Raw genomic sequence first — 65,204 nt, forward strand, 5'->3', positions numbered from 1 at the left:
TGAGCGGGGGCCACTCTTCATCGCGGTGCGCGGGCCTCTCACTATCGCGGCCTCTCTTGTTGCAGAGCACAGGCTCCAGACGCACAGGCTCAGTAGCTGTGGCTCACAGGCCCAGTTGCTCCGCGGCATGTGGGATCTTGCGAGACCAGGGCTCAAACCCGTGTCCCCTGCATTGGCAGGCAGATTCTCAACCACTGCGCCACCAGGGAAGCCCAGGGTGGTATCTTTTAAGCTAAGATTTGAGTGACAAGAAGACAGTCATGCAGAGGGGAGGGAGGTCTTGCAGCGAATAAGTAACACATTTCTCAGCAAGTCCAAAATGCTCCTCTTTGGAGGTATTATTTTTCTACTATTCAGATTTCGTCTTAAAAGTTAAATACGCAATCTGAGGGAAAATGCAGGTCTGTGACAGTCAAACAGAGGATAATCATCAACTTAGTACTGGCTGCTCTGCATGTTCAGAGCAGCTCCTCAAGTAAATGAGCCAGATAAACCCATGGCCCATCAAAAAGCAAACATTAACCAGGGAGGAGAAACATATGCCTCTGCCCCAACAGAAACATTCACGAGTTTCCATTTAACTCCTAAATATGCTCTCGTTTTTGAGAAACTATACCTAGATCAAAGATTTCCTGCAGCTTTGAAGTGTAAATCTCAGGCACCAAAAACTCAAGAGTTGGTTGCAAACAAGGAAGGCCTGTTGCAACTCCCAATTTTTGTATGACACTCATACTCTACCCTTCATCCCAAAGGATCTGAAGCGGCTTTGAGCTTACAAAACGAAATAAAGCAAAATGAATATATAAAGCAAAATACATATAGAGATAATAGAGACAAACACACACTCACAATTTTTTTCCCCACAAAAAAACACACCCACAATTCAGGGTAAAAGAAAAGTGAGGATGAAGTCGTGGAGATTCAATGCATAGAAAAGCAGGTAGCACACAGATTTAAGTTCCCAGAAATGCACAATTATTCATAGTGTTTCAACCCCAAATCAACCTTTTCTTAATGCTATCTGATTTGAACGCAGCTAAGCAACAAGACAGTGAAGAGGGCTGTCACCTATTTCAGGCCTGGAGCTATCAATAAAAATTAATTTTAAAAAATTCTACTCTCCTTTAAGCCTCTGTCCTCATTAACACAAAGATCTTAAGAGTAAAATAGGAAAAGAGTGGCAGAAATGTTAGTCAGTTGTAGAGTGATAAAGTAGTATCATGACACCATTCCATCAAAGGAGACTCTAAAAAAATCAATCTGAGTCTATTAAAAGACTGTGAAATTTGCCAGTGGCACACAAAGAAGCTGGACAGGCAAGCAGCCCGTTCACTCTTCTTGCCTGAAGTAGGTGGGAACCTTGCTCAGTCTGCTCTAGTAATTGGATTTACACTCTTCCATCTTCCTGAAATCTCAAAGCACTTTCATATCTATTAAGCCCTGTTCTCTCAGAGCAAACACCGCACATTATTACTATAGATGGACAAAGTGATGCAAGTAAGCCCCCCAACCCTTGCAGGAGAGAAAACCTCTCCTCCTAATTTGAGTCCAAATACCACCTTGCAATATTCTACCTTGTAAAATACTTTGTCTAATTTCCTTGTGCAGGACGTGATAAAGAACAAGGTAAAGAGACTAATTCCTGACAATAAAGGATTCAAATTCCAGTTCAGCCACTTATTAGGTGGATGTGATTTGGGGCAAGTTTTGCATCACGACCAAAGCTCCACTCCTTCGTGTGTAAACTGGAAGGGTAAGAGTATCTATATCCAGACTTTACTGGATTGAGACTTAAGTGATCCATACTAGGCTCTCAGATCATGTGTTAAGTGAATAAATGCAACTGTAGTTCTCAAACAGGCGATTCTGTTCCCCAGAGGGCATTTGGTACTGTCTGGAGACACTTCTAGTTGTCACACTGGGGTGGAGGGGTAGGAGCAGGTAGTAGGTACTGGCATGTAGTAGGTAGAGGCCAGGGATGCCGCTAAACATCCCATAATGTACAGAAGAGCCCGCCACAACAAAGATTATCTGACCCAAGATATCAACAGTACCAAGGCTGAGAAACCTAGCTGGCAGTACAGCACCTGGCACATAGCAAATACTCAATGATAGCTATTATAATTTGTTCTTTCCACTACAATCCCCAATCCTTTGACATCTGTTTGACAACAGGGGCCACATATTGTCTTTAACAGACTCAAAAAAAATGTTCCAAGCTGAAATCTTCCTCGTGGCCAATATACCAGTCAGTGGCACCACAGATTTATAAATTGGAGTCCCAGGAGATACACTGTGGATTTGGGAGCCCAAAAGTGCTCCTGAAATTTAAAGTAAATTTTTTATTTGTGTACTTTCCCAAAGAGAGACATTAACTTTCACTCCTGCTCACTACACTCCAGCCTACTCAGGCCTTCCTTCCAGTTCCAGGAAAACACCAGCCTTGTCCAGCCTCAGGTCAAAGGACCTTTGCACTTGCTCTTTCCTCTCCCCTGGACGCTTCCCCCAGATCTCCCCAATGTTGGCCCCTTCCCCTTCGTGGGTGCGTTTCCTATCTAGCTCCCTTAGGAAGGCCTTTCTGCCCCACCCTCTTCGCTTCTATTCCCTGCATAGCACTTACTAAAGCTCTTTAAAATTATATTAAATTTTCTTATTTACTGTCTGTACCACCCCCTGGAATGGAGAACAGGGACTTTTTTTCTTCATCGCTAACCTGGATGAGCGCTCCGCACACAAGAGGTGCGGATAAATAATCGCTATATCGATGAGTGCATGAATTCTCAACATGTGGGACGCTAAAGGTTGTCTACGCCGAGCCTGGGCATAAGGGAAATAAAATGGGTGATAAATGAGGGTCCTGTAGCCTGGGCAGAAGTGACAGGTGCACCCCCAAGAAACCCCAACAGCTGACAAGCAGCTCGGAACCTGGACCGCCTTCCTCGGGCGCCAGGCAGCACCCCAAAACCTCGCCTTATGGCTCGCTGGCCGGAGAGAAGGGAACGCGGCGGGCATGGCCGCACGCTGGAGGAGGATCAAGTCCATAGCTCCAGGCAAAGTCAGGCCCGACTTCCCCGGAGGCCGCTACGACCCTCGACCCCGAGGCCCAAGCCGGCTACTCGCCGCCCGCCAGGCCGAGGGGGCGCCGGGCCTGGGGGTGCGGGCCGCCTCACCTGCAGGTGAACTTGAGTGCGAGGAGCAGCGCGCAGCCGAGCGCCACAGCCCCGCAGAGCAGCTCGGGCCGCCGGCGCGCCATGAGGGAGGCGCCGCGCAGCCAGCGGCGGAGCCGGCCCTCCGAGGAAGCAGCCGGGGCCGGGCTGAGGGAGCCGGAGCCCACGGGGCCGCCGCCACCGCCACCCTCGTCCTCGGCGTCGTCGCTGCTGCTGCCGCCGCCGCGGCCTCCGCATTCCGACATTACATGCTCCCCGTCGCCGGCTTTATACCGCCGCCGCCGCCAAGGGCCCGAAGGCCCGGCCCGGCCCGTCGCTCCCCAATCCCGCAACTCGCCGAGCCAGCTAACCCGTACGGTCCACGTCAGCTCCGCCGCAGCCGCGGCGCCCGCCCCCGCGCGGGCGGCTCCGCCCCCACCCGAGAGTCTGCGTGGACACCGCCCATCAGCCCCGCCCCCAGATAGCCCCGCCCCCTCGCTTACGGAGTCTGCGCGGATCCGTTCCCCGCTGGCGGCTGGGCAGCCGCGGCGGAGTCCCACAGGCCCCGCCCCCGTCCCTGAAGTATGCGCCGAAGCCGCCGTAGCCACGTGCTCGCTCCGGTATCCAGTCCACTGAGTCTGCGCAGGCCCCGGCGCCAAGCGTCCGGCGACTCCTATCTCTGCATCCAGCCAGTGCAGACCTTAGCAGCCCCGGGCTACAGGGAGTCCCCTCTTGGCTCCTTGAGTTTAAAAAGTCGTGTTGGTGACAGCAGTCGTGTCTGCTAATATCACTACAGGCTCCGGTGGGAAGCCCTGCTTTGAGAATTAAATGAGGTCATTGATGGAAACTGCCGGGCCCATAGTGAGTACTCAATAAATTTTAGTGACTGTCGTCTCCCAGTGTCCATTTCCTGCACCAGTGAAGTGCTGTGCGCCTGAGCACCATGTCCCTACATCACACCCCTGGGAGGAGGGTCTGTACAGCCTGTACTCACTTCACAGATGCGAAAACCGAGGCTTGGAAAAGCCACGTGACTGCGGCCACAAAGCTAGTAGGTGAGGAATTCAGGCTCAAAGTCAAGGTTAACAAGCCGCTCCAGCGACCCACTGTCGACTCTAAATCCTCTGTGACTCTGAATGTTAGGTCCTTTCTAAGTAAGTTGTTTTTTTAAAAAAATTAATTTATTTTTGGCTGCGTTGAGTCTTTGTTGCTGCGCGGGCTTTCTCTAGTTCTGGCAAGTGGGGACTACTCTTCGTTGTGGTGCGAGGGCTTCTCATTGCGGTGCCTTCTCTTGTTGCGGACCATGGGCTTTGGGCATGTGGCTCAGAAGTTGTGGTTTGCAGGCTCTAGAGCGCAGGCTCAGTAGTTGTGGCGCACGGGCTTAGTTGCTCTGCGGCATGTGGGATCTTCCTGGATCAGGGCTCGAACCCATGTCCCCTGCAGTGGCAGGCAGAGTCTTAACCACTGCGCCACCAGGGAAGTCCCTCTAAATAAGTTTTTGTGATTAAAAACAAGTCGGAGAAGGATGAAATATGAGTTGAGAGTGACAGGAAGGGATTGTTTCCCTGGGACAAGTGTACCTGGAGCTAAGAGAATGTCCGTAATTACGAAATTGCTGGGACCACAGATCTAGACTCGACTTCCGTTGTCAATAACTACAAACCAGGCATATAAAACTCGGAGGGAACTAAGGCAGTATGATGCCACGCAAAAAAACCAAAAAAAACGGGAGATGAGACCCTACCTGTGCCGCAATCCAGCTGCATGACCCCGGTGCAGATTTTCCAGGGATGTAAAATGTGCTATGAATGGTCACCTTCGTAGGTGACCTAGAGCATAAAGTGTGTTAACCGCGGAGGCCCAACATGGTAGCGCATATTCACCTGCCATTTTGCTCTTTGGTTTCTACATCTCTTTGTTCTTTACTTCCTTCTTTTGTATTAAGTGGATCTTTTATAAAACATTAATTCCTTTAATGATTTAAAACTTTTTTTTAGTTACTTCAGATTTATACTAACTTAATTTCAGTAAGATACGGAAACTGCTCCAATACAGCTCCGTTTCCTCCTCCCTTTTTTATGCTATTATTACTCTTTTTTTAATCTACTACAAACTGAATAATATAGTGTTACATTATTGTTTTATATAATCTTATTGGAAGAAGTTAGAAGAGAAAAAATGTATTTCTAGTTTTTAAAAAAATATTAACCTTATTTACCGTTTCTAGTTCTCTTGATTTCTTTGTGTAGATTTGAGTTACATAGTATATTACTAACAAAAACAAATATGGTCCGAAGTCACCAGTACCCATTCACTGTAGGTTGCTAGAACAGAATCCACACTGCTAGAACAGAATCCACACTACTCTTCCGTAAGACACCTGTCATTTGCACAGGCCTTTATAAGGTTCAAAGTACTTTTGCTGCCTGTGGGTTATCTCATGAGACCCACAATATCTTATGGCAATGCAGGGCGGCGTCTTACAGGCCAGGAAACCACCCTGTATCAATAAAAGGATGTTTCCTTTACTATTCTCTTTCTAGACATCTGGCTGCTGCTCTGGCCCTAGGTGTTCTCCTGAAACAATGATAAATTCATTTCAGATTACACCAGGCCATCTGGGTCAGGCTGCACTGCTCTTCAAGGCTATGTCAGCCCTAACTAGTCCACATCAACCAGTATCTGAGATTTCATGGCCACTTTTTATACCATGATCAAGGTGGTGGCATTTGAGTAGGGGGCAGGGGGAAGATTACATATATTTCTCCCAGGTATTAATCCTTTTCTTAGAATTGGAGAGAAATAATGCTTGTTAATTTTTTTCTTAATCAGAGCTCTTTCTTTTTTTTTTTTTCCTTTCGTGTGCTAATAATCATTTTTCCCCTGCCCCAAATTTTGTAATCTGTCTTTTTAACTGACTCATTACTATTGTGTCTAAGCCAAATTTGGTTATTTTAAAAAGTGAGTTACTATGGTAACTCAGTATCACTTGCTTCAAATATTTTATTCTACTTTGTCCTTTCAGCAGTTTCCTTTTTTAAGATAAATTTATTTATTTATTTATTATTTTTGGCTGCGTTGGGTCTTTGTTGCCGCGTGTGGGCTTTCTCTAGTTGCGGTGAGCGGGGACTACCCTTCGTTGTGGTGCGCGGGTTTCTCATTGCGGTGGCTTCTCTTCTTGTGGTGCACAGGCTCTAGAGCGCAGGCTCAGTAGTTGTGGCGCACGGGGGCTTAGTTGCTCTGCGGCATGTGGGATCTTCCTGGACCAGGGCTCGAACCCATGTCCTCTGCATTGGCAGGTGGATTATTAACCACCGCGCCACCAGGGAAGTCACTCACCAGTTCCCTTAAATCTGAGTCTCTGGTTTGGTATTCTGTCAGTGTTTCTCACACAAGAAAACCCATATTTTACATTCTGTAGTTTTAACTAAATTTTTTAAAAGTTGAAATACAGTTGATTTACAGTATTGTGTTAGTTTCAGGTGTACAGCATAGTGGTTTTTTGCAGATTATGTTCCATTATAGGTTATTACAAGATATTGGGTAATTCCCTGTGCTATATACAAGGTATAGTAAATCCTTGTTGCTTATCTATTTTATTTATAGTAGTTTGTATCTGTTGATCCCATACTCCTAATTGTTCCTTCCCTCCCTCCCTCTCTCCTTTGGTAACCGTAAGTTTGTTTTCTGTGTCTTTTGTATATAGATTCATTTGTATTATTTTTTTAGGTTCCACATATAATGGTTTATGGGAGTTTTTATGTGTTACGCGGGCCTCTCACTGTTGTGGCCTCTCCCGTTGCAGAGCACAGGCTCCAGACGCGCAGGCTCAGCGGCCATGGCTCACGGGCCCAGCTGCTCTGCGGCATGTGGGATCTTCCCGGACCGGGGCACGAACCCGTGTCCCCTGCATTGGCAGGCAGATTCTCAACCACTGCGCCACCAGGGAAGCCCTATAATGGATATTATATAGTATCTATCTTTCTCTAACTTAGTTCTCTAAGCATAATATCCTGTGGCCCATCCATGTTGCTGCAAATGGCAATATTTCATTCTTTTTCATGGCTGAGTTAATATTCCATTGTATGTATATATACATATATATAGCATATATATGTATAAAACATCTAATGCTTGTTTTTTTTTATTTTTAATTTTTGGTTCCGTTGGGTCTTTGTTGCTGCGTGTGGGCTTTCTCTAGTTGCGGTGAGCGGGGGCTGCTCTTCGTTGTGGTGCGCGGGCTTCTCATTGCGTTGGCTTCTCTTGTGGAGCAGTGCTCTAGGCACACGGGCTTCAGTAGTTGTGGCACGTGGGCTCATTAGTTGTGGCTCAATGCAGTTGAGCAGTTGCCTACAGCTTGAAAAGCAGGGGGAGTGTGGGTAGACTAGGGTGTGGGTTTGGTTTTGTTTTGTTTTAGGTAATGAAATACTCTAAAATTCATTGTGGTGATTGTAGCATATTTGGAATCTACTAAAACCATGGATTTGTACTTTAAAATGGTAAAGCTTTTGTTATTAAAATTGTATCTCAATTTGTTAAATGCTGAAAAAAATCCACCCTGGAGGAGATATGGAGATAAACATGTCCAAGTAGACATGCCAGTTATTAGTTTCGTCTGCTGTTAATATTCGGGTTTTGCTCTTTTACACTTTTTTTTTCCTTGCCCTTTTCCCCCCCTCACACCTTCTAGGGTGGAGGTGTGACTTCACCGTGGAATAATTAGCATTGACTTCCTGATGCTGAGACCAAGGCTGTGGCCAGGGGGGTTCTTAGCCGAAATGAGGCAAGAAACTGGATGATTTAGGCAGAAATGGAATTTACTGAAAGGATAGTTCAGAGCACAGAGAACTGCAAGAAAGCCCAGGCACAGAGAATTTGAGGTGGGGATGCAGGTGTGGAAAACAAACAATTCTCGTCTTGACCGACTGGTCAAACTTTTAAGTTTCTAGCCTAGATTCCAAAGGTTAAGACAACCAACTTGTTAAACTGCAAGCTAAAACAGAGCACCAGAGACAGCTTTTTTTTTTTTTTTTTTTTTTGTGGTACGCGGGCCTCTCACTGTTGTGGCCTCTCCCGTTGCAGAGCACAGGCTCTGGACGCACAGGCTCAGTGGCCATGGCTCACGGGCCCAGCCGCTCTGCGGCATGTGGGATCTTCCCAGACCAGGGCACGAACCCGTGTCCCCTGCATCGACAGGCGGATTCTCAACCACTGAGCCACCAGGGAAGCCCCAGAGACAGCTTTTTAACATCTATTCTCCCTGGAAAAAAAGGGTAAAAGGAGTTTGGAAGGATGGAGAAAAAAACATCATGAAGGCCATCAGACTAGGGAGACCTAGCAGAATGATAACACTGCCAGTCTGCTCTACAGAAACAGATTACTTATTTGGCAAATAAGTTGCACTGCTAACGCACCTGCCAAATAAAACTGGTCCCAACTGCCTTCCATTCATGGAGGGAAACCAGTCTCCTGCGGTCTTCAAGGAGTCCCCCGGGCTTGCCTTTCACTCTGCAGCCTCTGGTTCTGCTGAAGGCACCGCTTCTCTCTCATCTCTCTGCTTGCAGCCATGCTCCTCCCACCCAGGCTGGACTCGCACTGAACAAAGACCCTTTTCTGTTTGCCCCAAACCCCACTGACTCAAGGTTGTCACGAAGAAGTGACTTTCGAGTCCATCAGCCATTCCTTCTAACTCCCACTCCCAAAAGGGACTCTGCACCGGCAGTGTCCTCATGAGGTGGCGGCCCCCAAACCCTGACAATGACTCTTCTCCCTAGCTCGCCAGGTCAGGAGCAGATCTGGGTCTCAGGATAGCTCAGCCCTTTCCTTGTCTCTGCCAGCCCGTCCTGACCACACCTTCAGTGGTCTTTCAACAACCAAAACGGCCCTATAGAAGGCGCTGTGCTAGACAGTTGTGTCTGTGGAATCCCACAGCCCACGTCTTAGCTGACCATGTGTCCCTTTGCTGGGCATTCATCTGAATGAGACGCAGAAGAGCACCCAGAGGAGTTAGCATGTCAGTCAATAAGAGAAGCCTCTTAGCAACCTGAATCGGAGGAGAGTGGGACAGAGTGAAAGTTGCTGCCATGTCTCTCTAATTTGCCTTCTGTCATTAACTGCTTAAATGAAAGTGTTTTAAATAAAAAATCGAGGGAATTCCCTGGCAGTCCAGTGGGTAGGAGTCCACGCTTTCACTGCTGAGGGCCCAGGTTCAATCCCTGGTCGTCGGGGAACTGGGATCCTACAAGGCGAGCGGTGCGGCCAAAAAAAAAAAAAAAAAAAAAAAAAGCTAACCTTGTGATTTTAGTACCCAGTTTTGTTTTGTATTTTTTGCGGTACGCGGGCCTCTCACTGCTGTGGCCTCTCCCGTTGCGGAGCACAGGCTCCGGACACGCAGGCTCGGCGGCCACGGCTCATGGGCCCAGCCGCTCCACGGCATGTGGGATCTTTCCGGACCGGGGCACGAACCCATGTCCCCTGCGTCGGCAGGCGGACTCTCAACCACTGCGCCACCAGGGAAGCCCCTAGTACCCAGTTTTAACAATTCTTTAAGGAATTGGCAAGGACCACACCAAAAAAATGAAAGACATCTATATATAAAATCTTTATTACGGGCAGTATTGGTCCATACACTACACAATACCAACAGTACAAGTTTAATCTTTCAAAATCATCATTTAAACAGCAAAAGACCAAGAAATAAAATTTGAGTCAACTGATTATTTTTCAAAATATTCTCAATGCACATTATCCTCAGTTCCCTTATTATAGTGAAACATACAAATACAGAAAAATACCCCATTTAACATATACTAGTGTTAAATGGTTATTTGGCTTAAAATCTGAGTTAAGAAAATCCTTTTTAGCAACCTACATACAGATAAGTAGCAAACTTTATTATATTAGACAAAGTCATTCCTCTTAAAACGTGAAGAATTTCATCCATCATGGGTTCTGATCCTAGTATAGTGTTTCTCTCTCACCATCGTGATTCTTATCTGAAGGACCAACTCAAGAAGTCGTCCTCAACATAACCTTATCCTCTTCCCCAACACAATTCATCCAAAAGTCTGTTCAACAGATGGCAACCAGTAGCGGTCACTCTGCCATTTGATGCCGTGAGAGCCTGGCCAGACCTGTCAAACAGCCCGTTTTCCTACCTACTGTGGGTTGCTGCTCAGGAGGGACGAGAGACGCCAATACAAGCAGAAAATCTGCAGCTCCTCTGCTACGTGCCTTACAACACTTTCAATTTTTCTGGTCAATGCTCTGATTAGGTAACATACATAAAAGCCAGCATATTAGTTTAAATCTTTAAACAAAAAACTATATTTTCCAAAGTCATTATCATTGGGGGCAATTAAGTGATCTTTTCGTGCTTTGTTGAGCTTCATCTTTAGGGCATCTCTTCTCTCTTCCCATTCATGAAGTTCAGCATTGCCATGTGCAAATTTACAGCTGCTTCCTTCCATGCAGGTACCATTCATATACCTGTTAGGACAAGTTAGCTTGGTAAGCGTCCACCAGCTTGGTAAGCATCCACCAGTTGTTTATAAAAATCTGTCAAATGTGCTCTTCACTACCTTTATGGTTTGCATTAAACTTTTAGCTCGAAATCTTAATCCTAGAAAAATGAATATTTTTTTGCCTTGACAGCTACAATAATTAGTACTTTAAACTATTTAAATGCACTATTTAATGAAAAATACAGATTGTTGGGGAAAAAAAGACTATGCTCCTTGATGCAGTGGAAAGAAATCAGAAGGGGCAGGAAGTAAAAAATATCTTCAATAATTCTATGTATCACATGGATCTAAGTTTGGAAGTCAAATAGAAACAGCAACAACAAAATGAGCAATTCAAAATTATCTAGCTTTTCACTGAAAAATTTTCTAAGTAAACTTAAAATACTAATATTTTCCTTTGACCTGAGAAAGTTCCAGATTTATACTTGGAATATAATTCAAAGGCAGTTTCAAAACTGATGAACATCTACTACGAGAAAGATTGTGAAGTGTCAGAGAATCTCCACTGCCAGCTCAGAGATCGTTTGGGCAAGCTTGAATGAACTTATTTCCCTATTTGGTTATCTTTAAGACTTTCACGCCAGTACCGGCAGACTAGTGAATCTTTTCATGTAACGCAGGAGAGTGAAGAAATGTTCAAGGAGCAACTAAACTTTGAGCTCAAATCCAAGCATCCAGGATTAGAAGATTTTATCACCCAGATACTCTGTCTACTCACAAGGTCAGCAGTTTTCATGTGGGAAACTGAAGAGACCCACGTACCTATCGCAAATACTAAAATATCCTGTTGGAAAGCGGTGCTGCCAGCAGTACTGGTCATCTTCAGTGTGGAAAACCTTCTCCTTGTGCTTCTCCGAGGAGATGTGGCCCTGCCACTGCTTCTCACTGTTACAGTTCTTCCCACACATCCAGCAGTGGAAGTCCACCTACAGTGCACGGAAGACACGCATCCCGTCAGTGGCTGCTGTCTGTGTGGCCCCTGACAGGTCACATGTGTTCAGGCACCAGAACAACTAGAAACGACTCCACCTAAGACCCGGACTCTTGGGAAGCCTGTCCAGTGGGGGAAGCTGGGTGAGAACATAAAACTCAAAGACAAGAGCAGGACCAAGGAGAGGGTGGCCAGCACACAGGAAGCAGAGAGCAGGGGCGATGGACTGGGCCAGGGGTCCAGGCAGTCTCTGGCAAGGAGCTGGTGTGCAAACAAGGGAGTCTGTCGGCAGGACAAGGGGCCAGGTTCAAACAAGGATTCCGGGGAGGATTAATACCATGAGGGAAAGCAGAGAGGATGTGAAAACCCGGGACTCGCCCACTGCAGAAGGACGAGCAACTCCATCCTTGCACATGAACTGAACCCCTACTATGGGCCAGGACTTGTGCCAGGGGCCAGGGAACTACACGTGCTGGGAAGACACCACCCTGGGGGCACAGACCCACACATTAGGGACCCTGTGCTCCCACATATGCAAGCGTGCAGTGTTTGAGTAGTATTGACTATTTCCCAAATGCCCTGCAACACTGGGTAAGAACAGGTTCTCAGAGACAGGTCAACCTCATGACCCAGCAAGTTGGGGTGACCCTGGCTCTGGAAACCCTGGTAGTACTTAAGAAAAGGTGGTGAGGGGATCAGTGCTGAGCCTTGGCAGAGAAAGCAGAGTTCACAGGGCGTATCGTGTGCAGAGACGTGTCCATGACCCGCATCTCAATGACTCAATACGGAGAGGGGACAAAAAACAAAACAAGAAACAAGGAGCAGAGTAACGCATACGCCTGTCAGTTTAAAAAAAACATGCCAGGCAGAGCAATAGGTTAGGAATAAACAGTCCAAGATATGTAAACATGGCCTGGAAAAATATACACTGGATCTGGTCCCTCTGGGAAAGGGGGACAACTGGGGTTCCAACTTTATCTGTGACATTTTATTTACTTTACAGAAGCAAACACAACAACTGTTAACATCGGTTCACCTGGGATGGTGGGCTCAAAACAGTCATTATACTACCCCCTTCACTTTTTTGAAAAATTTAAAAGACAGCCAAAACAGTAAAAGACCACAGGTGACTTAACGTCTCTGTAGAACCCAGAGGCAGAGGCCAGACTGCAGGACGGTGATAAGAGAACACGAGGACTTGGGGGAGAGGGGATCCCACACTTCCTGAGCACTTTCCGTGGCCCAGCACTGGGATAAACCTGCAGGCTCATCAAACTTCGTGGCTCCTTCACAAGCAACCCCCTCAGAGATGTTCAGTAACCTGCCCAGTGTCACAGGCTAGTAAAGAGAGGGAAGCAGGACTCGGACTCACAATTTCCTGGCTCCAGAGTTGGAAAAAAGATCCAGGAAAGGCATTTTTAGGATGAAGAGACTTAAACTAACAGTGGAGAGCCAGCGTGGAGAGAAGATGAAGATAAGAGGGAGGGCAGATCGGGGGCGAGGGAGCCAGGTTTTGGAGAAGGTGGGAAAGAAAAGAAAGGCCTGGAAGCAAAGGTGAGGGGAACCAACCTGGGGTACTTACAGTAACTTCCGCGTAATCTGTCGGCATGTGAATTTGTTTTCCATTTTCTTTGTTTGACTGGCTGGCTACATCATCGCTTTTTTCATTTTTTTGGCTCTTTAGCCAGAGTTCATAAAACTGCTCCATATCTTGTACTAAAGAAAAATGAACTCCTTTCAGCAGCAAATATTTAAATACGCCGTTTAAATACACACAAGAACACGCACTCTTTTGGTATCAGTCGGTGCAATTTTCAAAAGAAACTTGAGAGGGCTGAATGGAAACTGATCATATTTAGACACGGAGAGACAGTCCATTTCCAGACTCTCAGGGGTAAGAACCAAATTTGGGACTGTAAGACCACAAAAGTTAGTTTTCTTTTTTTTTTTTAATAGTTAGTTTTCAAGATTAACTCCTCCCTGCATTTGCAAGACACTATGGGGGTGTTTAAAATTCAGAAATCATTTCAAGGGCATTGCTGAAAAGGAAAGCCTCGGCACGGCTTCAGGATGCCCCACGTTAAACACTTGCTACCACTGCTGTAACCACACAGGCTACTTACACACCTCCTCACTGTCTACTGAGAAACCTACTATAAGGACCGAGATTCTGACCCTGATGGGAGCCCGTCAGTTGAGCCACAGTCCCAGAAGACCGACATGCTGGGGTGCAACTTACAACAACACAGCCATGACCAGGTGCTGGGCAGTGGCTATAAGCTACTGGAACAAGTGTATCTGGCATTACTGTCAAGCAATAAAACCAAGGTTTCTCAACATCAGCACCGCCAACGTTCTGAGCCAGAAAACTTCGCTGTCGGTGGCAATCTTGTGCGTGTAGGATGTTTAACAACACCTCTAGCCTCTACCCACTAGCTGCCAGTAGCACAGCCCTACAAGTCATGACAATGTCCAGATGTTGCCAAGTGTCCCCAAGGGGAGAGAGGTGTGTGTGTGGCAAAATTCATCCCCAGTTGAGAGCCACTGAGTTTAAAAAAAAAAATCTGGTAATGAGGATCTGGTCAAAACTCAGCTTTACTGCCTGCCTAAGTGTTTCTAAGATTAGAGGTAAACTAGGAAATTCTTCTTTCTTCAGACCAGTGGTAGCAGGAATCACTGCAAGAGCCCTGATTTGCAAGGACACCTTCAGTAAGGCCCAATTCTATGTCCCCACTCCAAGCAAGAAGGAGTCCTGTCCACACAAGTCACTGAATTTTTACATGGTTGAAATACGATAGGTGACATGCTTAAATCAGATGGCTTCTTGTAATCCAGAGATCATAGATCTTAAGTAGTCGGTAAATTTCCATCAGTTTACTTAAGACTGAAGAACAATAATCCTGGTAGCAAAACCTTTTCTGGTTGGAAGTGAAAGTTTGTCTGAGGCTCCTCTCAAAGTCTCTCACAATAAACCTGACGTTTGACCAAGACAAGCATTCTCTCCTTGGGCCTTTGAATCTGGGCCTGTTCTACCAGTAAGGGCTCCCTGAAGAGACCTCCAATTATAACCTGATTAATTCAGGGGTGACTATTCACAAAAGGAGCTCACGGAAGGACTGAACTTCCCCAGACCATGAATCACGCCTATGACATCAGAGGATGCTGACCTATGTATTTGTATCTGAATCTGACCTAAGCAAACATGATTGGACGTCAGACTCTGCTTCACTGATAAAATGGTATAATGGTTTAGAACACAGACTGCTTTCTGTGTGCACAGTAAGTTGGCATATTTACAGAGAGGAAAGAGACTTTCAGGCAAGCTAGATTTCACGGGTGTCAAGGCCACGGTTAATCATCAACTTACTCCCGTTCTCTTTCATGTAGGTCCACACTTCTCGTTCCTCAGGACTGTGAGCAAAGGAACAGTTTCCAACATACTGACATTTTTTCCCAGAAGCAATATGATTGCACAGCTGTATCAGAAAAATATGAACATGCTTTAAGACAGAGTACACTTAGTAAAACTGCCTAATTTTTACATTTAAGCAAAATAAATATTATTATCCATGCTAATGCCGAGAACATAATTTTAAAAGGAGATTAATTTGCTTCTATTCAAATTGACTATAAGCCCCAATACATGAGATGATATTAAGCTTTCTGTCTCAAAACTTTTCAAAAGAAAATTTCCAAAAGAAAGTAAGTATGAAACTGGAATATGGAACATTTTCTTACAAGGAAATGTCAACAAACTCATTGATTCAGAGTATCTGCTTTTAACACAGCAGAACATTTTATCTCTGCAATGCAAGTCTCTGGCTGCCTCAGTCTGAAGGATCCTACTCTCCCCTACATGACACCCAGGATGCCTCCTTGTCAGCACTTGGGAAGCGATAAAGAAACTGCAGACTCCTCCAAAGGTACTAAACAGTGTCAGAAAAAATCTTGGACATTTACTTATCACCAATACTGGCAGCTAATCTTGGCCATCATTCACTAGCTATGCGTTGTTCAGAGACAATTATTCCACTAACCAGGCCATCCAGTTATACAGTGTTCAAATAATACCTCTTCTGGTTATTTGCATTTTTACTTTACAGAGTAAATACAGTGATACTGGTAGGAAAATAAAGTGAGAGCAACCAGCAGAACACAGACTCCCCTAAGACCCATGACTATTAAGAACTAGGAAAACTGCCGTCACCAAGAGCTCATTCTTAGATATCATCAATATACTTGTCTTTATAGAGCATAAATCCTAGTACAATTAATTGTTAGCTTATTTTAGTTTATCCGTGTTTCAACAGGAGTTGGCCCTATATATTAGTTTACGTAATAGATGCTTAGCATTGACTTTCACTAAAAATCAAGAAGCAGTCAACACTTAACACTGCTCCTTTCCTCCCTTGGACCAACGTCAGGGACCCCCACCCCTGCAACCCTTACAATTTTCTGCATGAAGTCAATAGTCAACAAAACATTCTTGTGATAGACTGTATTATATTCTTTTCCCAGTCAATCCCCAATAAGTACTTAGGTATTAACTAGGTAGACATTTACCATCGTCTTTCAAAACTCAACGATAAGGAGCAGGGAGAAGAGAAAATAAAGGAGAAGGCCGCTCTGTGCTGGGTTTTTACACAACACCATCTCCTGTATCTTCCCTAGGATGCAATTATTCTCATTTACAGATGAGCAAACTGAGGCTGAGTAACCTGCCCTTCGGGCAGACTCTGAAGCACATGCTCTCTCCACCTCACCACACTGTCTACACACATACAAACACAGAGTACTATTTCTTCTTTTAGAAAAAGGATCCCTTAGCAATACCTAGTACAGTAGGAAAAAGAGGAAATAAGCTCCTGTAACATTGCAAGGTAGAACACCACGTCCAAGATGAGAGAATAATCAGTGGTCCTAGGCAGCTGCCTCATGAGCTAGAATTGTTCCCAGTCGTCTTAGTTTTAGCAAAGTTTTGAGGAATACGCCCATAATCTCCACTATCTTTTGAAGCACAAGACATCAATGGTTCCAATAAACCTTCCTCTCCTCCTACATAACCCATGAATTAAATCACCCAAATCTGAGGCTGAAACCACTGTGGATAAACACAAACACACCACCTCCTTCAAAGACTGTCCTTATAACTTGTGTAAAAAGCAAAGTACCCTGGGTGATGGGAAATTAACCCTCCTCTTCCTCAACTCTCTGGCAATTGGGAGAAGGAGCCTCATTACATGGGGACTCTGCAATCCACCTGCACTGCTTCTCTGGGCAAAAGGCTCTCTCCAGACTTCCTCCGCTGCAGCTGAAAATTTCCGCCCTGTCAGCTCCAAGTGTCCCTTGCACAGTGAAATTCCTCCAGACCCTCTCTCTTGTGAAGAGGCAAGTTGGGCCAGCTCCAGGGCTTTGCCCAGACAATCGTCTTTAAGACCACGTAAGGCACCAGGGGGACCAAGTTGAAATGTGCTACCTAGTGAGTGAAATGCTACCCACACATTAAGTTGGTCTAGTGTTTTCATTCTAAGGGCTTTTGAGGAATATATTGCTCTAACATGGAGTGTTTTTCCTTTGGGTTACTTCAGGAAAATACTATAATGTTGGGCATCCTTTAGCGACCATCCACTGCTTCAGTGAAAGAAACAGGAGTGATAAAAACAACTCATCGGGGCTTCCCTGGTGGTGCAGTGGTTGAGAATCTGCCTGCTTAATGCAGGGGACACGGGTTCGAGCCCTGGTCTGGGAGGATCCCACATGCTGCGGAGCAACTAGGCCCGTGAGCCACAACTACTGAGCCTGCGCGCCTGGAGCCTGTGCTCCGCAACAAGAGAGGCCGCAATAGTGAGAGGCCCGCGGACCGCGATGAAGAGTGGCCCCCGATTGCCACAACTAGAGAAAGCCCTCGCACAGAAACGAAGACCCAACACAGCCAAAATAAATAACTAAATTAATAAACTCCTACCCCCAACATCTTCTTAAAAAAACAAACAAACAAACAAAACTCATCAACAGCATCCATAATAATACGGAAGGCCCTGGGTTTGACAGCAAAGCTGAGGAATCAAATTTAAATGAAATTCTCTCCCATTTGCTCCCAAAGTAATTCATCTGAAAAATAAGCTGAGCCATGACCATCACTTTTCTCTAGTTCATTGTCTACTTACTTTTCCTCAGTAACTCATACGTTTCCAATCAGTCTAAAGACTGTCCCAGAACCACACATTCAGAAGGGGAAGGAAAACGAAAGGACCACTTCGATTTCATTAACATGATGAGCATTATTTAAAGGGTACCAGTTTCCATCTGAATTACTACTACTTTCTAATGATTTGAAATGCCTAATAAAAAAAAAAGTGGCTTAAAAATTACGTATGTACATCAAACTGTAAAGGCATTTGTTTCTTTGTGGGGAGAGGACGGATGTTCATCCACTTCTTACGTTCAATAGACATCACTCTCATCGCACGACGATCTTTGGTCCACCTAAGAAAAATGGAGTTCAGAAAAAACAAAAACACACTGGCAAAGGCATAATATAAAGGGGCAGGTACAAAGTTTGTACCTAAAGGACCAGAGATTTTTTTCCTCAACCCTTCTAAAAGAAATGCCTTATGATTCTGTCATTTCATTTCCTGTCGATAATTATAAACAAACATTCCCTAAGAATCCTAAACACGGAAATGATGAAATACAGGAAAAACACTTGAATTGTGTGCAGAATTCTTAGCTACTAAATTCTAAAAAATCTCTTCCCTTTTGCTTTGCAATTATTCCTAAATTGTCTACTTTCCTTTGCTCTCTTCAAAGTCTTAATCTTTTTTTCTTATATGCATGATTTTACACCCATGAAACAGATCATTATGATCAGGCACTATTTCCACACACACACTACTTACGAATGCCTTGCTTTTGCACTACAGTATTTTCTGTTTTTGTCTGGTTCAATGACTTGACCATTTCTCAGACACTGAGCACATACAAATTTTATCTTCATATTAAGGGATCCAGGCATTATTTGATTGCCAAGTACCTTAAATAATTAAAAGATTAGTTTTAATTTAACAGAAAACCAGTTTTCTGAGAACACAATCACCATGCATTTTTTTTCATAATAGCATACAATTTCTGTTTTTGTCTGGTTTGATGATTTGACCACTATATATATATGATCTGATAACTAAAATCTCCAGTTCTCCACCCAAATGCAAGAGAATATGATAAAAGCAGATTACAGATGCCAAACCTCAATTTATGAAAGTCAGCTTAGGAGTTAATGACTAGGATTTTTGGCAGGGAGGGGAAGGAGGGTAATTGGGTGAAGCAGTTTGGCTGGGCGGTAAGCAAAACTACAAACAATCCACCTCCCTTATTCCAAGGATCCCCACAGCGCGAGACCCCAACTGTTTTGCCAATTAAGCTGAATAAGAAAACTGTATCCTACAGTCTTTTTTTGGCCATGCCGCTCGGCTTGCAGGATCTTAGTTCCCCAACCAGGGATCGAAACCGTGCCCCCCGCAGTGGAAGCACGGCGTCCTGACCCGGAGTTAATGACTAGGATTTTTGGCAGGGAGGGGAAGGAGGGTAATTGGGTGAAGCAGTTTGGCTGGGCGGTAAGCAAAACTACAAACAATCCACCTCCCTTATTCCAAGGATCCCCACAGCGCGAGACCCCAACTGTTTTGCCAATTAAGCTGAATAAGAAAACTGTATCCTACAGTCTTTTTTTGGCCATGCCGCTCGGCTTGCAGGATCTTAGTTCCCCAACCAGGGATCGAAACCGTGCCCCCTGCAGTGGAAGCACGGAGTCCTAACCACTGGACCTCCAGGGAATTCCCTATCCTACATTCTTGGTGGGTGTTATGGGATGCCTTAACTTTTTTTCTTTTATATGATCAACTAAAATTCAGAATTGTTTTTTCACATTAAGAATTACTCAACTGGGGCTTCCATGATGGCACAGTGGTTAAGAATCCGACTGCCAATGCAGGGGACACAGGTTCGAGCCCTGGTCCGGGAAGATCCCACATGCCACAGAGCAACTAAGCCCGGGCGCCACAACTACTGAGCCTGTGCTCTAGAGCCCGTGAGTCACAACTACTGAGCCCACATGCCACAACCACTGAGCCCGCGCGCCTACAGCCCATGCTCCACAACAAGAGAAGCCACTGCGATGAGAAGCCTGTGTACCGCAACGAAGAGTAGCCCCCGCTCGCTGTAACTTGAGAAAGCCCGCGCGTAGCAACGAAGACCCAATGCAGCCAAAAATAAATAAATAAATAAATTTTAAAAAAATTAATCAACTCAATAAACATTAAGAAAGTAACTGGACTGTATGTAAGTTTTAACTGCATCTGCCGACAACTAACATCAATTAGGCCATTCCAGAAAGGATCCCAAATGCAGAAAGTACACAGGAAAAAATACCTGAGCTCCAGGTACGTTTGCTTCCAAATTTTGCCAATATCGTTTAGATTCCTGGGCAATAGCGTCATGTGAGATACCTGGGAAACGCAGAAGCCTTTTTTTAGGTCCTCTACACAACAACAGGCCACCAATCTAGGCACAGTCAGACTCAGTTCTTTAATTAACCCCACTTGGCATAATCTGTTGCCAAGAATGAACATCACATTATTCTTTCAAAATGGAATATTTACAAATATAGCTCTTGGTGTCTTCTGAGGAATCTTTTTTCCTCACAAGTCCATACTTCATACATGAACTTGTATCAGCAATTACTTATACGAGACCACACTTAAAATAGGCCACTCTAAAGATGAAGTGACTACACGGTTTAAAGCTCAGGATAAAATCAACAGTGTTGCCACACCAGGTTGTTGGAGAAGGGTCTCCAATACCGCTTCTTAAACCCTGACCTCTTGAGGAGACATTTCTCAATCACACACAAACCTACCTGTTTCATTTTGCAATATCCAGACTTTCAATTCTACAAGACTATGTGCATAAAAGCACTCGTCTTCCCTTAAACAGCCGTATCGAACCTCATGTCGGCATAAATCAAGCTGACATTGACCATGAAAAGAACGTATTTTGGAGTATTTTACTGTTGTCTCTCGCAAAATGTGGACAAGGCACCTAAGAGGAAAAGGGAGTGACATTTTACTATTGTTCTGCTATAGCTTTAAAAAAAATGTACATACACATATAAAATGTAAAGTTCTAGACTGAAAATACGTTTTAAATCTTTATCAGAAAAAATAAATCACTGTATGAAATTGTTTTACTGGGAGGGGAGGGGATAATTATATGTTAACCTATAAAATACCTAAATCCATGTCATGAGAAGCTATAAATCAGTATTGCTTTTCTGTATTAAATTTCAATTAAATAATTCATTTTAAAATTCTCAGCAAAACCTATTAGCCATTTAAAAATAGTCACCATCTTTCAAAACAACACCAAAAGGAGAGGGGGAATGCCTGAGTGGATACTACTCTGGTTTTATTTGGATCTAAAAAAAGACTCTGTGTTGTCACTATAAAAATTAGAAACTACCAACATACTTATTGTCTTCAAACTCATGCTTTGTAACCGGATGAGAACAAGAAGTAGAATTATCTTTGTTTCTTTTACTTATCATTCTAGGCTTATGATCAAAACATTTCTGAAACAGAGAAGAAGAATTATCATGAAAACATAATATGAGATAGAACTTCTGTGCCATGCTTATGATGTACATACCTATACATTACATGCTTACACCAAATAACACTCAGTAAGTACGAAGTCTTAACAGTATTCTTTTGGATAATAGCAGTGGCTACCGTTGCTGAGCAGATGCTTTATCATATGGCAGGACCAGAGCTAAGTACTTGATACTTCCGGGCTTGCGGGTCGGAAGCTACCACCAATTTCACAGCAGAAAGTAAGGTTTGGAGAAAGTACCTCACAAAGGAATATAAATTCTCCAAGATGCTCTTGGAGCAGTTTGAACACGGTAAGGTTGATCTTTCCGTTGCCACCAAAGAAAGCCTCCCTGCTGAATGCTCCCTTTCGCTCTAGCGTCCAGACATCTATCTCTTCTTGGCAATAAGCAAATGTGCAGTGGCCCAAATATCTACATTCTTCCTCGGCAGCAACATCTAGAAAGACAGGGAATTAATAGACATTTAAAATGCGGACCGTTGTTTTTTTCAAAGCCAATGAATATTAAACACGCTTAGGGAGACTTCCCTGGTGCGAAGTGGTTAAGAATCCGCCTCCAATGCAGGGGATACAGGTTCGATCCCTGGTCCGGGAAGACCCCACATGCCGCGGAGCAACTAAGCCCGTGTGCCACAACTACTGAGCCTGCGCTCTAGAGCCCACGAGCCACAACTACTGAGCCTGCGCTCTAGAGCCCACGAGCCACAACTACTGAAGCCCACGTGCCACAACTACTGAAGCCCACGCACCTAGAGCCCGTGTTCCACAACAAGAGAAGCCATCACAATGAGAAGCCCACGCACCGCAACGAAGAGTAGCCCCCGCTTGCCACAACTAGAGAAAGCCCGCACGCAGCAACGAAGACCCAACGCAGCCAAAAATAAATAAATAAATTTATAACAACAACAACAAAATATCAGAAAAGTTTTTTTTTTTGAAAAACAACATGCTTAGGGCATCACCTGAATTTTTATAACAATTCATGGATAGCTTCTTCAAACCATGATACGCATATTACAATGCAGGGATGGTATTAACTCTTAAAAAAAGAAACCAAAAATCCAGCACCACAGTTCTAAATTATTTTTATTTCAGACAGGGAAAAAAAGCCTCGATACCCGGATGTACTCCACCTAAGTTTAAAAAGTCGTTTAGGTATATTCAAAGCTCGTTCAGGTGAAGTGGTCTGACAAAAATGAAAATACTAAGTTCTCTCAAAAACAACTTAAGAGAGCAACATTTTCAAAGCCTTAGTTCAGTGTTCTGATTCTGTTTAGACCATGTCAGACAACCCAAAGTTTGAGACAGTTTTCTGTTTAAAACCTGGGGAAATCCCCATTTCCATAAATAACTATAAAACACCCACAAGACAGCAAGTTAAAAACAAAGGTAAAAATAATATAAAAAATACTAATGTCTCAATGCAAGGAACTTTCTGTTAACTCTATCTAAACATTTTTAGTTACAGTAATACTGGAACCATTATAACAAATGTAGCAAATCATTTCTCGCTTAGGCGATGTACACCAATTAAGTAATTATAGCTTATATACCTTTACATATATAATAAGGTCCTTCATAATTTGTTTTTGTTGGTCTTGGACGTATTTTTTTCCATGATTTATCTTCAACATTCTTTATTCTACCAATTAAAATATCTTTCTTACATTTATGATCTATATTAGTATGGTAAGTGAAATCCATTAACTTAGGGCCTGAAAAAGATGTAAAAAGGATTGCTCATATGCACAAAAAGTATCATTTCATTTTACAGGCACATTTATAAGCAGATGCGAGCAGATGGATTATGATTATTAAATTCCCATTAAAAAAATCCCATCTTCATAACCCCCAAATGTAAACAAGCTATGGAAGTAACTTTTGCCTTTTGTGCTGTTTGTCAGACAAAACAAAGATCAGGACAAAACACCAGTCTTCCCAAAACATAACCCTTATTTAACTATTAGAATAGGAGTTTTGATGGCTTCAAAGGTAAAGAACGCATTTAAATAAGCAACTAAGAAAGAAAATTAACTTGGGTCGAGTTTAGAATAAATTGTGTTCGTATCACTTGACAGGGGTAAAGATATGAAATAATCCAACAGAAAGTACTTTAATTTTCACAAACATTATGGTCAGGTAAATATTCTACTCCATATGATTCTATACATAAAATTTTATCCAAGGAGAGCAGCGGCCTATCCTATTAGACTCCAAAGGTCCCTAATCAATAACTGCTGCTTCTTTAGAAAGAACTCAGAGACTGAAGAATCACAACGGCTGGTGTTTCCACATGTATCTACAAATTCCTAAGAACTCTCGGGTTATTGACTGTTTTAATCCTGTCTGCTCCTTTGTTTGGTCCTGACCTGATTTTACGAAACAGATCTGGCAAGCTTGTCTCAGTTCATGGGTTCCTTCAAGGGGATGTCTTGGAGTCACTGAAGAAGGTGGTTTAGTTACTGCACTTCCAAAAAAGTTTCCGAAGTCATTCCTAGGGTGACTTGACATTCCCAGGAAACTCTCAGAAGCAAACAAACTGCCTGGTCCATTCATCTGCAAGAAGAATTAAGAAAACAAAAAACAAAAAAAAAAAAAACAAAAAACAGCCAACAAATATTGCACTATCACTAAAGAAGGAAACAGATGCATCTGAAAAATAAGACATTCTGCACAGACTGAAGTTGGGACTATTCTGTCCTTACTGCGTTTCTATTTAAAAACCATTTCCTTCTACATTTTCCTCTCTTTTGGGTCTCTAGGCCCCTCCCCCACTTTTTTGGATGCTCCATGAGTTGTTATAAGTGATGGGTAATTGTTCTGCTTCATCAGCCAACACGTTTTTAATGCCCTGATCTTGTATTTCCTTGTCGTTCAAGCTGTGCTAAAGCCTCTTACACTGCCTGCGATTGTGATTAATTTGCTATGACAGATCCAGCCTTAAACACAAAGCATTTATTACTGGATGTTCCAGAAGAGTCTTATTTTAGCACTCTTTCCCACAGCACACACAAAACTTCAGGGAGACGGTCACGTTCATTCAAATAACTCAGTTACTTAAGTAAAAGACCTATTTGCAATTTAAGCGACGTATTTACAAAAGAGGAAGTGGCACTTACAAGTAAAAGGGAAGAATTACTGTTGTTAAGCGGTGTTCCCTCTCTAGAAGTTGAGGTGGACAGATCTAAAATAATAAAAAAACTTCAACAGACCTTTTCATTCTAATCATGTAATAAGAACATCAGGGCTTAGTAGCTAACTGTGGCTTCCCACGTTATTTTCCCATCCCAATTCCAAGAAGCTTTCTTGCTCATGATTGACACTCAAAGAGGGCTATGGAGTCTTCCCTCTCCTCTAGAAACCAAGGGCATAAATAACCCTTAGACAAACAAATTTAGATAAAAAGTGATTTTCAGAGACATAAGCTAAGGCAGGGCCTACCAAGTGGGACTGTTAAAAAGACTAAGAAAATAATTCGTATTCAAAATGGGAAAGGAGGCTCTCCTTATGAAAATATGAAGCAGGAACTCATCATAACATTAAGAAAATCAATAAAGTTCAATTACTTTCTTTTTCTTAGTCTACCACTCAGTTACCTTCTCTCGACCCTTCTGTCTCCCACAAATTTTAGTTTCTTCAGTTGTCAATCTTTAAATCAATTATTTTGATTTTTATACCTTTAACCATAACAAAACCTCACAAAAATATGAAGATTTTTATTGTTATTGTTTAAAGTATATATTAAGCCTAGGATTACAGAAACAGGAGTCAGGCCAAAACCTCAGCAATCCCTTGCAAAACTAAGGCACCAGGCATACTTTGCTGAGCTCAATGGATGAAGCCTAAAATAGATGGCTCTATTATCATTTTAAACACTGATTTTAAATTAGTCTTAACTAAGTATTTGCCTAGTTCAGAATTTAAAAGGATAACCTGTCTTTAAGACCCTTTAGATGGGGTATCCCTTTTTTAGAGAACACATTAAGTTATTTCACCCAAAACAATAGACACCCAGCTTAACAAACTATCCTATAAAAAAACCAGTGCCACATACATTCCTACTCTCAGGGCTTTGATTCTTGATCTCCACAATGGCACAGTTAAGCCCAGGTGAATTTAAAACAGGAGGGTTTTGATTTTAGAGCTACAATATATTTTCAGCTACAATAAAAATAATTCAAGTACCAACTATCTGGGGTTAGTTAAACAACAGTCAAACCAAATTGTCTTTTTTAGAAAACGAACTGTAACTGTTTATATAAGTGGCTCGAGTCTTACCTCGTTTGGATTCGCTCATTGAAAATGAATTTAGAGAAGAACAGAAATCTTCTAAGGATGAAGTCAAAGGCGGATACAGCTCCGAGAAGGAGGGTGCAGGCGCGTACCTCGCACCGATGGGCAAGGCGCCCAAAAGAGACGCTGAGAAGGGTATGCTCGGAGCGACCCTGGCCGTTGGGAGGGGGCCTCTGACTAAGGCTGATGGCTGGAGAGGAAACAAGACCGGATTAAAGTCCATGAAACTCAGTTCCAAGCTGGCACATCAGCATATAAAAACAAGTTACTTCACTGGGTGATTTTGTTACATAACAAAGCTGAAATCAATATCAAGACTCAGTGGCAGAATCCAAGCTACAGAGCTGATTTCTTCTCAAGCCTACTTTTTAAAACGGATGGAGATGTGATGTCTAATATTGCTGTAATCCAAATAAGACGTTCATGGTTCATCTTCAAAACTTCCTTAGGATTCCCTACATGAGAGCTGGCTTCATCAAAGAGGAACTGTGAGGATGTGTGTGGGGCTGGAGTGGAAGGAAGGGTGCTGAAGAGAAGGGAGCTGGAGCAGCCTGGAAAAGTGGGGACCATCTTTCTGGAGATGTGAATGTACAACCTCACAAGAACAAATGGAATGCTACCTTGCCCCTCCCTCACAGAGCGAGGATTTTTGGAGAGCTTCCATGTGCCTTATACTATGATAAATCATATACCATCTATTTAATCCTCCTAACCCTCTGAGATGTATCCTACGAGGGCTGCCACGGTACAGATGAGAAAACCAAGGGACTGAAAGGTGAAATAACCTGCCCAAGATCAAAGTGGTAGGAACCAACCCCCTATCTGTCTGCCTTTTACATCTTCTCTCTGTCAGCTCTACGGGGACATCACTGGTTTCACCCACCCTGGAAACCAGCTCTGAGCTTCCGCCCCCCCATCATCCTACTGCTGCCACTATTTTAATATACTTCACGGCAGGAGTCAGTGAACTTTTCTATAAAGGGCTGGATATTAATATTGTAGGCTTTGTGGACTACACGATCTCTGCTACAGCTAGTCAACTCTGTTACTACAGTGTCATGAAATATTTTCATGTGTCTTAAAATATTACTTATTTATTTATTTTTTCTTTCAACCATGTAAAAATCTAAAAACCATTCTTAGTCCGTGGACCATACAAAACAGGCAGCGGGCCAGATCAGGCCTGTGGACCAAAGTCTGCTGACACTTGCTTTATGATATATGGTTATAGAAGAATTATCCTTAAGGAATGAGAAGTCCTTAATCCATGAATTCATTTTGCCTTACAAGTCAAATGCCTATTCTTTGTCAGAAAGTTAAATTTACCGTTTCCATAATATGTGATTCCTAACACGTTTCCCTTTTTTATTTAAAGAAATGACCAAATTAGCCAGTTACCACTGGAAAATGACAGAAGTAATTTTCAAGAAACCCAAAGCTTACTCTATAGTCAATACTAAAAATATCTAGCAGGTTATAGTAAGATTAAAAAAAAAAAAAAAAAAAGCCTGCCTTTCAGAAGAAAGGAGTCACACTGAATTTACCATAATTTCCCTTTTTTATTTAAAGAAATGACCAAATTAGCCAGTTACCACTGGAAAATGACAGAAGTAATTTTCAAGAAACCCAAAGCTTACTCTATAGTCAATACTAAAAATATCTAGCAGGTTATAGTAAGATTAAAAAAAAAAAAAAAAAAAGCCTGCCTTCAGAAGAAAGGAGTCACACTGAAATTTACCATAACAGTTTCATTAGTTTCAGGTGCAGAATCAAGGAGGTCATCTATTTCATCTCCAAGGACCATATCTCCATCATCTAAAAACGCTTCCGGCATACTGAAGGGGATCTTTCCTCCATTTGCCAACACTGTCGATGGCAGAGAACTCTCTTCCACTTGCAGTGGCAAAATAGAAGTTAAGGGCATAATGGGAACTGAGGCCAGCTCATTTCCAACTTGGTGAGAAAAGCTGGATGCAGGTATAGAAACAACAGGAACTGCTTCTTGCCTCGGAGTTAATAAATCTGTAACATGGATGGACATGTACTCACTTATTTTCAGTGTATTTATGTAATACTAGCGTTAATAGCCAATAATAGAAAAAATGAAGAGCTAGGTGAAAATATGAAAGCAATTATAAAAATAAATAGATACAACAGTGAAAGCAATTCAAATAAAAGAGTACAAGTAATCCTAAAAATAATTTGTTTTGCACAGGAACAAATATATTGACTTGTGACAACTTCTCCTTTCTCAAAACTCCTGGGCCCCTTCTGGATGGAGCTACTAGAGGGTGGTTAAGCCACAGTGGGTATCGAACGATTGCTCACTGACATCCAGTACCGTCACTCACTCACTGGCACATCCAGAGGCACAGAGGTGGTTTTTGAAATAACTCGTTTTAATACTAATAACCACACAGCAATCTTATTTGACAACACTATAATGTACATAACATCTAAGGCTGGCACTTTTCATATTAAGAGGATGTGTGTGAAAACGTACCTGGCTCAATATCTTCCACAGAACAGTTCAAAGCCTAGAAATTAAACCAAATAATAGATCATAGTATTTTCAGGACTCTAAACCATAAAGCAAGCTATAAAACTCACTCTAAGAGAGCAATGCAGGTTCTCACGTTTGACTTTCTTCCAATTAAGACAGAAATAAACAAAACGTGTAAACCTTTGTAATACATGGCGTTAAACAGTGCTGGCCTACTGGCACTTGTTTCTTGTGGCCCAGTTATTTCTCAAAGGATAGTCAGGAGTCTTCTAGTTCCAGAGGGACTAATCTAGCCACCACTCTCTCCCCAACTCACAGTGGCATCCTTGCAGCTCTAAGAAGACTTACCTTTAAAAAACAACTTGTTAATTATGTTTAACCCAATGACTCCTAAAATTAGTATGTGGCCCTGACCCACTTTTTCTAATAAAGCCTAACATCTATTAAAATCTGTAAAGTGCTCCATTGGCCTTCAGGAAATGCTGATTGAGAGTAACATATTACTTGAGTTGTTTGTTTTCTTTTTCTAGGGCAGGAAGCTCTGGCCACTTTTGTGTTTGAGGAATAAAAAGGTCTCAAAATAGACACAAACCAAAAATATTAGAAACAAAAGTACTAATGCTTCTATCTTTTCTTCTTTTTTTTTTTAATTATGATTCTTACAAGAGTAATAACCTTACCTTTGTAGCCCCATCCCCAGGAGCTGTTTTTAGTGAGAGCTGAAAGAAAATTAAGAAGCTAATTTAAAACCAGAACTGACTCCAAGCTACAAAACAAAACAAAAAAATACCTTATGGAGAGAACTCCACCTTACCTCAGTTCTAACATATGCTTTTCTTATTTTAAATCCCAATTTCTGAGCTAGTTCTTGAGTTAGTTTTATTACATGTTCATCCTGAAAAAAGTGAGAATATATGATTAGTGGAGGGCTATATTTCATAACTGTAAAGACGAAGAGGCAAAACAGTTCTACCTTATACTCTGTCAAGACACTTGTTTTATGGGCAATTATTCCCAACTGCAGCAGGTGGGTGGCTGGCTGGAAGATGTAACTTTTTAAGGCCATTTCTCTACACAGAATCAACAAAATGGTTATGATGTAATCGAATGAACTAAAACATAAATTCCATACCTGAGGCACTGCCAAGGAGCACTTTGCCACAGCGTCGTAAGCCTCTTTGTACCTTCCTAAATCACTTAGAGCCTTAGATTTCCGGTAGAGAGCTTTGCAGTTACTGGCATTTAAACTGAGGACTGTATCACAGTCTTCTAAAACTTTATCATGGAAACCCTGGTGAGGAAGACCAAATAAACTTAGCAATCAAACAGTTCACATCTTGTGATGATGTCTCCCTGCAAATGGAAACAAATTCAGACTTTTCCTTGAAATTGAAAGTTAGTGGTATTATTTGTCTTTTTAAAAATTATTTTCATTATGAAATTTCAAATACACAAAAGTAGAAAGAATATCGTGGCTACCCATGTACCCACCACCCAGACATCTGGCCATAAAATACCCCGGATCTTCAAGAAATAAAACTTTCCAGGTATGGCTGAGGCCCCCACGTGTCACTCGCCTGTCTTATTTTCCTCCCAGTTGTAGCTACCCCCTTTTTGGAGCTCATTAAAATGTTAAATGGAAATGTAACTCCCAAGCAGCTAGGTGAGGAGGAATATATTATAGAAAACAAATCATCAATGAATGCTCATTAGCAAAGAACTAGGTGACAACATGGATACTTTTCTTAAATTCACGGTTAAATTTTACTGAATGTCTATAGTGAAAATTATAAGCACATCAAAATATTGCTTTCTAAGTTCAAACATGTGAAGAGCTTGTGTTAATTCTTTTGAAGGCTAACTACTGTTTTGTGCTATAAAAAAAAAAAAAGCTCCTAAGAGAATCTTGACTAAGAAGCAAACTGTCAGCAGAGATACCTGATGGGGTACCCTGTACCCATCTGTGAACACCTGTATCTTCCTAGGCTGACTTTTTTATGAGCAGACACCCCCGCCCCCAACCAAAAGCCATACTCAAAAGGGAATCTCCAAGGACCAGTATCTAAGAAACAAATTATTTTTAAATCCCTAAGCATTTGGCCAAAGCTGATTTTTCAAAGCTTGAGGCCACTCTAAAAGCAGTTAATACATCTGTCTTATAAACTGAAATTAGGAAACTGACTTTCACTAGTATACTATGTTATTGAAAACCTTTTTTCTCTCTAGAAACATTGCTTTAAAAATCACAACTCACCATATTAGAATAGCAAGCAATACGATTTATATACAGTTTTTCAATGATTTCTTTAGGGATTAAAATTTCTTCAGACTTTGCATAATCAGCTATACTCAAAGCTTCTGAATATTGGCTCATAGAGTTGTTCCAATCACGTTCCCGGTAAACATCATTTCCTTCGTTAAAAAGATTTCTCACAAGAGCATGTAAATATACCTAAAAAAAAGAAAGTTACCACTTGAAACCCTTTAAGGAACAAGTCAGAGTGTAAGCAAATTTTAATATCTAAAACCTCAGAGGAAATAATTTGACAGAGCAAGAAGCACTGTTGTAAGAAATTATCAAATCCAGGCCAAGTCACTGCTATTTCAGCTAGGGTTTCATCTTGCTTGCTTTTTCCAAGAAAAATTTCCATGTCTCATCATTAAGAGAAGTGCTGCAAAAGCACCTTGTCAATATTTGTTGACATCGCCAACTCTGTGCCTGGGATAAATTCCTACAAGTGGAACGAGGATTTTAAGGCTCCTGACTAGTATTTCTAAATTGTCTTCCAAAAAGGCAACAACAATGAATACTTATAGAGGCTTGCTTCAGAGCACCTCCACCAACACGTGTGCACACGTGCGTGAGCACGCACACATAAAATCTACACATTTCTAGGTGAAAAATGGTATCCTTTTTTATTTGCATATCTGATTACCAGTGAGGTTGAACTTCTCCACATTTTTATGGACCATTTGTGTTTCTTCTTTTGTAAATGTTCAGGTCATTTACTGACTTATGGGCAGGGGATGGCAAACCTTTTTCTTACTGTGTAAGTATACACACTCTTCTGGTAGGGGCAAATGTTCTTAAGTCTCCTTTAAGATCTCTATCATTGCTTTAAGATTTTAAAAGTCCTTTCCTATCAAAGGATCAGATAAACATTCAGCTCTTCTTTGTCTCATTTTACGAATTCACGTCTAAGCTGATGAAAGTAATAAAGAAAACTGTCCAGATCAACCTTTAACAGCTGAGGTGACTGGAGAGACAGGCCGTTTCACCTCCCTGGACCCCAACTGCACGTTTGTAAAATGAAAGGATTGCTCCATGTGATTGCTAGTCCTCATATTTTACAGTTCTACGTCTGTTTGGAGAAAAGGAAGGAAGGAAGGGAGAGACTGAAATGAACGGAGAGGGAGGGAGAGAGGCAGAGAGAAAGGAGTGACATTCAGTAGCACCAAAACCCACAGAGATGCAAAGCCACAGGGGAACTAACGGTCTGCAGAACTGAGGGCCTTTAGTCCAAGACCCAGTCAGCTGGGCTTTCTCTCTAACTAACTAGATTCCTCTCTAGTTCTTTCCCCTAATTATCCAGTCACCTCTTTACTTCTGTTACAACTTCTCTTCTAAGGAAGAACAGAAGATACTCTGCACTCTCCCTCTCAGCATATTCTGTCCCCCTCATTTTCAATGAAATGAAAGGCTAAAAGTAATTGTCAAGGGGCTCAAAAGAAATTAATTCAAAACTACACTGATAGAGGGAAGAAAAAATAGGACAACTGTCCAAGTACGCCGGAAAAAAACAACGTTGTCTTATACATACACGGGTCAGCAAACTTTTTCTGTAAATGCCCAGATAGTAGGGATTTGAGGCTTTGTGAGCCATAAGGTCTCTGTCTCAACCACCATGTTGTGAAAGCAGCCACAGATAACACATTGACAAATGGGCGTGGCTGTGTTCCAATAAAACTTTATTTATGAAACAGACAAGGGGCCACATCTGGGTTTGCCAACCCAGGCTACATGTGGCAGTTCACAGGCTACTTGTGGAGTTCTCAAGCAGACCTTCCCAGAGTCCTTACCGCATACTGTTCCTGTGTTCCTGGATACGACAGCGGTGACCTAAGAAGAAGAAACAAATCAATTCTGATGATCAGGTTCTTATCAGGATTTGTTCACCCAGGAGTCATCTTAAAACTGAGTTTCTCATGAGCTCACCACTGGTTCAAAGCACATTTTAAAGACCTACTTCTCCTTTACGATCATTATTCACATATAACTGTAGTCATGAAAAAAAAAATCTAAAACTATTCCTTTGTATTTTCTTGAGTAAGTATAACATTTTCCCTGCAAATCTATTCCTAATTAAAGACAGCCTAATTCTTCAGATGCCGAAAAAGTTTTAAAATAGTATAGAACCAGTAGTCCTATTTGATTCAATTTACTATAGAACAGAGGAGAAGAATGTCCCCTTCCCAGGAGGGACAAAGAGGCCTTTCTGCCTGGACATGGCCACCCGGGCTGTGGTCCTGTCACTGACATGCTTCATGAACGCCAGTTAGAGACCGAGCTTCTTAACAGAAAGAGTGTGATCACAAAAGCCCTGTGTGCTGAGAGATGTTGATTTTCACTCATCAGAACTGTTCTTACGAGATTAGGTTCAAATTCCTCAGTCTAACATTTTAGAGGATACTTAAGGGCTTCGGCCCTAAAAATCAGCGACAGCAAGATCCAGTTCAGAACACAAAGAAATCGATGTCCAAGAGCAGAAAATACTGCTGGAACAAAAATATCTAACTTCTAACCCAAAAGAACAGGACTTCTTAAACATAACTAAAGGTTTCCTAATCCCTGCTACATGCAGAGCCGCACCAAAAGGAGTTACTCCATGACGAGAACATGAGGCACGCAGTGGGCCCTTACTGTATAAACTGTAGTCCTTCCTTAATGTTCTGCTGCCTTTTTCTTCTCTCCTCGGACACACTGGACATGTTATCCCACACATCCACTTTCTAAAGGAGAAATCTGGAAAGAAACAGGCAAGAAATTACACAAGGCACAGGGCCCCTGGACCCTAGTTAAAACACCCATAATCCAGGATTAGCTGTGGACATGTCCATCTCCGCCGCCTTGACTAGGGTCCTGGACGCCGAGGCCACCACCTGAGTTGTGTCTGTGGTCCCCATCGTCTCGTGCGTCACGAGCAGAGGGCTTCCACACTGCTCACTCCACTTAACAGCCGCGCAGACGCTGTAGGCCCCTCCTAAACAATCCCCTCGCTAAAGTCATCTCTCCCCATTTCACCTTCCTTCCTTAGACGACAGGTTTTGTTCCTGGTCTGTCTCTACGCACGTGGAAGCAGCCACGAGAACAGTCCTGGCCTTGTTTTGCTTCTGGAAGCTTTCCAGAGGCAAAATGGTTTCACGTCCGCTTGCCTCTGAGGGGTTTTGACTTCCTTGTGAGCAGAGTCTAAACCTTATCTGTGTTTTCTGAAACAGTCCTTCTTCGTACAACTGATAGAATAAGGATCTAAGTGAAGTTACTTTAATTGGAATTTTCTGAAAGGTAAGGGTTTACCTTCGATGTAACACTGGCAAATGTCAACACCGTGAGTATTTAACCTGACTAGTCGATGTTCATTAAGCAGTTCCCAGAAAGCAACGGGAGAACCACAGAGAAGAGATCTTGGATAAAACATCGTCTCCCAATGTCCTAAACTAGGGTTTCTCAACCTCAGCCATTCAGGCCAGATAGTTCTCTAGTACGGAGGGCTGTCCTGTGCACTGCAGGATGCTGGCAGTATCCTGGCCTCTACCCACTGGATGCCAGCAGCACCTCCTCCCCTCAGTTGTGACAAATTAGTGTCTCCAGATATTGTTAAATGCCCCTTGGCGGGGGTGGGGAGGGGCTGGGGGGTCCACACAGTCACCCCTGGATGAGGACTACTAAGAGCTAATGCTGAGAGCACATCGTGTCACATAAACCATGTATTTGGACCCACGTGACAGGGAAATGGCACCCATGTTTCAAGTACGGAGGTGAAATGTTTTCATTTCATTATTGCTTACCATTTGTAAGCAAGTTTTATTTTTAAGTCTACCTTTATTCAAAGTGTAGAGTGGGGAGGGAGGCTGGAATACCCTGGAGGCTCATAACTGGTGCTAATACTTTTTGTCTTTTATTTTTTTCTCCTTCCAGTTTTATTGAGATTATCATTGAAATATAGCACTATATAAGCTTAAGGTGTAAAACATAATGATCTGACTTACATACATCATGAAATGATGACCATAATAGGTTTAGTGAACATCCATCATGTCATATAATACAAAACTAAAGAAATAGAAAAAAAAATTTTTTCCCTTGTGATGAGAACTGATCTGCTCTCTCAACAACTTTCATATATATCATACAGCAGTGTTAATTATATTTATCACATTGTACATTATGTCCCTAGCACTTTTTTATCTGATAACTAGAAGTTCGTAGCTTTTGCTTTTTGTCTTTTAAATATTTGTCAGTTCTAAATATTTTGATCTTGTATCTAAAAGTTGGTTACTTTACTCAAGCATTGCTATTTACATGTGTACCTGGTATTTGCCTTAAAATACTATGTTTGAAATTATCCACAATTAAAAGTTTAAAAAGCCCGTTATACTGAAGTAAAACAGCATTGTTTCTGGAATTTGTTTTTAAGATAGTCTAGCTTAAAGGGGGGTAAATGGGTGAGCATGAAACAAGAGTAGCAAAAACATGGGACACTGCTCCAGCTGGATGAGGGGAGGGTATGTGGGGTTCATTCTTCTACTTGAACATGTCTGGCCATTTCCATAATAAAAATTTTTAAAATTCATATGTATGAATATTTACAAGGTTCTTTAAAGAGGCGCTATTTCTAAGAGAAAAAAGATGGGAAATTAACTCAATGCCTGTCAAAAAGGAAATGGTTAAATAAATTGTGCTGGAGGGAAAAAAAGGCAAAGTGCAAGTGTCCACAGTAAGACCCTGTTCTGTTATTTTAAAAGGGGGGAGGGGTATATGTTCATATTTGTTTGTGTATACACAAAATAGCTCCAGATGGGATCACAGAAAGCTACAGCAGTGAGAGAAACCCAGGGGTTCAGGGAAAGGGGTGGGACAGCATCTTTTCACTGCAAACCTTTAAAACTTTTTTTTTTAACCTTGTAAACAAATGATCTCTGGGAAAAGAAATAAAGTATTAAAAGAAGTCTATGGGGCTTCCCTGGTGGCGCAGTGGCTGAGAATCTGCCTGCTAATGCAGGGGACATGGGTTCGAGCCCTGGTCTGGGAAGATCCCACATTCCGCGGAGCAGCTGGGCCCGTGAGCCACAACTACTGAGCCTGCGCGTCTGGAGCCTGTGCTCCGCAACAAGAGAGGCCGCAATAGTGAGAGGCCCGCGCACAGCGATTAAGAGTGGACCCCGCTTGCCACAACTAGGGAAAGCCCTTGCACAGAAACGAAGACCCAGCACAGCCAAAAATAAATAAATAAACAAATGTGGGGTTTAAAAAAAAAAAGAAAAGAAAAAAAATTATATTGAAAAAAAAAAAAGAACTCTACGTAGCTTCTGAGCCCTTCCTTAGAAAGATGACTGACCGGGTCACCCAGCCTTTTTCTTCTATTTTACTTAAAACAGAGTCAGAACCTTAGAGCTCAAAGGCACCCAGAGCTGCACTTCGGGGTCCAGGGAGGTCAGGCCAGAGGGACTGGGACAAAAGAAGTGAAGCCAAAGACAAGAAGCATCCCCTCTCCTTCCGTGAAGGACACATGTCTCCCAACCCCTGTCTGGTGGGGTGGGAAATTAGTTTGAAAGCCCTTGCACAGAAACGAAGACCCAGCACAGCCAAAAATAAATAAATAAACAAATGTGGGGTTTAAAAAAAAAAAGAAAAGAAAAAAAATTATATTGAAAAAAAAAAAAGAACTCTACGTAGCTTCTGAGCCCTTCCTTAGAAAGATGACTGACCGGGTCACCCAGCCTTTTTCTTCTATTTTACTTAAAACAGAGTCAGAACCTTAGAGCTCAAAGGCACCCAGAGCTGCACTTCGGGGTCCAGGGAGGTCAGGCCAGAGGGACTGGGACAAAAGAAGTGAAGCCAAAGACAAGAAGCATCCCCTCTCCTTCCGTGAAGGACACATGTCTCCCAACCCCTGTCTGGTGGGGTGGGAAATTAGTTTGAGGTTCACTCAAAAAGTAAATCTGTTGGCTCAGAAGGAACTCCGGGGTAATGATAATCTGCCAAGTTAAGAGCCTTAGAGCTATTTCCCCAGAAAGTGCTCGAAAAACCTTGAACCTTGCCCTCTTAAGGACAAAGGGCAGGTAGAAGAGAGCTGACAACTCAAGCAAGTGATTAAGAGAAAATAAGACGCAGATTCTTAAGGGCATGAAATACCATGCCTCCTTTAAATGTTTAAACATTTGAGGACATAACATCAGGTGATGTTTAAATATAATATGGCAGGGCATTTCATGTTCTGTAGATTTTCCCCCTAAATTTTATTATGAAGAATTTTACACACACAGTAAATTTTTTTTTACAATGAACAACATATACCTCTATACTACCTATATCCTACAATTAATATTTTGCTATATTTATTACATCTGCCCACACTTCTGTCCATCTACCAACCCAATTTTGGTAAACTGCAAACTGAGTGGCAGACATCAATTATAATTTACCACTAAACACTTCAGCATACATATCATTGCCTGGGGTTCCACATTTGTTTACAGTTTTTTAAGGTAAAATGCACACAATTTAAGGCAACTTTTAACAAATGATACACTCATGTAACCCAGACCCCGGTGATGAGACACACCATCACTGTCACACCAGAAAGTTCCCTCAGGCCCCTTCTCTAGCCAATCCTTGCCCCACCCCCAGCCCAAGAATCATTGTTCTGATTTTTTGTCCACCATAGATTAGTTTTACCTGTGAAATAAAGCCTCCCCACCCCCCCATCTCATTTTAAAAGAAAATGATAAAGGCTTTATACACCATCTTATTTTCAGATCCAGTCAACAAAATCTGGCCTCAGTTTTCAAGTGAGGAAGAATTTGATAAAGTTAATCCAACAATCACTTTCCTTCTTCAAACTCAGCAGCACATGACAGGTGTCCACTGTCTCCTCAAAACAGGGGCTTCATCTCCAGCTGACCTCTAAATGTGAGGGCCCTGGGGCGTCATCAGACCCCCCTTCCCCCAGGCACCCTCTCCCCTCAGGGACCTCCTGCTCTGCCCAGATGTTAAATACACTCATCTAGGGTCTGACAACTCCCCACGTCTGTCCCCTGGCAGAGCTTGCTAGATACCCTCTACCTGGTAGTTCTACTTGGGTGTCCAGACATCACACACTGTTCGTTCGGAGAGCAGGAGTTTAAATATTATGACAGCGAAAAGGAATGTCGCCTTCCCAACCCTGTCATTCAGCCACCCATTTGCCCTGTGAAGGCAATCAATCAATACCATTGTTACCAATCTGTTATGTGTCCTGACAAAGACACTGTGTGAACCAAGCTGTATCTTTTTTTTTTTTTGCGGTATGCGGGCCTCCTTCTGCTGCGGCCTCTCCCGTTGCGGAGCACAGGCTCCGGATGCGCAGGCTCAGCGGCCATGGCTCACGGGCCCAGCCGCTCCGCGGCATGTGGGATCTTCCCGGACCGGGGCACGAACCCGTGTCCCCTGCATCGGCAGGCGGACTCTCAACCACTGTGCCACCAGGGAAGCCCCAAGCTGTATCTTGATTGTAATGGTAGTTACATGAATCTATACATGGGATAAAACTGCACAGATACACACACACACACACACACACACAGGCGCGTGCGTGCACATACACGAGTGAATGTAAAACTGAGTCAGGTCTGTAGTCTGGTTAACAGTATTAAGTGAATGTCAGTTTCCTGACGTTGCTATTGCACTACAGTGAGGTAAGATGGCAGCATTGGGGGAAGCAGATGAAGGGTTCATGGGATTCTATATATGACTTTTGCAATTTCCTGTGAGTCTATAATTATTTCAAAATAAAAAGTTAAAAATATCCTGTGCATACGTTACTTTTTATACAAACTGGGGCTCCTAATGTGTTCTGCACCTTGCTTTTCTCGATTGGTACCTCATATCTTGAAGGTCAGTCCATATCAGCACGTATCAAGCTGCATTACCTTTAACAGCCATGCAATGTGCTCCGTGATATGGCTGCACCATAACATCACCAGCCCCCTAGTCATGGACATTTTGGTTGTTTCCAATCTTTAAAACTTCACCAGGTACACAGAACATTTCATATATGCATATCTTCAAAGAATTTCCATAGGATGAAGGGTATGTACATTTCTTTATTTTGCCAGCTACTGCCAAGTTTTACCAAATGACCCTACCCACCACCAGTGCACAAGGGTTCCTATTTTACCCCTTCACCAAGAAATTATCAAATGTTTCCATCGCTGTCAGGGAGACGAGAAACAGTGTGACAACTGTGGTTGGGGTCCTGCTTGTTCTAGTCTATCATTAGTGAGGCCGAACACCTCTTCAGATTTAAGAGCTGTTTGCACTTCCTTTTCCATGAACTGTTTCATTTCCTTCACCCATTTTTCTTCCAGGATGAGTTTTCTGACTTATGGAAGTTCTTTATGTGTTGAGGAAAGCAGTCCTTTGTGATGTTATTATTATTTTCTCCAACGTGATGTCAATCTTTTGACATTGGTTATGGTATTTTTTTTTTTTGGCTGCATTGGGTCTTTGCTGCTGCGCGCAGGCTTTCTCTAGTTGCGGCGAGCAGGGGCTACTCTTCACTGTGGTGCACAGGCTTCTCACTGCGGTGGCTTCTCTTGCTGCGGAGCACGGACTTTAGGTGCGCGGGCTTCAGTAGTTGTGGCACGTGGGCTCAGTAGTTGTGGCTCACTGGCTCTAGAGCACAGGCTCAGTAGTTGTGGCACACGGGCTTAGCTGCTCCGCGGCATGTGGGATCTTCCCCAACCAGGGATGGAACCCATATCCCCTGCACTGGCAGGAGGATTCTTAACCACTGCACCACCAGGGAAGTCCCAGTTTTGGTACTTTTTGATAGCAAAAGTTTTATTTTTAAGTAGCTGAGTTTATCAATACTTATTTTTATGGCTTCTGGATTTTGACATACTCAGAAATAACTGCACCACTCTGAGATCATAAAATAATTCTCCACGTTTTCTTCTAGTATTCTCACTGTGCCATTAAAAAATTTTTTTTTTCTTAAACTGGATACGTGTGTGTGTATTTCCCTCCCAGATAGCTACCAGTTGCCCAAACACCATTTACAAAAAGGCCTTCTATCCTACACTGATATGCATAAGGCGCATACAAAATTCTGTGTCAGTTTGTGACCTTTACTCAGCGTTTTTAACTAGAATGCCCCCTAATCCTACGCCCTCCTCCCAAGACTAACGTTTTGCCCAAACTTACCTTCTTAGTACTAAAACCACCTTCTGGCCAATTGCTCAAACCGGAAACCATTCTCTCACCACATCCGGCCAATCCACCGACAAAGGCTCCATCAGTGATACCGTCAAAATACATGCGGGGGCTTCCCTGGTGGCGCAGTGGTTGAGAGTCCGCCTGCCGATGCAGGGGACACGGGTTCGTGCCCCGGTCCGGGAAGATCCCACATGCCGCGGTGTGGCTGGGCCCGTGAGCCATGGCCGCTGGGCCTGCGCGTCCGGAGCCTGTGCTCCGCAACAGGAGGGGCCACAACAGTGAGAGGCCCGCGTACCGCAAAAAAAAAAAAAAAAAAAAAAAAGAAAAAATACATGCAGGACACCACAAATCTGTCAGTTCTCAAACCTCCTCTGCCACTTCCGCCTGAGCCACAGGTGGTTGTCGAAATACCCTCCTCTCCCACCTCTGCTCTCAGCTCCCTATCCTCTCCACTGTCCCCTCCCCCATGCAGTTCCCACACAAAACTGAAAGGAATGCTCTTTCAAAGCACAAATCGGTTATTGCAGCCCGGCTTATAATCCCCTGCTGGCGTTCCCTGGGCGCTCAGAATCAAATCTAGACTCCTGACCGTGACGCCGCCCCCACCCGGCCTGTCGCCCTGGCCTTCTTCCTGGGGGTTCCTGGGATGAGTCAAGGGCTCTGCGCTTCTGGGACCTCGTGCCTGCGGCTCCCTCCGCCCACGACACTCTCCCCAGATCTGCACGGGCCTTTCACCCCAGAGTCTTGGCTTCAGCTTTAAAGGCCGTCCCTCCCCCCAACTCTGTCGCCACACCCCACTCTCACCCCATCATTCCCTTCCAGGGGCCCCCTATCTTTCTTAGTCCTGATCACCTTACACTCTCTGGGTCCAAGTCAATGAAAACTCGAATGAAGAATGAATGAAGTGGCCAAGCGTAAAGACAACGCTCCGTACAAAGTACCTGGTACAGCCGTTCACTCAAGGCAAGCGTGACAAACCAAAGGACGGGGCCAAGAGGATGTGACCAGACGCCAGCAGGGCCGGCTGAGGTGGACCCCACCTCCTTAGGGAGCAAAGCAGGGAGTAAATCAATAGGGTGGGAATCAACCAGAGACAGTGACAGAGAAAAACCTGAAACCATAAGCAGCTCAAGGAGTGCCGCGAAGGGTTTCATTCATTGCCAACAGGGGAAAAACAAGTCAGCCACACCTTCTTCTCCTTAAACAAAAAGGAAAAGAGATGGGGGTGGGGGCTTTGAACTGTAAAAATAAATAAATAAAATATGCCAGAAACTCAATTAGATAGCAATTTCATTCAATTAACTAAACTCTTGCAAGCTGGAACATACATCACTTTTCTGGAATCAGCTGATTTTAAGTTCCTTACTCACTCTGAAGCTTTACAGGAGCAAAGGTCCCCTGGTTCTCCAATATAATTACTTACATATTTATTCCGTACTTGTTAGGTGGAACCCATTATAGTGAAGTCCAGTACAAACTATAACTAAACCATGAAATGGTAAACCGTGAAATTTTGGCCTTACATGGTAACTTCATAAACTAGCTCCCCTTATCAGAAAACACCAAGGAAACGAAATGTGACTACAATATCCGGTAGAGATGGAAATAATAGCTAACACTGAAGCCTCTTAGTGGACGCCGGGTATTGTTCGAAGTTCTTTACACATATTAAATCATCTAATCCTCCTAAGAACCCTGAGAGGTAGGTACTTAAGAGGAAATGAAAGCACAGAGAAGTGGCGCAAACAGTCCAGGATCACACAGCCTGGAAGTGGCCGAGACAGCCAGGCTGGCTCCGAGCCTGAATTCCTATCCACAGAGCAATTCCACACCCCGCGTGCCAGGAGGTCGAGCACGGCTACGCTGGCCCTGGGCTGGGCTCTGAAAAACACATGCAGCTGCGACAGACAGGTGGGCACTTCAAAGCCACTCGAGAGGAACAGGACAAACACACGTCTCTGCGCACGCAGGCACACACGATGACGTGTGCAAGGGACATGATTTAAAGCAACTCAGACAAGCAGAGGGTGTCCACGGCGTGGACACAGAGAGTTAGGATAGCACTCCGGGGCCAGAGCTTTGAATGGAAATACGCTCCGCCCACAACATCACGTGTTTAGACGCAAGGAATAAATATTAAACAGCCGTACTTCCGAGACAACTTCACACAGGACCAGAGAAGGTGACCCAGGGAATGCGGCACAGTGCTTGTATTTTTGCCTAAAAAGGTATTCCCAAGTTTCAAGTGAAAAATTATAATTTCCAGTCTGTATTCAATGCTACCCTCGGACTCAAGCCTGTCATGGTAATGGCATAAACAAACACGCACACAAAGTAGTTAAAGTTCCTGTCACCCCAGCTTACAACAGTGTTCGTTCACTCTGGTAACACTCACAAAAGCGCGTGGATATATTACATCCCTCAGTGACCACAAACCCAGGGAGGGAAACATTATTACAGATGTTCTATCACTTTCTTGGAACACTCAAACTCCTACTGGATTTATGAGACAGTTTTCCCCTTTTACTGAAAACGAAACCCCCATGATAAAGGCTGTGCTAAACAACATCAAGAAGGAAATTTCATATTTTTGCCACTCCCACCCCTGCCCCCGAGTTATCCATTTTGAACTTGCTGTCAGATATAATAACATGTGCCAGGTGCCCGTTATAGGGCCCAGCCCTCCTAAGGCCTAGGGAACATCTCACCTCATACAGGAACTCTGTATGGGAGGAATGAACAAGAAAGATGTGAAATCTTCCAAACAGCTTGCCCAGGGGTGCCCAGACCCTGGGTCAGTGACATGTCCAGGACTGCAGAGGAGGTATTCTGAAGTGCCAGATTACTCTCCTGCTCCAGACTCAGGTATTCTAATAAAATACAAAGGTTCCACTTCCTTATTTGTGAAACAGAAAAATTTCTGCCTCTCTCTTACTGCATCCATTACCTGGTTCCCAAAGCTTTGAAAGATATGTGAAATTAATAGTAATCAATTAACTAAAAACACATCGTTAAACTCATAATAAAATTAAAAAGCAAATTTCTTGTTGGGGCAAAACCTGGTAAGAACAAGTGGCCTTGTTTCTTTCTTTTTTTTTTTTTTTTTAATGGTACGGGGGCTTCTCACTGTTGTGGTCTCTCCCGTTGCGGAGCACAGGTTCCGGACGCGCAGGCTCAGCGGCCATGGCTCACGGGCCCAGCCGCTCTGCAGCATGTGGGATCTTCCCGGACCGGGGCACGAACCCGCGTCCCCTGCATCGGCAGGCGAATTCTCAACCACCGCGCCACCAGGGAAGCCCCCTTGTTTCTTTATATCAAAGAAAATTTTCACCTCCACTAATATGCTTCGTGTGTGTGTGAATTAAAACAAACGTATTGGGACTTCCCTGGCAGCACAGTGGTTAAGAATCCACCTGCCAATGCAGGGGACACGGGTTCAAGCCCTGGTCCGGGAAGATCCCACATGCCGCGGAGCAACTGAGCTCGTGCGCCACAACTACTGAGCCTGCGCTCCAGAGCCCGGGAGCCACAACTACTGAGCCCGCATGCCTAGAGCCCCATGCTCCGCAACGAGAGAAGGCATCACGAGGAAGGAGTAGCCCCTGCTCCATGCAGCTAGAGGAAGCCCGCGCGCAGCAACGAAGACCCAATACAGCCAAAAATAAATAAATAAAATAAATTTTAAAATAATAATAAAAATAAAACAGATGTATTGTCACAAGCATAAACTTTTAAACTTCTGGATTAATGTTTTACTATTTCTTCCCCCTAAAAATACTATCTAAAGTTTTCCTCTTGATTTGTAAACACATCACACTTTGGAGAAAACAAATTTCATTTCCAATCCTAAGATTCTGGAGAAAAAGTATTTTCATTTAAAAACAAAAAACAAACCAAAAAAAAACACCTCAAGATATTATCTGGAAGTCAAGTCTCCATATATCATACTTTCTCTGGAAAGCCCTTCTAGAGTAACCAAAGCAACAGAATACAGACATATTCTGTTTCTACCCTGTCCTTTATTGGAATGCTCACAACTTTCCAAAAGTCACTCTCACCATTCCTAAAGTTGAGGATCTATAGTAACTGATTTTCTCCCACTTAACATTGATTTAACCCTCCCAAACTGGCAAGTTTTACAGTTAATCAAAATTAAGAATTAGGGGACAATATGGTTGACAACCACCATTTTTATTGGCAAAAACTGACAGCATCTGAGGGCTGGGAAGGGAAAAGGGTGTAGGTCAGGGTATGACGAGTGCCCAAGAAAAAGCCACAGTAACTTGGGAGGAAGGCATTTAGGTGGCAGAGGCCCTGAAAATTAACATGCTCTTTGCATCACACACACAAATATTGAAAATATTCAGCTTCGATAGCTCATGATCTCATTCTGAGTCGAATCTTACACAACTATTTCCAGACTACAATACACAGCAGATACAGACATTTTTTTCAACAAAGAAAATTCTGTCCACTAATTTAAATTATTCTGCAAATTAGAACAAGATCCTCATTAAGCAATCAGCTCGACAGTTCAGTTGAGGGTGAGAAGGAAAAAGCAGGGGGGTTCCTTGAGAGGCTAAGAGAGAGGAGGCCACGTGCCATCAGAAAAGCAGTTAAAAATAAGCAGATGCCATAGGCTCCCCAGCTACCCCTGCCCCCATTCCGATGCTCTGGCTGAACACTGTCCAACAGAAATATAATGCGAGTCATATATCTAATTTTAAATTTTCAAGTAGCCATGTTAAAAAAAAAAGAGTAAAATGAAACCAGTGACATTAATTTTAATAATATATTTGCATTAACACAATATGTTCAAAACATTATCATATCAACCTGTACAATTTAAGCAGAAAAAAATTACGAATGAGGTATTTTACTTTTTTTTCTTACTGTTTAAAATCAGGTGTGTCTTTTTCACTGGGAGCGCATCTCCATTGGGTCTAGCCACATTCCAAGCGCTCAAGAGTCCCTTGCGGCCAGTGGCCACCTTCCTGGGCAGCTCACATCGTCTTTAGGCAGACCCTTGGTTCTTAAATACCTAACTACATATGGGGGGACGGGGAAAATACCCGACTCCAGAAAAATTCACCCAATCAGGGTTGGGTGCAGGCGCAACCTCTCGGGACCAGCCGGACCTTTCCAGCTGGACCACACCCCTGCAATGACCGTCCCCAACAGGAAATTCACGCTAATGGGAACTGACAGGTCTTCATTCTTTAAGGGTGGGGAAAAGAAATCTAAAGCCCGGCCGACTCCGTATCCACAATATATGACAGGAAACCATTCGCCGCGCGTCCTAGACGTGCGCCCCGCGCAAAAAAAAAAGGGGGGTGGTGGTGGTGGGGAGTAACCCGAAATAAACGAGCCAAGAACCCCGCGAGCATCCTTCCCGCCCCCAAACCCAAGGTACTGAATTAGGGGTCCTAGATCACCGGAACAGATACAAATAATGGAAAAAAAAAATCCTTTTTTTTTTTTTTTTTTTAGTTAACCAGAGAGGAGGTATTTTGCCAACGGAAACACATGCTGGGACGGAGGGAGCGGCAGCCCTCTGCGCCCCACTAGGAGGAGACGCGCCCCCAGGGTGAGCCCCGCACCGCCCCCAGGGAGGGAGGGGACCGGGACCCGCCCGCCCCCGTCGACTCGCCCGCGGGGCTCGGGCGGCGGCGCGCTCGGACCGCCCCTCCGCCGGGGCCGCGCGCCCTTTGTGGCCGAGCCCTCCGCCCCTAGGGCCGCCGCTTCGCCGCGGGGGGGACAAGCGCGCCGCCCCTCCCCCGCCCGGCGTCCGTTACCGACCGCGCGCGAGCACGAGGCGGTGGCGGGCGCGCGCCGGGCGGCGGCGCCGGGCAGGGGGTCGGGGCGGCGCGCGGGCCAGGCGGGCGGCGGGGCCCGGCGGCGCCCACCTACCTGCGGGGACGGCCGCGCCAGCGGGCAGGCAGCGGCGCGCGGTGAGCGGGCAACGGCGGCGGCGGCGGCCTGGGCGCTTGCTTCCAGCTTCCCTTTGCGACCGGGGGTGGCGGTGGCTCCGCTGCCCCCGCGCGGCGCCCTCTGGCGGCCGGAGGCCGCGCCCGCTGCTCGGGAGAGGCCGCCATTGGCTGCGCCCGCGAGCGTCGGCACCGGGGGCGGTGGCGGCGCCACGTCGGGCCGGGCGGCGGCGACCCTCGGCTCTGGGCTCCGGGGCCGCCCCTGAAGCGGGCGCGCGGTCCCCGCCGGGCTGGGGCCGCGGGGTGGAGCCAATAAAGGGCCAAGCGGTTCCGGGACGCACCCATCCTGAGAACTGATTGGGGCGGACGTGCAATTCAAATTGATGGGCGCCTTGGGTGTTTTTTCTGGGCAGCGGCCCCGGGGCAGAAGAGCAGGGAGTTAGAACAGCGTCTAACGTGGAACTGACCTAGTTTCGGGTGTCGGGAGGCCTCCCCTGAGATACTGTTTATTTAGCAAATCCTTATCCGGTACTTCCTACTTTCCCAGTTGTAACTCTGTGGAGCCTCCGGGCAACCATTGTTGTCCCCTTTCCCGCAGATGAGGAAGGGGAGCACTGAGCTCCGCGGCAGCTCTGCGATGGACCCTAGAGGGCCTGGCTCCCTGTTCTTCAGACCCGCCGCTCCCCAAATGCCACCTCATACACCTGTATTTTCAACATCCAACTGTGCTCGGGGCTCAACAGCGGGCAAGGCAGAGTCCCTGCCCCACAAGGGGATTGGGGGTGGCGGTGGGGACCCACAAAGATGCAAAAAAAAAAAAACCGTTTCGGGCAGTGAAAACCAAGGAGACTAGATCAGGGTAATGAGACCATGATGGGAGGGCTCCACTTAAGGTGGAATGAGTGAGAGCGGGTTGGGGATCTGAGAAGGTGACAGTCGTGCAGAGACGGGGAATGTGCTCCAGGAAGAGGGAAGGTCAAGTGCAAAGACCCTGAGGCTGGAGCTTGGTGTCTGGGGAACAGGAGGGGCCTCTTTGGTGGGTGTTTTATTTATTTATTTTTTTTTTCGGTACGCGGGCCTCTCACTGTTGTGGCCTCTCCCCTTGCGGAGCACAGGCTCTGGACGCACAGGCCCAGCGGCCATGGCTCACGGGCCCAGCCGCTCCGCGGCATGTGGGATCTTCCCGGACCGGGGCACGAACCCGTATCCCCTGCATCGGCAGGCGGACTCTCAACCACTGCGCCACCAGGGAAGCCCCTGGTGGGTGTTTTTGAGGGGAGAAAGGTCTGAGTGACAGAGAGGGGCCACAATTTGGAATTTGGAGTTTCTTCTGTGTGGTGCTAATGAGTCTGAATTGGGAGTGACACAATGTGATCTACATTTCAGGAAGTTCTCTCTGACTTCTGTGCAGAGACTGGGCGGTAGGAGGGACAAGAGGAGAAGCCGAGGCCGGGAGACTAGCTGGGTGGCTCTGACGGTCGTCTGGCTGACGTAGGTTTATAAACCAGATGTACTAGCTCAGGCCGCTATAACAAAATACCACAGACCTGGAGGCTTAAACAAGAATTCATTTTCTCACGGTTCTGGAGGCTGGAAGTCCAAGATCAGGGTGTTGTGTTGACAGGGTTGGTTTCTGATAAGAACTCTCTCCTTGGCCTGCAGGTGGCCAACTTCTCACTGTGTCCTCACATGGCCTTTCCTCTGTGCACAAGCATTTCTCTTCCTATAACGACACCTGTCATTTTGGATTGGGGCTGCACTCTAATGACTTTATGTAACCTTAGTTACCTCCACAAAGGCCCCATCTCCAGATACAGTCGCTTTAGTGCTTAGGGTTTCAACATATGAATTTGGAGAGGACACAATTCAGTCCATAATACCAGGTAAGCACTGTGACAGAAACATTCAAGGAAAGCTGATAGTAAGTGGCTTTAGGGGAGGCCCTCTGAGTAAGGAGTTCTGCTCATCACTCAGGTCTCAGCTCAGACATCTTCTCTTGGAGAGGCCTTCCCTGACGGCCACCTAAAATTGCCTGTTAACTCAGCACCCTGTTTGGTCATCACTCTCTGGAATGACCTTGTTTAATCATTTGGGTACTTATTTGTGGTCTTCCTCCACCCCTCCTAGGACAGCAGAGACCCTTCCTGCTTTGTTCTCTATTCCCAGCCCCTAGAATAGTGCCTAGAACTCTATAAACATTTCTCAAATGGATGTCCCTGTGAAACTTGGAGCTAAGATCTGCAGGATGAACAAGAGGTAATGAGCTGCAGGAGTGCGTGGAGAGAGAGGAAACATTTTAAGTCAGAAGATGCTGAAAGGCCAGATTGGCTGGATCACAGAGAGCTGAGTGGGGTCCCAGGGAGATGAGACAGGAGATGAGCAAGGGCCAGGCCCTGAAGGCTATTGTAAAGCTACATGAAGCTGGACATCATTCTGCCAGTACAAGGAAAAACTCTATGGGACTGTATAAGTTTCCTATGGCTGCTGTAACAAATCACCACAAACTTAGTGGCTTAAGACAACACATATTTATTATCTTACCTTTCTGGAGGTCTGATGTCTGAAATGGTTCTCAGTGGGCTAAAGTCAAGGTTTGGGCAGGGCTGGTTCCTTCTGGAAGCTCTAGGAAAGACTCTATTCTCTTGTCTTTCCCAGCTTCTAGGGACTGCCAACCTTCTTTGGCTCATGGTCCTTCCATCATCTTCAAAGCCAGAAATGATTGGTCAAGACTTTCTCAGGCTGCATCTCTCAACTCAGCTTCTGATGTCACGTCTCCTCTGACGCTTCCTTTTTCTTCTTTCCCTTATAAGTACCCTTGTGATTATACTGAGCCCATCCAAATAATCCAGGATGATCTCCGTATGTATATATGGAAGAGTTCTTATGACCAGAACATATGTATTCTAAAGAAGAGAAGGCAAACAAGACCTGTTCTTTTTAGATAGGTTTTGGTTTTGCTAAGGTATGTTGAATTAGTTTGTGATTCCATTCTTCCTACTCACCTTGGATTCTCCACTCCTCTGCGTGTTGTTCTGTCAATTCTCAACTGTTTAAGGAGTCAACATATAAGTCTATCTTTTGTTGCCTTGGTTTTCCTTTCAGCTTGGCACCAAATTAGGAATCTTAGTTTAAGAACCTCATCTCCTAGCACTCATCTGGAAATATGGGAGTGAGTCCTTGGGCCATGGACATCTCTGGACAGCAGCTCTTGTTACTATCCAGGTAGTAATAGCAGTGGTAGTTCTGTGTCATGTATAAAGTTCCCCAAGATTCTCAGCTGAAGCTGGCATGCACACTTGACAAAAGTGGTTTTTGTTTTATACATTCACATCCTAAGTCCCCGCCAAAGGAGAAACAAAGTGTTTATATCATTATAAACACCATTCTCTCTCACCCAAGCTCCTCCAAATAAACATAAAGTGAATGTTCTAGAATGAATGTTTGTGTCCCCTCTCCCAAATCCATATATTAGAAATCCTAACCCCCAATGTAATGATATTAGGAGATGGGCCTTTGGGAGGTGATTAGGTCTTGAGGGTGGGGCCCTTATAAATGAGATTAGTGCCCTTATAAAAGAGGCACAAAGGACATTATTTCTCTCCCCATCATGTGAGGACACAAGGAGAAGACAGCCTCCTGCAAGCCAGGAAGAGGGTCTCACCAGACATCAGATCAGCTGGCACCTTGATCTTGGACTTCCCAGCTGTCATATCTGTGAGAAATAAATGTCTCTTGTTTAAGCCACCCAGTCTATGGTATTTTGTGAGAGCAGCAGGTATGAACTAAGACAGTGAACATCTAAGATACAAGCATCTGGTCAGTATGAGGTAGCACAGTGGTGGAAGGAGAGGGACTTTGGAGTTTGGGAAACAAGGGCTAAATCCCAACTTGCTCCTTACCCATCTGGATGGCCCTGGGCCAGTTTCTTACATCTGTCTTGAGCTCATCATCTTTTTTTTTCTTTTCTTTCTTTTTTTTTTTTGGCTGTGTTAGGTCTTTGTTTCTGCGCGTGGGCTTTCTCTAGTTGTGGCGAGCGGGGGCTACTCTTCCTTGTGGTGCGTGGGCTTCTCATTGCTGTGGCTTCTCTCGTTGTGGAGCACGGGCTCTAGGGCGCGCGGGCTTCAGTAGTTGTGGCACGCAGGCTAAGTAGTTGTGGCGCACAGGCTTAGTTGCTCCGCAGCATGTGGGATCTTCCCAGACCAGGGACTGAGCCCGTGTCCCATCCCCTGCATTGGCAGGCGGATTCTTAACCACTGCTCCACCAGGGAAGTCCCCTCATCATCTGGGCAGGGTGCACTTACACCCCACCCCATGCCCAGACACTGTGAGGCATGCTCCCCAGTACCCCTGGGAGCTACTGCATTTCGAGAAACTGTTCTTGAGGGGCGTGACGGAAGGGTGAGAGATCTCTTAGATATCCTGAGGTGGCAAAATGCTTGAGAGTCACTGGCCTAAAAATGGAACCTCAGAGATATACCCACAACTTGAGGCCACTATCACAATATTATCTACGGAAATGGATTGACCACAGGGCCAACCTCAAATAAGAATGAAAATAAAAACGATCCATTTTCAAATATTACACACCTGTACCAGAAAAGGAAAACCTTCAATTTTATAGCAACTCAGAACACGAAAGGCATGTGTTAAAATATTTGCCAAATGACCCCATGATGCTGTGACAAGCCACATGCACTGAATTTTGTCAGCACTCATATGGAAATCTGTTCTGGAACCTACATGTGCAGCATAAAAAAATTTTATATTATTAAATTCCTTCTTGAATAAGCAAGTAAGTTGATTAATCACAGTGAATCACATGGGCTATATTTCTTCCACATTCTGCTCTGATGAAACGCTGAAGTATAAGAAAGATACAGAAAATATTGACTGGATTCTTTTATTTGGCTTTTTAGGTGGTATATGGATTAGGCATTTGCTTCCTCTCCACTTTCTCTTGGTATTTACCTTGTGTTATTCAGCCTTGAAGATGGCTTGCTAAAACCTCTGCCCATTGGCTGGTTGCATGGACATCAACTTACATGTGTAACTAACTGCAAGCGGGCTCCTAAACATTGTATAAGGCAGGAGAGCCCTAATTACCCAAGGTAAAAAAAAAAGGAGCATATACATAAATAATCAGGGGAATAATGAGATAGACTTTATGTTTTACTTGTCAGCACTTTTTCCAGGAATTCTTTGGAGCTCCCCTCCCACCCCCATACTAAGTTTAGTGCCACAATGTATAGCACAGTTACTTGCTTTTATTTGAGGAGACACATTTGACAGTCAGAAAAAGAGTTGATCCAACTCCTAGTAGCTTCTGGGGATAGAGGAGTATGAGAAATCAGGAGTGCTGCCTTCCCAGTAGGAATTCGTTCCAATTCTTTCCCCAACTTCTTTCTGCCCCGAGTTGGGAATACAGGAGTCCCTTTTCCATGCATTCTGTCTTCCACTCCATACCTGTTCCCAGCTGGCTATTCCTCCCCCATCCTCTGATTAATCTTGCCCATAATTTCTACTGCCTCCAGCCTCTGGGACTCAAGCCACCTGGAACTGGTCCTTCTGGAATGGTGGATGGGATCCAGGGAGCTCCGTTCATCTGTTCAACAAATATAAGTGCCAACTGCATTCAGGGCAGTTTGCTGAATTCCAAAACCTACAAGTCACGGTTCCTACACTCAAGATACTTAAAATTAAGCTTGCTGTTTGATCCCACAAGAGGTGGGCTTGGGAAATAGAAAATTAGAACAGGAAAGCACAGGGACCCCTATGATGAACCAGAAACACAGGTTAAGGGAACCTGATCTGTAGGATGTAGGGTCCAAGATCTTTGTCTTTTAACATGTGAGATTCTCAGGACATGGGTAAATGAGGAGAATTAACATGAAATCAGAAGAAAACTTACCACTGACACTGCAGTTTAAAAGGTACTTTCTGCCTCAATTAAAGGAAACTGCTGTCAGGCTCCTTTAATCCAACTAATCTACAATAGAGTGTTTTTTTTTTTAAACATGTTGAAGGATTATAAATTTTACTCAGTCTTTTATAGCCTTTGGCAGTGTGCCAAGGCTTATTAGGAAATTGCAAAAACCATAAATATAAAAACTGTACAAGTTCTCCTTTGAATAACCACACAAATGTTTCCAAAAATATGTCTAAAGCCATTTTTCCCTTCTGTGAAGTTGTTATAAAATGTACTTAGCACAGACCTACATCTGCTGCTCTAGACTGATTTATAGCAAAAATTTAAATGAATGCATTTTAAAGACATTTGCAAAAAGGAATAAATGTGAATAAATTCTAAATCTGAATCATGGTCATCTGGTTGTGCTGTAAATTTTAAATATCAAAACAAAACAAAACAAAAAAACCCTGAGCCAGCTCTTCTCCCTAACATTCAGCATCCATTCTCAGGCATGATAATTAAGGCATGTGTCTTCATTAGGAGAGATGTTTCTAGGAGCATGCGTGTGTGTGTGTGTGTGTGTGTATGTGTGTGTGTGTGTATGTTGCAACCAAAAAAATTCATATAGGGACTTCCCTGGCGGTCCAGTGGCTAAGGCTCCACACTCCCAATGCAGGGGGCACGAGTTCGATCCCTGGTCATGGAACTAAGATCCCGCATGCTGCACCATGTGGCCAAATAAATTAATCAATTAATTATATTCCTATGGAAATACAAAAAAAACTTTCATGTATTTCACACAAATTTATTATAGGATGGACTTAAATCTCTTGTTTCTTTTCTAGAATAAACATATCTAACTAGTTTTTTAAATCTTTTTGGCTGCATTGGGTCTTCGTTGCTGCGCACAGGCTTCTTATTGCGGTGGCTTCTCTTCTTGTGGAGCATGGGCTCTAGGTGCACAGGCTTCAGTAGTTGTGGCACAGGGGCTTAGCTGCTCCACAGCATGTGGGATCTTTCCGGACCAGGGCTTGAACCCGTGTCCCCTGCATTGGCAGGCGGATTCTTAACCACTGCGCCACCAGGGAAGCGCAACATATCTAACTAGGTTTTAAACATTCTTGGGTTCAACGTGACTTTGTGAGAGCTTTCTTTGATTCTCAATTCAAATGTTAATTTTCTTCACCTCATCTACAGTATGCGCAAAGTCTGTCTTGCTTTTCTTCAGCTTTGATCAGGGGAATTGTTTTCAAGTCTGCTAGTTTATCCCTAGTGAACATTACAGTAGTGTGGCAACTTTCTTTTTGGGAGGACATCAAATTCTAGCAAAGAAGTCCCTCTAATCAGGGGGACCCAAAATCTTAGTGATTCAGTTACCTTTTGGGGGGCGAGTTCCTTCTCCAGCACAATATTTTACTGGTATTTTCTTTCTTTCTTTTTTTTTTTTCTGGCTGAGCCATGCGGCTTGCGGGATGTTAGTTCCCCAACCAGGGATTGAACCCGGGCCCCTGGCAGTGGAAGCTTGGAGTTCTAACCACTGGGCCGCCAGGGAATTCTTTACTGGTGTTTTCTTTAAAGAAGTTCATGAATGGGTATGTCAAGAATTTTTTAGTAGCAATGATCTTTAACTAAGTGAATCCTGCTTACCCTAGATTAAGGCAGAAAACAAATTTATAAGCACATGTAACTTAATCATCCAGGTAAAGCCAGCCTCGATGTCAAGAAAACCCAGTCTTTCTCCATCTGTCAACTCTGCTTTTCATTCTCAGGCAGGCCCTCCGCTTGTGGGGGCGTTCCAAGCTTATGGGGCATCTTCTCAGCAACCGCCACAAGTCCCGCAAATATCCAAGGCCTGACTCTCAATGGCCAGAACTGGGTCATATGACCATCTGGAATCAATCACTGAGACCAGGGGGATGTTATACAATTTTGTTGTTATACACTTACATTGTATACAATTGTGTTAGACAGTGATGACTTGGGCTTCAACTATATACTCACCCCTGGAACTGGGGATGGTGTCAACCCCACCAAGAAACGGAGGAGGATAGTTCCTCCAAGGAAGAGTGCTGGTACCTAAAGAAGGTTATGAGTAGATAGTACCTATGTCCAAAACAGGGACTCTATTTCTAGTAAAATAATAAACGGATATAGGTCTTCTTCTGTTCCAATTCTCTACTCTCCTAGGCAATCTCATTCACAGCTCTGGCTTCCACTGTCATTTATGCACTGATGGCTTTTCCATCTACATCTCTAGCCCAGATCAGTCCTTGGAACCCATACCCAAAATATAGTCCAACTGCCTACTTAGTATCTCTTCTTGGATATCTCAGAAGCATTTCCAACACAGCATCTCAGAAGCTGAACTCATGGCCTCCTCCTCCCCATGTGACACTTTCTCAGGGATACCTTCCCTAACTTTCCCAGATAGATCAAATCTACCCAGCAGAGGCATTCAGCATATCGTGTACCTCCTTCTGCTTGTAACTGGATACAAGTGCAAGGTTACATTTGTTTGTATATTATTTGATTCATGTTTGTTTCCCTCACTAGACTGTAAGCCCCATAAAGGTAGGGACTGTATCTTTTTTCCTCAACATCATATCTCATAGAGACTGGAACACAGATAGTCAATAAATATTTCATTGACTACATTAGTATTTATTGATGTATAGCTATTTACTGAGAAATGTGTCCCACTGCTACATAAATACTCTCTAATAAAGACAGTTTGCTAGTAAGAAATTAACCCAAAGTACAGCAGATCAGATGGGTGGTGGTAGATAGAAAGACATTGGTTATGAATACATGCTCCTTGACACCCACTGCTCTGAAACACAGAGGTCCTAAGGGGAATTTTTTTTTTTTTTTTTTTGCGGTACGCGGGCCTCTCACTGTTGTGGCAGGCTCAGCGGCCATGGCTCACGGGCCCAGCCGCTCCGCGGCATGTGGGATTTTCCCGGACCGGGGCACGAACCCATGTCTCCTGCATCGGCAGGCGGACTCTCAACCACTGCGCCACCAGGGAAGCCCCCTAAGGGGAAATTAAAAGGCCACTTGAGGGACTTTCCTGGTGGTCCGGTGGTTAAGACGCTGCGCTTCCACTGCAGGAGGTGGCAGTTTAGATCCCTAGTCAGGGAAATGAGATTCCTCATGCCACGCGGCCAAAAAAGAATAAAAATAAAAGTAAAAGGCCACCTTGAAAGATTTCCATGAGGATGAAGGGTCTTGGAAGACATGTAAGTCAAAAAGGATGCATGCAACATTTTATATATATATTTTTTAATTGCATATGCATACATTTATATATTCTAATGTTTTCTATTTCTATTCAATATTAAAGTATATCTATTTATTCAGTTCTACATTTGGGTTCCTTTAAAGTGTATATGGCATTAATATTTTTCTCTAAGGTTTTATATAGTTTTGGTTACAATTAAAAGGCTATAACTTTTCATTAAGTTTTCTAAGCTATTAAAAATTTTTCATTGAAAGAGTCTTTAAATTCTATAATGCTTTATAATTTTCAAAAGTTTCACACACATGATTTCATATAATCCCATAATAACCCTTATCTCCCCACCCCTATATTGCCCCTTCCCACTTCCCCCTCCCCACTAGTTTGTTCTTCGTTTCTGTGAGTCTGCTTCTTTTTTGTTTTATTCACTAGTTTGTTTTATTTTTTAGATTCTACATATAAGTGATATCATAAAGTATTTGTCTTTCTCTGTCTGACTTATTGCACTTAGCATAATGTCCTCCAAGTTCATCCATGTGGCTGCAAATGGCAAAATTACATTCTTTTGTACAGCTTAGTAGTATTCCATTGTATATGTATATACCACATCTTCTTTATCCATTCATCTGTTGATGGCCACTTATGTTGCTTCCATACCTTGGCAATTGTAAATAACGCTGCTATGAGTTAGGGTGCATGTATCTTTTTGAATTAGTATTTTGTAACATTTTATATTTAGTTATGAAAATCAAGCAATTATTAAATAACATTCTATCCATCGTGACTGAGATGTCCCTGTGATAGAAGTCATCCTCTCAGGAGGAAATAAAGCAGAGACTGATAAGATCAGAGAACAGGTCAGGCAACAAAATGCAAAGACAAGGAAGGAAAAGTCAACAATAAGAAGTGATCAGCCAGGGAGCAAACTGGGAGCAAACTGTCCTTCAAAGAAGCCAATTCTGTGACAAAGTTCAACATGTTTAATAAACAAAAGTAGCAGTTCTGGTAGAAATTTTTGTGTTATGTGCTTTTTACCAAAAAAAAAATTTTTTTAAGTAGAAGCTCTGGAAATTATTTACTTCATAAAAGCAATTAAGTAAATTCCTAAAAGGCTGTGAAGTAAAATAGCTTTTAAAAAGTGAGGAACTGTTAATTTTATAGATAAAAGCCATTCATACTAAGAATCCATTTTGGAAGGTAAAAGACCCCAGAGGAATACTAGAATATTATAGGTCAAATGCAAAAGTTAAGAGAAAGGATATGGGAAAAGTGAACAGCATTCACGAACTGTAGGAAGAAAATAAGGTGGATCTAAACAACCACAATATCAAGAGATTAAAAAGTAAAAGTGCTAGGGGAAAAAAAGTAAAATGTTTCCCCATTAAACCCTGAAAGCTTTACTTCAGAATATTCTGAGAACATCGTGGTAACATTTGAAACTACCTGCTTTTAGGCATTTCAGCAACTCCAATCTAAAGAGAGAAGGTGACACCAGGTATCTTCTTGGAATTCAGTAATTATTAAATGATCATACAGGGGACTTCCCTGGCGGTCCAGTGATTAAGACTTTGCCTTCCAATGCAGGGGGTGCGGGTTTGATCCCTGGTTGGGGAACTAAGATCCCACATGCCTCACAGCCAAAAAGCCAAAACATAAAACAGAAGCAATAGTGTAACAAATTCAATAAAGACTTTAAAAATGGTCCACATCAAAAAAAACTTTAAATGATCATAGAATATATAATTTTGTTTAAAAAATCAACAGGTTATTGTAAACCATTATTGATGTTTCGGTCTAAGTTTCTAAAACGAGCTATCACTAAACTTTTTTTTGCAAGATCGGACCAAAGTTTGATGTATAATAAACATGGAATACAATTTACATATTTTATGTGTATACACATATATGTACAAACATATTTTGTGGGTATAATTATCCATTTTGCATGAACCATCAACTTGTAATATTTAATCCAATCCAGGTTAAAATTATAATTCCGATTTAGTGAGCTCCAAATTAGGACTTTTTTTTTTTTTTTGGCTGAGTTGGGTCTTCGTTGCTGCTCGTGGGCTTTCTCTAGTTGCGGCGAGCAGGGGCTACTCTTCGTTGCGGTGCACAGGCTTCTCATGGTGGTGGCTTCTCTTGCTGCAGAGCACGGGCCCTAGGCACACAGGCTTCAGTAGTTGTGGCACACGGGCTCAGTAGTTGTGGCTCATGGGCTCTAGGGCGCAGGCTCAGTAGTTGTGGCACACGGGCTTAGTTGCTCTGCGGCATTTGGGTGTTCCTGGACCAGGGCTCAAACCCGTGTCCCCTGCATTGGCAGGCAGACTCTTAACCACTGTACCACCAGGGAAGTCCCAGGACGGTTTTATTGTATTGGCAGCAGCTGGTATTTTCCAGGCCTCCATTTATTTTCTTTGGTCTCTTCTAGATTTTTACTACTCAGAGTGTAGTCGGTGGACCAGCAACATTGACACTTTGAGCTTGTTAGGAATCTAATTCAGTACACCTGGGGTAGGGCCTGAGGTTTTTGGACATCTTACAAATTCTTAGGCCATGCCAGCACTACTGGTCCGTGGACCACACTTTTGAGAAGTGAAATTCCTCTAGAGACTGCCCCATTTGCTTTCTTTAAACTCTATTCCTTTTCTTAGGGATTTCTGTGTTTTCACCTAAAAAAAAGAGTGGGATATTGGGATTTCCCAGGCCTCCCAGTCAGAAAAAACTATGTTTGAATATGGCAGTTTTATATTCTTTATTCTTTAAGTGGCCAGTTGGATGAAGGAGGTCAAAAGGTACAAACGTCAAGTCATAGGATAATAAGTACCAGAGACTTAATGTACAACATGATAAATATAATTAACACTGCTGTATGTTATATTGGAAAGAAAGTAAATCCTAAGATTTCTCACCACTGAGGAAAAAATTTTTTCTATTCTATGTCTTTAATTTTGTATGTATATGAGGTGATGGATGCTCACTAAACTTATTATGATAACTGTTTAATGAGGTATGTAAGCCAAATCATTACACTGTACACATTAAACTTATACAGTACTGTATGCGAATTATATCTCAATAAAAGAAAAAACAAAAAACAAAAAAAAGAAATTGTAAACTCCGCCCCCCCAAAATAAAAGCAAGTCCTTTCTTCCTGAATAACGTTTTGTATAGAGGGGGGAAAAAAAAATTTCAGAAGGCTATGGCAGACCACTGGTGACACCCTGTGGCCAATTGTTATAATTACAGTAGCATTTCAGGAGTTTCTTTCCAATGTAAAATGAGACAACCTGATCTTGGGTTTTTAAATGTCAATAGTCTGTGTTTTAATATTACTTAATTTTTTAACTTATTACTTTGAAAGAATTATAGATTCAAAGGAGGTTGCTAAGAAATGTATAGGGAAGTCCCATGTGCTCTTCCCCAGCCTCTCCCAGGGTTAGTGTATTATACTATCAAAACCAAGACAGACATTGACCAGATTTCACCAGTTATACATGGACTCATTTGTGACAATAGCATTTGACATGTCAAGGAAACCACAATAGGCCTATAAGATTATTTTATTTTGGTGCTTAAATAATATTAAATGCAATGACCAACTGGAAATCCTACTTTAGTATTGTAACAACGTAAAAAGAATCTTGTATTCTAAAACTCACAATTTTATTGAGTCAAATATTGCAAAAAATGTGATATAGTGAAATAAGCACTGGACTGAGAACCAGAAAGCTCAGGTTTGACTTTTTGACTGAAGAGAGCTGAAAAACCTTGGGCAGAGTGTGTAATCTCCCTTCATCTCCTAGCTCAATAAAAAGCTTTTACTTTGTTGGTTTCAGGACTTGTTTCTGTGAGGTTTCTTGAGAAAGAGTACATGTCAAGCCAATGTTTCTGACCTTGCATGTCTGAAAACATCTCTCTTCTAACCTCACATTTGATTGATAATTTTGCTGGATATAGCTTTTTTAGGTAGGAATTTATTTTCTGTTGGAAATAGAAAAGCCCGCGTGCAGCAACGAAGACCCAACACAGCCAATAAATAAATTAATTAATTAATTAATTTTTTAAATAAAGCAAAGAAAACAAAAGAAAAAGGTATACATATTCTTTGGAGGTGCAGTTCTTAAAAGCTTTCTCTGCATGTTTAATAACAAATTTATAATATGTTTTTCTCAGTCCATTGGAGATGCTGTAACAAAATATCACAGAAATAGCTTATAAACAGCAGAAATGTAGTGATCACAGTCTAGGGGATGCAACTCTGAGATCAGGGTGCTAGCATACACCGGTGAGAACCTTCTCCTGGGTTGCAGATTTTTCCTTTTATCCCCACTTTGGGGAAGGGGTGAGGGAGGTCTGTGGGATTTTTTTTTTTAATAAATAAATTTATTTATTTATTTATCTCTGGCTGCATTTGGTCTTTGTTGCTGTGCACGGGCTTTCTCTAGTTGCGGCGAGTGGGGGCTACTCTTCGTTGCCGTGCACAGGCTTCTCATTGCAGTGGCTCCTCTGGCTGCGGAGCACGGGCTCTAGGTGCGCGGGCTTCAGTAGTTGTGGCACGCAGCCTCAGTAGTTGTGACGCACGGGTTTAGTTGCTTTGTTGCATATGGGATCTTCCCAGACCAGGGCTGGAACCCGTGTCCCCTGCGTTGGCAGGCAGATTATTAACCACTGTGCCACCAGGGAAGTCCCTGTGGGGTCTTTTCTAAGAGCATTAATCCCACTCATTAGATCTCAGTCCTTATGACCTAATCACCTACCAAAGGCCCCACCTCCTAATACTATCACCTTGGGGGGCGGGTAGGATTTCAGCATATGAATTTGGGGGAGACACATTCAGACCATAGCAATGTTGTTTTGATCACATGTATACTAATCGTAATTGTAAACTAGTTCAGAAAAAGTTTTACTGTTAGAACGTCACGGTCAGAAGAATTTGCCTTAAATCCAAGTTTATCTATACGGATATACCTTTGTTGTAGGGAACAATGATATGGGTGATCAAAAAGGGCTTGAAAGCATAACATTAGGATACATATCAGGAGAGACTGAATGGAATGGAAGAACAGATTAAAGAAAAGGAAATGAAGAAAAACTTCAGACTGTTAAAGAAGAATTTGTTTATGTGTATTTCAAATGCATGATGGTGGTGAAGATTCAAATTTATATATACATTTAAAAGTAGTATTAAGGGGACTTCTCTGGTGGTCCAGTGGTTAAGAATCTGCCTTCCAATGCAGGGGACGTGGGTTCTATCCCTGGTCGGGGAACTAAGATCCCACATGCTGCACCCACGCCACAACTAGAGACCCTGTGTGCTGCAACTACAGAGCCCATAGTTTCAGCTAGAGAGAAGCCCAAGCACCACAACGAAAGATCCCACATGCCGTGATGAAGATCCCACGTGCTGCAACTAAGACCTGATGCAGCCAAATAAATAAATATTTTTAAAAAGGTTAAAGTGGTAAATTAAATAAATAAAAATAGTATTGAAACGGAGCAGGACCCTGTGGTCCTTCCCTCCCATGTCCTCAGCCTGCCTTTTGTCTGTGGAAAAACTTTAGACAAAGAATAAGTTTAATCAGAAAAGTGAGAAAATGCAGAAACAAAGGAAAATAGTCCAACAAGACTAAATAATAATAGTTTAGTCATTAAGCATAGTCAAGGACCTTTAGTTCCTCTTCGAGGGCTGTAGATAATAATCTGAGCCTTATCCTGCGAGCTGTCTTATAGATACTGAAACCTCCACCAGGTGGAAGAAGTTAATTACATGATGACCAGACTGTAGCCATGACATAAGCTGCCACAGTTCCAAGAGCTGGCCTCAAGAAATGGAAACAAACCGAATTAACTGTACTTAAAACAATCAAGATGGCACTGGTCAGACCACTGATGACCAATTTCTAGATGACTGTCAGAGCTGACTGTGCTCTTTCTGCATGTAGCCCCCTCCCTTCACCTATAAAAGCTCTTGCCCCATGACTGTTGGGGGGAGGGGGGAGCCGGCCTTTGGACAGGTTGCCGGCATCCAAAATAAAGCAAGCTTTCCTTTCCACCAACCTTGCCTCTTTATTGGCTTTTAAGCAGCGAGCAGCCGGGCCCCACTTTCAGTTACAGTGTAACAGTTATTTTGAAGGGTCAGCATTTACAAAATTCCACAGTGCGTTCTTTGTGACTATTTAATGTGATGGAAACCTTTAGAGGTGCAACTTAATGTACAAGCAGCTATGGAGTTGTCTCCAAAAATATTATGATGCATGAGATCAGAGAAATTGAAGAGCTTAAACACGAGGAGAATATAATTGAAAACTGCCTCGCTTTATAGATTACCTTTAGCGCAAATGCTTTGGTTATTTCACCATTTCTTACATTCTTTGCTGTTAGCAGATTCTCTTTTTTAGAATCAGCATCTCAATTCTTCTTTGAGAATTTGTCATAAGAAATTGCTAGGGAATTTTGTCAAATGCATTTTCAGCACTTGTTGGTAAATGTGACTTTCTGCTTTCCTTTATTAATATGATGAAGTTTATCAATTTTCCTCATTTAGACCTATCCTTGTGTTCTTGAAATAAATACTCATGGCCATCTTTGTTAAATGGTACAAGTAATTTTATTAATCAAGGTGGTCTTCAGTTTTTGTAGGAGAATGCCCTTCTTCACAGGAGAGGCAGGTTCAAGCACTTAGGCATGCAATTCGTAAAGTCTGCCACTGATTCTCAAGTGATTCGGCAAACCATAATGATAGCAATAATAATAATAATAGCAACAAATGATGTGAACATGTACCAAAGTTACAACAAAATGTTAATTTGTTGATATTAAGGAGGGTAAATGAGTGTTCATTGTGTTTTAACATTTTACACACTTGGAAATTGCGATTAAATGTTTTTAAAAGGTAAGATTTTATTTGCTCATTATGTTAGGAACTTTACAATGTAGTTTTTAAAAAAATTATTTATTTTTATTTGTTTATTTTTGGCTGCACTGTGTCTCCGCCGCTGCACGCGGGCTCCCTCCAGCCGCGGCGAGCAGGGGCCACTCTCCGCCGCGGTACGTGGGCCCCCCGGGCCCCCCACTGTGGTGTGTCCCCCCCCCGCCCCCACCCCCCCGTTGTGGAGCACGGGCTCCAGGCACGTGGGCCTCAGTAGTTGGTGCACGCAGGCTCAGTAGTTGTGGCTCGCGGGCTCCAGAGTGCAGGCTCAGTAGCTGTGGCACACGGGCCCAGCCGCTCCGCGGCATGTGGGATCCTCCCGGACCAGGGCCCGAACCCGCGTCCCCTGAATCGGCAGGCAGACTCCCAACCATTGTGCTACCAGGGAAGCGCTACAATGTAGGTTTTTGAGTTAGACTATGCCCCAGTTTCATCATGGAGATTTTTATGGGTGCTGGGGCTGAGGTAACATTACCTTTGGAAAAAGGTGCCTTTGGAAAGCTTCCAGAGTGCAAAGCAATAGGCCGCTCGGGCTCTTTAGGTGGAGGTGTGAATACATTTCTCATATCTTCTAGAGTGATTTATATGTCTGCTGCAACTTTCTGTCGCTTCTTGAATCCATTTTGGTAACTTTTAAAGGAAACCATCCCTTTAACCTAAATTATCAGGTATTTTGATATGAAGTTGTACATTACCTTTTTTTTATAATTCTTTTTACCTGACTATATTTCTTGTATTGTTCACCAAAATACTCATTTTTTTTAAATTGTTTTGACAGAGTTGATCTATTTGCCACCATTTACAAGAGCAAGCTTTCAGTTTTACCCATCAGGCATGGTATTGTACTTGATTTTGAATTTAATCTAGGCTTTTAAATTTCCTCCTTTATTTCCATTGATTTTATTTATTCTAGTTTCTTAGACTGAATGCATATTTTCAGTCTTGCTAAGTAAGGAAAGCACTTATGTTTTACTCAAAAAATGAAATAGAGATGCCTTAAAAGAAAAAAAAAAATCTCTTGGTGGGCATGACATCACAAAGTTATGGTAAGTGACCAATTAAGAGAATATATTTTACACATATAGAGGATAAAGAGTTAATGTCCTTCATAAACAAAGAACATCAACAAATTAAGGAAAAAGAAAGAAAAACAGACAAAGAACATAACAGGGAACTCACATCTGAGGAACTGCAATGATCAATGAATCTAAAAACACATCCCTGACCTCATCTAGTAATGATAAAAAGAGCAACCACACAATGATTTCCAAGCACACCACTAAAGTTATACGCAAAAAATCGTACGTTCCTTTACCTGGTATAAAACGCAGCTCTTGAACCACCAAAAAAGTCAAACACCTTTCAAGATGAGACACCAAGCACAGCTCTTTGTGTTTCTTTTATAGCAGACAGGATCTTTTTTTTTTTTTTCGGTACGCGGGCCTCTCACTGTTGTGGCCTCTCCCGTTACGGAGCACAGGCTCCGGACGCGCAGGCCCAGCGGCCATGGCTCACGGGCCCAGCCGCCTCGCGGCATGTGGGATCTTCCCGGACCGGGGCACGAACCCGCGTCCCCCGCATTGGCAGGCGGACTCCCAACCACAGCAGACAGGATCTTGATTGGATAATTGCAATAACATGGATTCTATGGAGAGAATCTATTCTTTTTCACCCATCGGCTTAGCTTTCTCCCAATTCGTCCAATGATGTAAGATGCTGGGGGTGCTGAGAACGTTCCTTAAAGGAGAGCCTGGTAACAAACCCTTGTTATATAGTGGTTAAGGATCATGTACTTGCGTGAAACACTAGGAAATCATAGGTTTGTTTTCCCCTGTCTGTTGATGGTGGCAGTTTCATTCGGCTTCACCTGATAATGGTTTGGTCAAGATGAGGGAAATCTTCTCTTCTACCACCCACTTTATACCAGGGTTTCCCAACTTCCCTGAGCTTGAGAATCCCCGAGGCTCTTATAGAAAGCAAGATGCACCTGGTGCTTCATGGAGGACTCAGCCGTGGGACCAGGAGCGTGGACACTCCACAGTACCAGGGACTTCTTAATATCAGCAAAGGCTGGGGAAACACTGCTTAAAATCATTCACTCTATGCTTCTTTATTCACAGCTTCATGAATGTACAAATGAGGTACAAAAAGCAGCACGTATTTAAAGTGTACGATTCATTGAATTTTGGCATGTATGAACCCATGAGAGCATCAGCTTAATTAAGATAAAATAAACATACTCATCACCCCCAGAGTTGGCTTGTGCTTCTTTGTAATTTGTACCTCCCTCCTTCCCACTCACAGGCAACCACCAATCTGCTTTCTGTCATTAGAAATGATTTTTCATTTTCTATAAATATAAAATTTAAACATCATCCAGCATGTACTCTTCTCTGTCTGGCTTTTGCTCCCTCAGAATAATTATTTTGAGATTCATTCATGTTGTCTCGAGTATCAACAGAGATTGTTTTCATGTTGAGTAGTATTCCACTATATGGATAAATCATAGTTTGTTTATCCATTCCCTCTGTAGATGGATATTTATGTTGTTTCCAGTTGAGACTATTACAAGTAATTTTAGATAATTAAAGAGGTACAACGAAGGAGAAATGACTTTTCCCTTTTCATTTGAAAAATTTCGCTAGGAAAAAGTTGAATATGACAGATGGTAATAAAGAAGAGAAAAGAAACACCCTATGCACATGGAGAAAAAAACTGTCAGAAAATGCACCATCCTTATGTTTGGGAGGTGGGGACTTGAATGTTATTTTCTCACAGATTTTCAAGCTCAAAAGTGTAAGACACTTCAAAAACATTTAGGTGATGTATCGGTAGTTCAATGGTGAAAAATTCAAGGCAAAAATTTATAGCTGTTTAAAAAAATGTAGCAAATATGAGAGATTATCACAATGGCTGGCATCCACACAGCCGGCTCTGCCTCCTTGCTGCTGGACAGACAGGAATTCTCCCTTTTGGAAATGTACTTTCATGTCCTGTATCCTTTAACCAGGTCACCTGGATATTGATATATATGATAGAAATTTTATTTTTTAACTTTTTTTTTTTGATTACAGAGTCTTGGGAAATTTGGGAAAATAAAATATCCAAGTACAAAGAGAGTCATTAGTTATTCCATCTCCCAGAAACAATCACCATTAATGATGGTTTCCTTTTTTGTTTCTATCTTTTTCACATCGGTTAGGGATGGTAAGATATTTTATTGTCTTGTTCTGTTGTATCAAGATTTTGAACAATTCTCCATTGTTGGACATTGTTTTCAGTTTTCTCCCATTGTAAATGGTTCTCCTTGAATATATCTCTTTACATTTATCATACACAACTTTTTTAGATTTTTAAGTTGTGTTCTCATTGTTTAAAGATTTTTTTTGATGTGGACCATTTTTAAAGTCTTTATTGAATTTATTACAATATTGCTTCTGTTTTTTTGTTTTGGTTTTTTGGCCACGAGGCATGTGGGATCTTAGCTCCCTGACCAGGGATCAAACCCTCACCCCCTCCATTGGAAGGCGAAGTCTTAACCACTGGACTGCCAGGGAAGTCACTGCTCTCATTTTTTTTTTTTTTTTTTTTTTTTTTTTTTTTTTGCGGTACCTGTCGTGGCCTCTCCCATTGCAGAGCACAGGCTCCGGGCGCGCAGGCCC

The 65,204-nt window shown here is 43.2% G+C and overlaps 1 protein-coding gene across 2 annotated transcripts; it reads right to left on the minus strand.

Moving 5' to 3' along the window:
• Window positions 1-9,728: 9,728 nt before the first annotated feature.
• Window positions 9,729-45,561, minus strand: ZC3H7A (zinc finger CCCH-type containing 7A). Of its 2 annotated transcripts, none has more exons than XM_024123306.3 (23): window positions 45,449-45,561; window positions 32,984-33,085; window positions 32,143-32,182; window positions 30,317-30,514; window positions 29,195-29,353; window positions 28,877-28,957; window positions 28,743-28,781; window positions 28,063-28,096; window positions 27,298-27,581; window positions 25,545-25,749; window positions 24,386-24,450; window positions 23,636-23,822; window positions 22,820-22,981; window positions 21,507-21,703; window positions 21,125-21,225; window positions 20,515-20,696; window positions 20,028-20,104; window positions 18,500-18,633; window positions 17,981-18,086; window positions 14,968-15,076; window positions 13,183-13,316; window positions 11,432-11,595; window positions 9,729-10,634 (listed from the first exon to the last, which is right to left on the minus strand). In XM_024123306.3, exons 2-23 carry the CDS (start codon window positions 33,049-33,051, stop codon window positions 10,445-10,447), a joined length of 2,916 nt encoding a protein of 971 aa, XP_023979074.1. In that variant the 5' UTR covers window positions 33,052-33,085; window positions 45,449-45,561; the 3' UTR covers window positions 9,729-10,444. The 2 variants fall into 2 exon arrangements, with proteins under 2 accessions (XP_023979074.1, XP_007126894.1); XM_007126832.3 differs by lacking the exon at window positions 45,449-45,561 and adding an exon at window positions 44,432-44,524.
• Window positions 45,562-65,204: the final 19,643 nt, after the last annotated feature.

Source organism: Physeter macrocephalus, chromosome 14 (genome assembly GCF_002837175.3).
Source record: "Physeter macrocephalus isolate SW-GA chromosome 14, ASM283717v5, whole genome shotgun sequence".
Taxonomy (NCBI): domain Eukaryota; kingdom Metazoa; phylum Chordata; class Mammalia; order Artiodactyla; family Physeteridae; genus Physeter; species Physeter macrocephalus.

Excerpts from the sequence above, each read along its gene's own strand:
- ZC3H7A (XM_024123306.3), bottom strand. The coding sequence starts at position 33,051 with ATGTCCAGTGTGTCCGAGGAGAGAAGAAAAAGGCAGCAGAACATTAAG. Across the intron at positions 22,982-23,635 it reads GATCTGTTTCGTAAAATCAG|GCCCTAAGTTAATGGATTTC; the intron begins GTCAGGACCAAA and ends CATCTTTTTCAG. Across the intron at positions 20,105-20,514 it reads GATATTGCAAAATGAAACAG|GTATCTCACATGACGCTATT; the intron begins GTAGGTTTGTGT and ends TGCGTTTCCCAG.